Source organism: Chlorocebus sabaeus, chromosome 10 (assembly GCF_047675955.1).
Source record: "Chlorocebus sabaeus isolate Y175 chromosome 10, mChlSab1.0.hap1, whole genome shotgun sequence".
Taxonomy (NCBI): domain Eukaryota; kingdom Metazoa; phylum Chordata; class Mammalia; order Primates; family Cercopithecidae; genus Chlorocebus; species Chlorocebus sabaeus.
Window position 1 is genome coordinate 25,803,486 of NC_132913.1, and position 72,089 is coordinate 25,875,574.

The 72,089-nt window shown below is 40.7% G+C and overlaps 1 long non-coding RNA gene across 1 annotated transcript; it reads left to right on the top strand.

Annotated features, from left to right (window-relative positions):
• The first annotated feature begins 2,676 nt into the window (after positions 1-2,676).
• On the top strand, positions 2,677-21,031 carry LOC140712665 (uncharacterized). Its single transcript, XR_012094379.1, has 3 exons — positions 2,677-3,562; positions 5,473-5,969; positions 20,330-21,031. It is a non-coding gene; the product is annotated as an uncharacterized lncRNA (long non-coding RNA).
• Positions 21,032-72,089: the final 51,058 nt, after the last annotated feature.

Consider the following 72,089-nt stretch of genomic DNA (forward strand, 5'->3'; position numbering starts at 1 on the left):
TAAGTTTTAATTTTATATGAACAGTAATAAAAATCAATAAAACACAAATATTAAAACAGCTTTTCTTTGTTTTTTAAATGTTGTTTTATATTTTTAATGGACAAATAATAATTGTACATATTCCTAGGGTATGTAGTGATGCTTCAATACATGTAATGCAGAGTGATCAGAACAGGGTAATTAGGATATTCATCATCCCAAACATTTGTCATTTTTTTATGTTGGGAACGTTCAATGTTTTCCTTTTAGCTATTTGAAACTATAATTTTTAACTATAATAATCCTGCAGTACTACAGAACACTAGAACTTATTTCTCCTATCTGGCTATAATTTTGTATTCTTTAACAGATCTCTCTTTCAAAATAAAAGTTATCAATGACAAGCCTCCGAAAATGATGCTAATATAGCTGATAAAGGAAAAGGTGCACAAGCCAAGAATTTGCTCCAAATCTATCTTTGTACTTGGCACTCTTTTGTGTAATTCTTTTGCGCTCATTACTAGGAGGCATGGCCTTTACTGTGCCCTTATCCATGACATTATTGGGAATAGTATATAGATTATATGTAATATTTTCTGGTTCATTTAAAATATGAAATGTTTTAATTAAACCTTACAGCATCTCTTGGACACATAAAGAAATACAAGTTGCACCAAGAGAGTGGTGCAAAAGGTTCTCGAAAAGAAAATTGTAGTCGTCACAGAAAATCAAAGTAATTTATAATTAGTATAAATTTTATAATTAGTATAATTTGTGCACAGTTATTTGGTATAAATGGATGGATACATTAATAATACTAGAAAAAGTTTACAAAACCCTAAACAAATTTAGTCTTGTTTTACTTTTAAAAGATTTAACACACATGCATATTATATGTATATAACATATCATAGTATTTTAATTATAAAATGTATTTTTATAAGTAATAGAAACTACATGTGAGTTACACAACAAAAAATGATGTATCAATAAAATATAAGAAAATTAGAAGTTGGAAACAAAAATGACTCTAAGGAGCAACAAATAATGTGTGCAATAATCCTGAAACTAATTTTTAAGAAGACTATTTTCTAGCTTGTATAGATTCAGATATAGTACTGATTAGAGAGAGATTTAAACAAATCTTATAACATGCTACTATTTTTAGTTTTTTAGTAATTATCCCAGTATTGAAATAATTGAAATAAGAACTTAAAAAAGGTAAAATGGCTTTTTATACTCTTTTATATAGTGTCAAAACTGTAATATAAGTGACAGCATGTTTAATGATGAAATTAAATGTATTATAGCTCTTTCTGTGATAATGGTAAATTTTCACATATAAATGAATTATAATGTTTGAACATGATCTATAAAACTCATGGTTCATATATGAATCTAAGTATTGCTTCAAGCATTTTGATGAAAATATCAGTTGCTTTTGCCTTGGCAAAGCAAAATTTCTCAAGATTAAAGTTTCTAAAAACTACCTAAGAACAATAGTAATTCAAGCAATTTGGTCTAATTTGGTAATACTATCTATAAAATATGAATTATGTGAAAAGCTTGATAACAATTTTTTTTTTTTTTTTTTTTTTTTTTAGATGGAGTTTTGCTTTTGACTCCCAGGCTAGAGTGCAATGGCACGGTTTCAACTCACTGCAACCTCTGCCTCCCAGGTTCAAGCGATTCTCTTGCCGCAGCCTCCCAAGTAGCTGGAACTACAGGCATGTGCCATCAGGCCCGGCTAATTTTTTGTATTTTTAGTAGAGATGGGGTTTCACCATGCTGGCCAGGCTGGTCTCGAACTCCTGACCTCAGGTGATACACCCGTCTCGGCCTCCCAAAGTCCTGGGATTACAGGTGTGAGCCATTGCCCCTGGCAACAACAGCATAATTAGTACATTTTCTGAAATAAAGGCAAGACAGTAAATTCTGTGAAATAATTATATAATAATTTATGAATTTTGTATGTCTTTATTTTATTACTCATCCTAGCATCACCAGCCTTTCAACAGAATACCCAGACAGATCATCTGATATTTTGCCAACTTTCAGTTAAATAAAAACCACAGCTTTCCAATTCCTATAAAAAATTTGTACTAATGAAGGTGTATTTGTCAAAATAGGAGAACAGAACATATTTGGCTTAACAATTTGTAGCATGAAATGTAACTTTGAAATAAATGGACATATGCTACTTGGGTCTCCATTTGTGTTCTTATCCTGAGCCCTGCAAATTTTAGGGGTGGGCTGATGTGTTATACTTACACAAGTGATTCTTCTACCCATACAAGGCACAAATAATCATTAAGTGTTGCTGGTCTTACCACAGGGGAAGTAAAGCATCCTGCGGGAGTGAGGAGTGAGGCATTGCTGTTTTTCTACAGAAGCACCGCGGCGTTTCAAGCCCTTCAGCTTGATTCATGACCTTCTTTCTGTCTAAGTGTATATAGAGAAGGAAAACACCTCTCCCCTACATTCATCTAGACACTTCCTATTCCCTCTTCATGTGCCCGTGTTGTAGTGTGAATTGTGTTCACTAAAAAGATATGTTAAAGTTCTAACTCCCCGTGCCAGTAAATGTGATCTTATTTGGAGATACGGACTTTGCAGACCTAATCAAATTAAGATGAGGTCATACTGGAGTAGGGTAGGTCCACCCTCCAATAACTGGTGACATCATAAGAAGACTATGAGAAACACACAGAGACCCAGGGAGGGGGCCATATGAATGAAGAAGGAGGCAAAGACTGAATTTAGGCTCCCACAAACCAAGGGATGTCAGAAACCACCAGAAGCTCGAAGAGGCAAAGAAAGATTCTTCCTTACAGACTTCAGAGAGAGCACGGCCCTGAAAACACATTGATTTCAGACTTTCAGCCTCCAGAACCATGGGAGAAAAAATGTCTGTTGTTCTAAGTCACAACAGCTGTAAGAAACCAGTGCAAGTATCACTGTATTTTAAGCCTGTGGGCCTGACTCATGAGTGTCTTTCAGAAATGCCCTCTCCTCTATATTCACTTAGATGTTCCATATTTCTCCTCTGCATGCCATGTATGGCTTTCAGGAAGACTTTGTTGGCAGTGCAGGGCAGGTCTAGCTTTATCCTACCAGCAGCCCAGGGCAGGTCTAGCTTTATGCTATCAGAGGGAGTGGGCTATAAGTAGAATGTGACCAGGCTGATGGTGATGCTGCTGCTTCTAGCCTGGCATCATATTGGTTTTCTCCTGCAGTTGAGAAGAGTCGTGTGCAAGCCTGTGGCAGCAGCAAGTCCTCCTAATATGTCCCTGGTGTCAAACTAACTCATTAGACTGTGGTAGCTGTGGTTGACTCCTGGTTTCTCCCAACTCCACCCTTTTGGCAGGCAGCAACCCTGGCCAGCAGCTGCTCATGGTCTAGGAAGGACAGCAGTCTTAACACTCATTCATCTGTAGAGAACAGTCTTTTGGCTCAGCGGATGGATCCACCAGATGCTCAGCTTCTTTTCAATTCTGGAGTCTGAAATCCCCAGTGCCATCTACCTGGCATCAATCTCAGGTGCAGCATTTTCAAAAGGACCCTGATGTCAGCAGCTGCTTGTGTGGGTAACACTAGGTGTAATCATCCACTTATGTTCTCAGATTAAGAGTTGATTAGGTCAATTGTATCCGGATCATTTTGCCCTATGAACAATGGCAGCAGAATGGCACATTTTTCAAAAATTTAGTCTAAAATACATGAAAAATATATTGTTTTCCTTTTTCTTGCAAATGGGAAAATAGATTTGTACTGAGTTCCTGAATTATATTTTCTCTCTCCCTGGGTTTCAATAGCAAGCCTAATGTAACCGTGTGTAAAAAGAAGTATTTTAATTTGGAGGGAAGGAGTTTGCCCTCACAACAAGTCGACATTCTTTTTTCCATAAAACACTTGAGCTTGAATATGCAAATGATGCCCATATAGGCATAATAATTAGTCATTCTTTCACAAAGAAATCATTTATGCACATTGTAGAATATGACAGACAGCATTAAGGTTCATCAAGATTCTTTTGGATCTCTCGGCTTGTCAAAAAGCAAATGTTGATTTTGTGGCCTTGCTGGTAAAACACTGGACTCTTTCTCTTGGTGCACAATTTAGTCACTTTTTATAATTTGCTTTGAAATGAGCAAGATCTGGCATAATATATCTTCTATTTAATGAGCAATATTACAAACAAGATTAAAAGAAATGGCTATGATGCTTTTGTCTTTGCAAATTGAATTTGGCAAGAGATTACTACAGACAAGTAATGAACTTACCAGATACGTCACGGGGACAGAGCATCATACTCCGGAATGGCAGAGTTTTCTTTACAAACTTTAGTAAATGTATGGGAGAGCTTATCATTCAAATACTAACAATTACAGAGATTCTAGGATGAATTCCAATAAGCTCATGTGGTTTAATTTTAGATGCAAATAGAAAGAAATCATTATTCATATAATTTTTGTTGTTAACTAACCTTTTGGAGTAATGTTGACATAGAGTTGGAAAATCTGTACATTTAAAAAGTGCTACTGTTTAGGGTTACTGCGTTAGTCTGTTTGGACTGTTATAACAAAAATATCCTGGATGGGGTTGCTTTAACAACAAACATTTATTTTTCATGGTTCTGGAGGCTGAGAGGTCCAAGATTGAGGTGCCTGCAGATTCTGTGTATGGTGAGGGCCTGGGCCTGCTTTCCGGATCACAGACAGCCATCTTCTTACTGTGTTCTCACAGGGTTGAAGGGCAAGGGGTCTCTCGAGAGTCTCTTTTTTTTTTTTTTTTTTTTTTTTTTTTCTTGAGACGGAGCCTCACTCTGTCGCCCAGACTGGAGTGCAGAGGCACCATCTAGGCTCACTGCAAGCTCCGCCTCCCAGCTTCACGCCATTCTCCTGCCTCAGCCTCCCGAGTAGCTGGGACTACGGGCGCCCGCCACCACGCCTGGCTAATTTTTTGTATTTTTAGTAGAGACAGAGTTTCACTGTGTTAGCCAGGATGGTCTCGATCTCCTGACCTCGTGATCTGCCTGCCTCGGCCTCCCAAAGTGCTGGAATTACAGGCGTGAGCCACCGCACCCGGCGAGAGTCTCTTTTTATAAACTGTGATTACCCCATTTATGAGGGCCTCACCTTCATGACCTAATCACTTCGAAAAGCCCTACCTCTAAATACCATCACATTGGGGATTAGGTTTCAACGTATCAATTTTGGGGGGCCACAGAGATTCAGTCCATAGCAACTACTAATGTTAATAATAGCAGCTACCATTTACTGAGTGGTTACATATGGTAGCCGCTCTATTTACCGCTTTCCATTTAATCCTCCCTGCCATAGAAAAGAGATAAGTAGCATTGTTATTCTCATTTTCAAATTAGCAATGTGAATGTTTTAACCATAAACTTGTCCAAGATCAACAGTTAGAAAAGAGAAGAGTCAGAATTCCACCTGTGCCCCATAACTTGAGAGTCTGCACTTTTATTGGCAGGTTGAAACATCTCCCAATGGAAGAGGAGCATTCCGAGTTGAGAATTTCCATTGACGAAGTCAACTGAGTGGCCTGATTCCCTTGGACCAGCAATCTAGAGCTAGGGAAGATACAGCCTCAAGGAAAAGGCACAGCAGGCACTTGGCTCTCCTCTTGGGCTTCTGCTTTCTCTGAGAAAATGAAGTTTGAGGCCTCTGGAAACACAGCATCTTCCTCCAAAGGAAGGTTGTAGGTGTATTAATTAATATTATTTTAATTCAACACTTCCCTAGGCAGATAATTCTAAATGATGATCCCCAAATTATTTTCAACACCCTTCTTTTTACCACCCACTGACCTCCAAATACTCACTTTTCCAGTCTCGCTTGAGCTAAGTGTGGCCCTATGACTCACTTCCAGCCATGAAAAACGAGTGCAAATCTGTTAGGAGTATGTTCTGGGGCAATTTTTGCTCTCCTGATGAAGACAAAGAATGTTGATCCACTGAACCCACCCAAGTAATCACTTACTTTATTCTTGTTCTAAGAGAAAACCCCAACTATTAAAGTTACTGTGAGTTGATTAGTTTTTTTCTACTACCAAATATATTCCTAACTGCTACAGCTTTAAATGTTTAATCATATTTAAAATATTTCTTACTCAGATTAATTAGGTCAACAGTCAGGTAAGGTAATTAGCATAATATTATCATCATTTTAAAGGCAGGGAAGAATGGGCAGGCATGGTGGCTCACATCTGAAAATCCCTGCAACTCCAGGGCCTGAGGTGAGAGGATTGTTAGAGACCAGGAGTTCAAGACCAGCCTAGGCAACATAGAAAGACACCCATCTCCACAAAAAATTTAAAAATTGTGCCTGTAGTCCTAGCTACTTGGGAGACTGAGGCGGAAGGATCACTTGAGCCCAGGAGTTGGAGGCTGCAGTGAGCTATGATCACACCACTGCCCTCCAGCTGAGTTACAGGGTGAGATCCCCATCTCCAAACAAAATAAAACAAAAACGATAAGGAGAATACAATCTAGGGTGACGCAGCTACCCAGTGTAAGAGCTGGAGCTGGAATTCAGGCCTTCTAACTCCTGCCTGGGTGCTCTTTAAAACACTTAGTGAAGAGGCTTGAATGGTAACCATCAGGGATGTGGATGCTGTGGGTTTTTTCCTCATCTTTTCCATTAGACCCGCATATAACTCAAATATCTGCAGATTGATTTCAAACAGAGAAGGAAAAAAAATTCATTCGATATCCCCTGAAAGATGAAGGGAATCATTTATGGAATAGAGAGAGTTAGATTATCAGATGTAATGAATATGCGAGAGAATTCTTCAAACACACAGAACAGAGAAATGGGAAAAATGAAAATAAACTTCTATTATGGTAGTGAATTGGCTAAAGAATTAGCACAGGGAAAGGGGAAAAGAAATCATCTAAATATTTCAATATGCTCATTTTATTCAAACCTAAGCAAAGAGAGCTTAATGAATGCAGCCTGAGTGGAGAGAGAGAAATGAAAAAGAGAGAAAGAAAAAGTAATGAGGAGACAGGAAGAAAGGATGAGAATCTGAGATAACTCTAAACTGGAGCGACCATGTAGATTCCTTAATTGGAGGAACCAGGAATCAACATACATAATATAGATTTCCACCTTTTCTTCTTCCTATCAAGGAATCTAAATGGAGTCTTCGAAAGGTTCCTGTTTTGGGAGGGGAACAACACACACTGGGGCCTGTTGGGGTGGTGTTGGGTGAAGGAGAGCATTAGGAAAAATAGCTAATGCACGCTGGGCTTAATACCTATGTGATGGGTTGATAGGTGCAGCAAACCACCATGGCACACATTTACCTATGTAAGAAACCTGCACATCCTGCACATGTACCTCAGAACTTATAAAAATACTAAAAAAAAAAAAAAAAAGATCTTGTTTTGAGTCCTCTCACTGGCATTTTGAGAAAGTTGAATGATGTTCTACATTGATGGCTGCAGGCAGTCACCCTTGTGATGTAGACAGAGGCTTTCTTTGGCAAAGGTGTTAACTCCACATCGCCTGATATCTAGCTAGATTTGGCCCAAGGGCATTGAAATTTACATTTAAAAAGCAAATGTTCAAGAGGCATAAGTCATCGCTACTCAAAGACATACCAAATCAGAATGCACCATAGATGTCTAAGCCATAAGATGGGTAGAAGACAGAGTTTGGGTGTGCAGGCAGTGACACAAGTTTGAAGCCTGAGGCTTTGATTAGCAGGCCCGACTGCAGTGCCATGCAAGAGAGGGTTAAAGGTATTCAGATTAGATGCACTACCTGGCTCAGAGGACAGAGGGATGGTCAAAGAAAAGTTCACCCAGCCCTGTCCAAAGTGGATTTGTTTTAAAATCGTGTAATGGCTCTGATCCCTGCAAGGTCTCATTTATGACACAAGTTGTAGTTACCATTTCCACATCAGTGACTCACAAAAGTATGTCCTTGTCTGGTCCTTTGCTTTGAGCTATATTCCTTGGTTTCTGCTGCAGAACGAATAGCTTCAGAAGCTTAGTGGTTTATGACAATGCTCACAGGTCTGCAGATCAGCTAGGCAAGGCACTGCTCAGCTGGATTAGGCCAGACCCAAGCTCCAGGTTGTGTTTGGGTCAATAGCGCATCTTAATTCTAAGACATGGGCTGGAGGGGCAGTGGTCTGCTAAAGCATGCTCTTCTCATGAAAGATCACAAGAGGACAAGCCAAACATGAAAGCATGTTAAAAGTCTCCGTTTGCATCTTCGCCACTGATCTTCTGACCAAAGTAAGTTTCGGGGCCAAATTTAAAATCAACAGGTGGGGAAACACACTCCTTCCACTAGTAAGAGGCACTGCAAAGTTACATGGCAAAGACTGTGAGTGTAAAATTCTATTGCAAGTGAGTGAAGAATTGGAAACAAAAATCCAACATGCCACAGAGCTCTAGCCCCATTTATCTAGGTGCCTAGGAGAGACAAATGCTTTTGGATATCTCTAAGTCACTTTAAATTCAACATGAGAAAACCACACTTATGATCCATCTCCTCCTCACTCCATACATGCACGCACAGCCCATTCCTCCTTCAACTTCTCCTGTCTTGGTGGATGGCACCACCATCCATCCACCTACCTGGAAAAGCCAAACCCTAGAGTCATCCTTGACATCCCTCTCTCCATCACTCTTACTTAACTAATCAATTGCCAAGGCTTACTGATTTATTTCCTAAATATCCCTTGAGTCCATCCATCTTTTTCCATTTCTGATACCACTATCCTTTGCTCAGGCTGCTGTCCGCTTTTGCCTGGGTTCCTGCAGTACATCCTGTCTGGTTTCTTTACATCCATTCTCACCCACTTCTATCACAGCCTTTGCACTTTAGACAGTGATCATTTTAACAATGCATATCTATCTTACCATTCTTTTGTTTAAAGCTGTCTAGTTGCTACCCATTATCCTCATGATAGCTACCAAAGTCTTAAACATGGCCTACAGGACCTGCATGATCCAGCCTCTTCCTAACTGCCGTTCCGTTCTATAACCCACTCTCTCCTTGCAAGCTGCACCCTGGTAACATTATGCTTACTTCAGTTCCTTCTTGGCTCTAAGCTCCTCTGACTCAAGGCCTTTACCTGTGCTGTCCTATCTTCTAGCAAGCTTTTAACCACATTCTTCGCCTATTTGACTTTGATTCGTTCTTCCTATCTGAGCTCAAATATCTCTTTCTCAGAGAAGCTTTTTTCACTCATAAAGACTATGACAGATCTTTGATTGTTCTCTCTTCACAACATACTTTTCCTCTTTGGCCCTCAACACAGGTTTTATTGTTATATGATTGCCCAGGAAGGAAATCCATGAAGGAATTGGCTATAGAGGTGCTGGGCATGTGGGAAACAACTGATGGAAGCCACTGCCATCCCTAGCACTGGAGGGGATGAAGGGGAGAGGCGGTGTCATCAGAACCCGAGAGCTGGAGAAAGCCTGGTGGGTGATGGGGGGAGAAGTAGTGAAGGAGAAAAACATCCCTTGACTTTTCCCTTCCTCCTCCCCTCCAATCTCCTGCCAATGTCTTCTGTTGACTGAACCTACCAGAAAGACAGAAGGCAAAGGAAATCATAGCAGAGCAGGGGAGGAGCAGAAAACAGCCCTGAGAACAAACAAGCATAGGCTCATGACTGCAGGTTACATATTTGTTTATGTGGTTATCTGTACACTATCTGTCGCCCATACCAGACTGCGCCAGGGCTGTGTTAATGTTACTGGTCACTGATTCCTCAGTGCTTTTTACCGGGATTGGTCCTTAATATTTGTAAATGGATGACTGAATGAGAGATCTCTAAGAATGGAGAAATAGGTATCTATTAAAATTCTGGTGGGCACTATCTTGAGAAGGAACATACTTTCTCCCTCTACCTCTCCCTATCCCCTTTCTTTTCCAGAGGTTTCCAGTTAGGACTTATCATCCACAGTTGTGTTGTTGGTGAAATGACAAAAATTTGAAATTGTGATGCTAGTTGTCCATATTCAAACACACGCGCGCGCGCGCACACACACACACACACACACACACACACACACACACAGAGTTTCTTTCTTTTCCCTTAGCCACAAGGGCAGGACCCTGCGGAAGGTCTTTTGTAGTTTGCAGAACCTGTTTGTGACACCAAAGAATCTGTGGGAAACCAGATGCCAACCTCTTGTTTTCCAAGGGGAATATTAAATAGCATCTGACAGTCTCTCCTCTGACTTTGAACAAAATTTTTAAAAAATCAAAGTGTTTATGTCTATAACCGTGTCACCAAATGATCGAACCAGGTTATTTGCAAATGTGTGTGTTTATTTATTTATTCATTTTTGAGATGGAGGCTCGCTCTGTTGCCCAGGCCAGAGTGCAGTGGTGCGATCTCTGCTCACTGCAACCTCTGCCTCCCGGGTTCAAGCAATTCTCTTGGGTAGCTGGGACTACAGGCACATGCCACCACATCTAGCTAATTTGTATGCTTTTTAGTAGAGATGGAGTTTCACCACATTGGCCAGGCTGGTCTCGAACTCCTGACCTCAAGTGATCCGTCCACCTCAGCCTCCCAAAGTGCTGGGATTATAGGCATGAGCCACCGTGCCTGGCCCAAATGTGTTTTTGGCCCTATTTTCAGAATCTGTCATGAAAGTCTTTTAGACTGTTTGGGGGAAGCATTGATATTTGGGGTAAGCTATCACTTAGAAATTACAACTTTAAGGAGAGATTATTATAACCATAGCCACGGATGGGACGGCAAGTGGTGGCCAGAATCTCAGAGATAGTGAGACAAGTCTTCAGGCGTTATTGCCAACTGAATCTAACTGCTATGTAAAACTGTGTAAGAACCTCCCAGGATCCCTGTTCTTGGTGTTGGTAGGAGAGTAAGGCAGACAAAGACCAAGCTCATTGACCCATGAACACTTCCATGCTTTTAGTGTTCTTTCCTTGATACCCTTAGTGACTAGTGTGGGAAAGGCAGTGGTGTTCCTCAGACATCTCGGTTGCTTCCTCATATTTTTCAGCACCTGCACAGGTAGGCAGGGTTACAAGACTGGTTCTGGCTCAGGGACTGTGACTGGAGATGACGTGTGTCATTTCCAGGCCAAAGCATAGACCAGCCACCATGGCACCTGAACTGAACTTGTGTTGAAATGTACAGCTTGCATGGCTGAGTAACACTGGAGGGAAGGTGTTCTAGAGAGTTATTTGGACCCACAGCAGACTTTGTATGAACAAGAGACCTCTGTACGTTAGGCTACCAAGATTTTGAGAGTATTTATTACTATAGCATAAGCTGGCCTGTTCTGACCAGTAATGTGTGGATACAGTAAAACAAGGAAGATTTCTAAAGCTTCTGTCTGGTTGTATTTTTCTGCCTTTCCTTCTGTCTATTCTCTTTCCTTTGAGAGTGTAAGGAGTCCACTGGGGTGTGTGATATTATTACCTATATATTATCTATATGCTATATTATATATTATATAATACATATTTTATATATAATATATGTTATGTTATATATTATAATAATATCAAATATGTTATATTATATATTATATATTATATAATTATTATATATTAGCCCATATATTTATTATATACAATATAGGCTAATATATAATAATAATTATATATTATTATATATCATTAAAGGAAAGAGAATAATAATATATTAGCCTATATTATATATTAGCCAATGTATTATATATTATATATATTATATATAAACCTATATATATATATAGGTTTTCATCCTTCCTGGCTCATAACTCCCATAGCCCTTGTTATAGGCTTTTCTTATAATGTTGGGGTGATTTGAGCCTGAGAAATCAGCCTCAGAAAATAGAAGCTTTCTCTCTGATTTTCTCCTGCCTTCGCTTCACCTGCTCCTTTGTTTTCCTCCAAAGCAGGACTCTAATCTTCCCCCACCTATCCAAAAAGAAATTTTATGACTTAGCTTGTGTGATTGTAGATCATAAGACCCCCATTTCAGAAGGAGCCCTGCCTTATACCTGGGAGGAAAGAATGCTGCATAGAGAGGCCAAGAAAAATCTGAACAGACAGGCCTTGCTGGGTTCCTCACTCAACCTGTTAGTATTAAGTCATACCCTTTTTATCATATCTCATTTCTACACTGTTGTCAATCATGCCTATCCAATGAAGCTCCATAAAAGGCCCAAGAAGGCAGGGAGCTTTCAGATAGCTGAACACATGGAGGTTCCTGGAGGATGGTGAGCCCCGGAGGCTGGTGAGCCTTGGAAGCTCCACACCTCTCCCCATACATTGCCCTGTGTAATTCTTCATCTGTATCTTTTCTGATAAACCAGTAAATGTGTTTCCCTGTGTTCTGTGAGCTATTCTCACACATTATTCAAATCTAAGGGGTGGGACGTCATGAGACCTCTGATTCATAGCCAGCCGGTCAGAAGCACAAGAATAACAACCTGGGGTTAGCAATTGGCATCAGAAGCTGGGGGCGGGGTGGGGTAGTCTTAGGGACTGGGATCTCATTCTGCGTTCTAATGCTATTTCCAGGTAGGCAGTGTCAGAATTGAGTTGAATTAGACGGCACCCAGTGGTGTCTGCTGCAGAGTTGACCGCTTGCTTTTTATGGGGAAAGCCCCCCACATATTTGGTCACAGAAGTCTTCTGTGCTGATTCATTGTTAATGTGGTTGAGAGCAGAAGAAAAACAATTTTAGTTTTTCCACTCAAAGGGTGAAAAATAAGCCTAAAAATTGAGTTAATTTGGAGTTTGGTTGTGACAGTCTTTATTTCCAATATATTGAATCTAGGTCTAATAATAAAAGGAAGAACTCTCACTAAAAGTGGACAGGCCGAATTCTTTCAAAGCCATTGAACTTCTACTATAGGATACCGCCTATAGAACATTCCTGGGCAGAATCTGCAGGCATCATGTGAGGTGGGAGGAGGTGTTAGAAGAAGGCTCCTTATGCTTCAAATTACATCCCACCACTACTCAAGAAGATATATTTGTTGGACTAATAATATTTCGTCTCTGTTAACATTCAACACTTAAATGAATACTTAGGAACACACTGAAGATGCAAAAATGAAATATCTTCTTCAGCCGCTAAAGGAGTTCACAGGGTAGTGCTTTTTTTTTTTTTTTAATTATTTTATTTTTTGACACAGGGTCTCGCTTCTATCACCCAGGCTGGAGTAAAATGGCGTGATCTTGGCTTACTGCAGCCTAAACTTCCCAAGCTCAGGTGATCCTCCCACATCAGTCTCCAAAATAACTGGGACTATAGGAGCATGCCACCATGCCTGATGAATTTGTTTTATTTATTATTTTTAGTAGAAGTGAGTGCCGTGTTGCCTAGGTTGGTTTCGAACTCCTGGGCTCATGATTGGCCCTCTTTAGCCTCCCAAAGGGCCAAGATTACAAGCATGAGCCACCATGCCCAGCTGGTAATGCTCTTATAGTCACAGCAAGACATTAAAACCAGTGTAGTGGGGCGGAGCAAGATGGCCGAATAGGAACAGCTCCAGTCTCCAATTCCCAGCGCGAACGACACAGAAGACCAGTGATTTCTGCATTTTCAACTGAGGTACTGGGTTCATCTCACTAGGGAGTGCCGGACAATCGGTGCTGCTCAGCTGCTGCAGCCTGACCAGCGAGAGCTGAAGCAGGGCGAGGCATCACCTCACCTGGGAAGCACAAGGGGGAAGGGAATCCCTTTTCCTAGCCAGGGGAACTGAGACACACAACACCTGGAAAACCGGGTAACTCTCACCCCAATACTGCGCAAGCAGGCACACCAGGAGATTATATCCCACACCTGGCCGGGAGGGTCCCACGCCCACGGAGCCTCCCTCATTGCTAGCACAGCAGTCTGCGATCTAACCTCAAGGCAGCAGCTAGGCTGGGGGAGGGGCGCCCGCCATTGCTGATGCTTAAGTAGATAAACAAAGCCGCTGGGAAGCTCTAACTGGGTGGAGCTCACAGCAGCTCAAGGAAACCTGCCTGTCTCTGTAGACTCCACCTCTGGGGACAGGGCACAGATAAACAAAAGCAGCAGAAACCTCTGCAGATGCAAACGACTCTGTCTGACAGCTTTGAAGAGAGCAGTGGATCTCCCAACACGGAGGTTGAGATCTGAGAAGGGACAGACTGCCTGCTCAAGTGGCTCCCTGACCCCTGAGTAGCCTAACTGGGAGACATCCCCCACTAGGGGCAGTCTGACACCCCACACCTCACAGGGTGGAGTACACCCCTGAGAGGAAGCCTCCAAAGCAAGAATCAGACAGGTACACTCGCTGTTCAGCAATATTCTATCTTCTGCAGCCTCTGCTGCTGATACCCAGGCAAACAGGGTCTGGAGTGGACCTCAAGCAATCTCCAACAGATCTACAGCTGAGGGTCCTGACTGTTAGAAGGAAAACTATCAAACAGGAAGGACACCTACACCAAAACCCCATCAGTATGTCACCAGCATCAAAGACCAGAGGCAGATAAAACCACAAAGATGGGGAAAAAGCAGGGCAGAAAAGCTGGAAATTCAAAAAATAAGAGCGCATCACCCCCGGCAAAGGAGTGCAGCTCATCGCCAGCAACAAATCAAAGCTGGACAGAGAATGACTTTGACGAGATGAGAGAAGAAGGCTTCAGTCCATCAAACTTCTCAGAGCTAAAGGAGGAATTACGTACCCAGCGCAAAGAAACTAAAAATCTTGAAAAAAAAGTGGAAGAATTGATGGCTAGAGTACTTAATGCAGAGAAGGTCATAAACAAAATGAAAGAGATGAAAACCATGACACGAGAAATACGTGACAAATGCACAAGCTTCAGTAACCGACTCAATCAACTGGAAGAAAGAGTATCAGCGATTGAGGATCAAATGAATGAAATGAAGTGAGAAGAGAAACCAAAAGAAAAAAGAAGAAAAAGAAATGAACAAAGCCTGCAAGAAGTATGGGATTATGTAAAAAGACCAAATCTACATCTGATTGGGGTGCCTGAAAGTGAGGGGGAAAATGGAACCAAATTGGAAAACACTCTTCAGGATATCATCCAGGAGAACTTCCCCAACCTAGTAGGGCAGGCCAACATTCAAATCCAGGAAATACAGAGAACGCCACAAAGAGACTCCTCGAGAAGAGCAACTCCAAGACACATAATTGCCAGATTCACCAAAGTTGAAATGAAGGAAAAAATCTTAAGGGCAGCCAGAGAGAAAGGTCGGGTTACCCACAAAGGGAAGCCCATCAGACTAACAGCAGATCTCTCGGCAGAAACTCTATAAGCCAGAAGAGAGTGGGGGCCAATATTCAACATTCTTAAAGAAAAGAATTTTCAACCCAGAATTTCATATCCAGCCAAACTAAGTTTCATAAGTGAAGGAGAAATAAAATCCTTTACAGATAAGCAAATGCTTAGAGATTTCGTCACCACCAGGCCTGCCTTACAAGAGACCCTGAAGGAAGCACTAAACATGGAAAGGAACAACCGGTACCAGCCATTGCAAAAACATGCCAAAATGTAAAGACCATCAAGGCTAGGAAGAAACTGCATCAACTAACGAGCAAAATAACCAGTTAATATCATAATGGCAGGATCAAGTTCATACATAACAATATTAACCTTAAATGTAAATGGACTAAATGGTCCAATTAAAAGACACAGACTGGCAAACTGGATAAAGAGTCAAGACCCATCAGTCTGCTGTATTCAGGAGACCCATCTCACATGCAGAGACATATATAGGCTCAAAATAAAGGGATGGAGGAAGATTTACCAAGCAAATGGAGAACAAAAAAAAAGCAGGGGGTGCAATACTAGTCTCTGATAAAACAGACATTAAACCATCAAAGATCAAAAGAGACAAAGAAGGCCATTACATAATGGTAAAGGGATGAATTCAACAGGAAGAGCTAACTATCCTAAATATATATGCACCCAATACAGGAGCACCCAGATTCATAAAGCAAGTCCTTAGAGACTTACAAAGAGACCTAGACTCCCATACAATAATAATGGGAGACTTCAACACTCCACTGTCAACAATAGACAGATCAACAAGACAGAAAGTTAACAAGGATATCCAGGAATTGAACTCATCTCTGCAGCAAGCAGACCTAATAGACATCTATAGAACTCTCCACCCCAAATCAACAGAACATACATTCTTCTCAGCACCACATCGCACTTATTCCAAAATTGATCACATAATTGGAAGTAAAGCACTCCTCAGCAAATGTACAAGAACAGAAATTATAACAAACTGTCTCTCAGACCACAGTGCAATCAAACTAGAACTCAGAACTAAGAAACTCAATCAAAACTGCTCAACTACATGGAAACTGAACAACCTGCTCCTGAATGACTCCTGGGTATATGACGAAATGAAGGCAGAAATAAAGAGGTTCTTTGAAACCAATGAGAACAAAGATACAACATACCAGAATCTCTGGGACACATTTAAAGCAGTGTGTAGAGGGAAATTTATAGCACTAAATGCCCACAAGAGAAAGCAGGAAAGATCTAAAATTGACACTCTAACATCACAATTAAAAGAACTAGAGAAGCAAGAGCAAACACATTCAAAAGCTAGCAGAAGGCAAGAAATAACTAAGATCAGAGCAGAACTGAAGGAGATAGAGACACAAAAAACTCTCCAAAAAATCAATGAATCCAGGAGTTGGTTTTTTGAAAAGATCAACAAAATTGACAGACCACTAGCAAGACTAATAAAGAAGAAAAGAGAGAAGAATCAAATCGACGCAATTAAAAATGATAAAGGGGATATCACCACCGACCCCACAGAAATACAAACTACCATCAGAGAATACTATAAACACCTCTACGCAAATAAACTAGAAAATCTAGAAGAAATGGATAATTTCCTGGACACTTACACTCTTCCAAGACAAAACCAGGAAGAAGTTGAATCCCTGAATAGACCAATAGCAGGCCCTGAAATTGAGGCAATAATTAATAGCCTACCAACCAAAAAAAGTCCAGGACCAGATGGATTCACAGCTGAATTCTACCAGAGGTACAAGGAGGAGCTGGTACCATTCCTTCTGAAACTATTCCAATCAATAGAAAAAGAGGGAATCCTCCCTAACTCATTTTATGAGGCCAACATCATCCTGATACCAAAGCCTGGCAGAGACACAACAAAAAAAGAGAATTTTAGACCAATATCCCTGATGAACATCGATGCAAAAATCCTCAATAAAATACTGGCAAACTGGATCCAGCAGCACATCAAAAAGCTTATCCACCATGATCAAGTGGGCTTCATCCCTGGGATGCAAGGCTGGTTCAACATTCGCAAATCAATAAACATAATCCAGCATATAAACAGAACCAAAGACAAGAACCACATGATTATCTCAATAGATGCAGAAAAGGCTTTTGACAAAATTCAACAGCCCTTCATGCTAAAAACGCTCAATAAATTTGGTATTGATGGAACGTACCTCAAAATAATAAGAGCTATTTATGACAAACCCACAGCCAATATCATACTGAATGGGCAAAAACTGGAAAAATTCCCTTTGAAAATTGGCACAAGACAGGGATGCCCTCTCTCACCACTCCTATTCAACATAGTGTTGGAAGTTCTGGCTAGGGCAATCAGGCAAGAGAAAGAAATCAAGGGGATTCAGTTAGGAAAAGAAGAAGTCAAATTGTCCCTCTTTGCAGATGACTTGATTGTATATTTAGAAAACCCCATTGTCTCAGCCCAAAATCTCCTTAAGCTGATAAGCAACTTCAGCAAAGTCTCAGGATACAAAATTAATGTGCAAAAATCACAAGCATTCTTATACACCAGTAACAGACAAACAGAGAGCCAAATCATGAATGAACTTCCATTCACAATTGCTTCAAAGAGAATAAAATACCTAGGAATCCAACTTACAAGGGATGTAAAGGACCTCTTCAAGGAGAACTACAAACCACTGCTCAGTGAAATAAAAGAGGACACAAACAAATGGAAGAACATACCATGCTCATGGATAGGGAGAATCAATATCGTGAAAATGGCCATACTGCCCAAGATTATTTATAGATTCAATGCCATCCCCATCAAGCTACCAATGAGATTCTTCACAGAATTGGAAAAAACCGCTTTAAAGTTCATATGGAACCAAAAAAGAGCCCGCATCTCCAAGACAATCCTAAGCCAAAAGAACAAAGCTGGAGGCATCATGCTACCTGACTTCAAACTATACTACCAGGCTACAGTAACCAAAACAGCATGGTACTGGTACCAAAACAGAGATATAGACCAATGCAACAGAATAGAGTCCTCAGGAATAATACCACACATCTACAGCCATCTGATCTTTGACAAACCTGAGAGAAACAAGAAATGGGGAAAGGATTCCCTATTTAATAAATGGTGCTGGGAAAATTGGCTAGCCATAAGTAGAAAGCTGAAACTGGATCCTTTCCTTACTCCTTATATGAAAATTAATTCAAGATGGATTAGAGACTTAACTGTTAGACCTAATACCATAAAAACCCTAGAGGAAAACCTAGGTAGTACCATTCAGGACATAGGCATGGGCAAAGACTTCATATCTAAAACACCAAAAGCAATGGCAGCAAAAGCCAAAATTGACAAATGGGATCTCATTAAACTAAAGAGCTTCTGCACGGCAAAAGAAACTACCATCAGAGTGAACAGGCAACCTACAGAATGTGAGAAAATTTTTGCAATCTACTCATCTGACAAAGGGCTAATATCCAGAACCTGCAAAGAACTCAAACAAATTTACAAGAAAAAAAAAACAGCCCCATCAAAAAGTGGGCAAAGGATATGAATGGACATTTCTCAAAAGAAGACATTCATACAGCCAACAGACACATGAAAAAATGCTCATCATCACTGGTCATCAGAGAAATGCAAATCAAAACCACAATGAGATCTCATCTCACACTAGTTAGAATGGCGATCATTAAAAAGTCAGGAAACAACAGGTGCTGGAGAGGATGTGGAGAAATAGGAACACTTTTACACTGTTGGTGGGATTGTAAACTGGTTCAACCATTATGGAAAACAGTATGGAGATTCCTCAAGGATCTAGAACTAGATGTACCATATGACCCAGCCATCCCATTACTGGGTATATACCCAAAGGATTATAAATCATGCTGCTATAAAGACACATGCACACGTATGTTTATTGTGGCACTATTCACAATAGCAAAGACTTGGAATCAACCCAAATGTCCATCAGTGACAGACTGGATTAAGAAAATGTGGCACATATGCACCATGGAATACTATGCAGCCATAAAAAAGGATGAGTTTGTGTCCTTTGTAGGGACATGGATGCAGCTGGAAACCATCATTCTTAGCAAACTATCACAAGAACAGAAAACCAAGCACCGCATGTTTTCACTCATAGGGGGGAACTGAACAATGAGATCACTTGGACTCGGGAAGGGGAACATCACACACAGGGGCCTATCATGGGGAGGGGGGAGGGGGGAGAGTTGCATTGGTAGTTATACCTGATGTAAATGATGAATTGATGGGTGCTGACGAGTTGATGGGTGCAGCACACCAACATGACACAAGTATACATATGTAACAAACCTGCATGGTATGCACATGTACCCTAGAACTTAAAGTATTAAAAAAAAAAAAACAAAAAAAAAAACAGTGTCAATCACAAATAAATAAGTCAGGGTTAGATTTCTAGGCTGTACAACACTGAATCTATTTCATAACACTGTTTTATTTCTCTTGTATCCCTTATCACAATCTGAACTTTAAAATATTAGGTAACCTTTCTATTATCTCCTGCCGCCATTAGAGTGTGGCACCACAAGAGCTAGGAGTTGCCCGTTCATCACTGTATCTCCAAAGCATAAGAGGGTCCCTGGTACAAAGCAGATGCTTGATAATATATTTGATAACTTAATGAATAAGTGAATAAATGAAATAAATGAATGACAGGATGGAAAAGTGCTACTGTCTGCACATATGGACTTGCTTTCTGGTGAAGTCAAGGCTGGATGGAGTTCAAGCTTGCTCACAGAGCAGGGTGAGAATTTTGGGAGTAAAGGGGCCTGACTGACGGGGAAGGTGAGAGAATTGTTCTCAAAAACAACATTTGAGAGTGGAAAAGGAAAAGCCACCGTCACGGTTTTGCCTTACAGCCAGCGCTAGAAGTTTGGCCTGGTTACATGGTTAACCCTAAAGAAATATCTAGAACCACCTCCTTAGCACTATCTGAAAGTTCACATCTTCTGACCGAGGGCACAGAAAACCTCTGGCTGTAGAGTATCAAGCAGAGAAGATTTATTTTTTAGGGGTGACAGGAAAAGTATTCCATGACGCTCTGTAATATTTCTGGATATTTCAGACAGTATGTGGTTTTTTGAATGTCCTATGTACATTTTGATGGATTACCCAATTACTATCTTATGAAGAATAATGGAGACACATAAATACATATGGGCTACATCTTGGCAAAATAAAGTAATCCCGAAGTAAATTCTAAGGATGTTCTGAACTGACACCCCTTAAGCACAACTGAATGTCCTGGTGGCTTTGCCTCCCACTGGGGCTTTCTGGCTCTTTTTTGGACCCAGCAGCTGCCACAACTCTGTCTGAGTTCACACAAGAGCAACATGATGGTGCTCAGACCTCGCCGAAGTGTCTTGCTGAACAGTTGGGAGATACTTGAACTATTCAGAGGTCAACTGGAAGTACAGGGCAGTCAACACAAACCAAAGAGGCAAACTTTTGGCCAGTGAGACATGGAAAGGGAGAAGAAATACATTCTTCTTTCTCCCCTAGACCCGAGTCCCAGTCCAGCTGGAACCTGCTCGGACGAGCGTCCCTTGGGATCCAGCACATGGCAGCCAGCATGCTGACAGTTCCTTCCTGCCTCCTCACTCCTCCTTATTTCTGCCTCCTTGGAACTGTATTCTCTAATCAACATTAGCACATACATATTGCCTCAGACTGTACCTCCTGGGAACCCAAGATAAAGCACTATCTAAACATTTTGTCTTCGAAATTGTAATAAACGTCAAAAGAAAAATACAACTTGAAAGTTAAATGTTTATTGTGTGCACTTATTTTTTTCATGTTTACACCAAATCATATAAAGGTCAACTACTTTCAGGACTCTGTGAAGTTTCCATTGAAATAAAGTCCAAATTCCTGCCATCAGAAGTGTTCCCACAGCTGGGCGCACTGGTTCATACCTTTAATCTTAGCATTCTGGGAGGTCGAGAACAGTGGATCGCTTGAGCCCAGGAGTTTGAAACCAGCCTGGGCAACATGGGGAAACCCCGTCTGTAGTAAAAATACAAAAAAAAATTAGCCAGGCATGGTGGCGGGCACCTGTCATCCTAGCTACTCAGGAGGCTGAGATGGGAGGATCGCTTGATCCCAGGAGATGGAGGTTGCAGTGAACAGAGATCACACCACTGCACTCCAGTCTGGGTGACAGAGCGAGAGCCATGTCAAAAGAAAAAGAACGAACGAAAGAAAGAAAGAAAGAAAGAAAGAAAGGAAGGAAGGAAGGAAGGAAGGAAGGAAGGAAGGAAGGAAGGAAGGAAGGAAGGAAGGAAGGAGAGAAAGAGAGAGAGAAAGAAAGAGAGAAAGAAAGAAAGAAAGAAAAAGAAAGAAAGAAAGAGAGAGAAAGAAAGAAAGAAAGAAAGAAAGAAAGAAAGAAAGAAAGAAAGAAAGAAAGAAAGAAAGAAAGAAAGAAGAAGTGGTCCCATGGATTGTAGCAAGCAGTAAAACACTATAGGAAGAGAGTCAGCATCTTTCATTAGCAAGCACTTAACAATTTTGATGCTCTTTTGCCTTATATCATTTTTCTTATGCCATTGTAATAATACTACTTTTACATAAAGGTAAATTAAAAATAGGAGGTTTAACTGATGTGTTCAAAGTCAAATATTAAAAAGCCACCAGCATGGGGTCTAAAGTCCAGGCTTTCTGATCCTTAACCAAAATGTCTTATATTATACTTCCCTGCTTGATTCTCCAGACCTCACCCTGTTGAAAAGCACATAGGGAGGTACACATGAGTACCTGGAGGAAAAAGCAGGCATATTGACTGAAATGGGTAGAAAAGTTCAAATAATTTTTAACAATAGTTTTAGTTTGAATAAACCTCAAATTTCAGATATGATGGAAAGCTGCTGCCTGGAAGGTAACTTCAATGTGCCATTTGAGCTGTTTTTGTTCTGGATGCTGTGTCTCATGACACAATGTTAATGGTTTGACTTGAAATCTAGAGGTATCACACAGCAGTCCAGGTACTTGGTGACAAACTATTGAATGCAAAGTATTCTCATACTTTGAGAACCAAGAAAAAGAACGCTAACTTAGAATAATAAGAGAAGGAAGAATTAGTAAAGAAATCTCGAGTTCTTTCAGGATGAGGAGTCAGGACTCCACAACTTTATTTTGCCATTTAAAATGTTGTCCAGGGACAGGTGCAGCGGCTCATGTATGTAATCCCAGCACTTTGGAAGGCTGAGGCCGGTGGATCGCTTGAGCCTGGGAGTTTGAGACCATCCTAGGTGACATAGTGAGACCCCATTTCTACAAAAAAAAAAAAAAAAAAAAAAAGACAACGAAGAAGAAAATTAGCCAGGCATAGTAGCACACACCTGTGGTCCCAGCTGCTTGGGAGGCTGAGGCAGGAGAATCACTTAAGCCTGGGAGGCAGAGGTTGAAGTGAGCCATGATCATGCCACTGAAGTCCAGTCTGGGTGACAAATTGAGACCCTGTCTGTAAATAAATAAATAAATAAATGAAGTTATTCAAAAAGTCACATTTTCAAGTACGTTCCTTTATGGGGTTGTTTGATTGACATTCACTTTAAAAGAGAAGGGGTGGATTAGGGATGGTTGGGGTTGGAGTGGATGAGCTGAACTAAAGGATACCTCTTGGGGAACTGAAAATCTGATCTCAGAGCCCTTTTCGTGTCCTTAGAGAGAGAGGACAAGATGGAGACACAGAGGAAGTTTATTGACTACTTTCTTGGTGTGAAATAAAAGGGCATCAGGGGCCATCACTGGACAAGATTGGAGATAAGGGTTCCTCCCACCAAAAAAAAGCCAGGCTGCCTCTAGCTCAAGTACAGTGAGCCTCTGCACAAATTGAAACATTGCCCAACATCTCCCACGGACCTGTGTTGCTGCTTCCCTCAGGGGATGGCTACTCTGCTGGTCACATCTGTTCTCTGATGGGGACTGCTGCTAAAATCCCATTAGCTTAGGGAGACAAACAGCGCTCTTAGTAACCCTCCCAGCACAACTGAGATGCATCATGATGTGACTTTTAAATAGACCTGACTATATAAACTTGGGGAGAGCAGAAGTACAACACAAACTGAAACTTACAACTGCTACCAGGAGGACCAATCTCACTGAGTCTAATTGCAATGTCTTTTGAGAGGGCCCTTGTCATCTCGGTCCTGACCTGTAGCCATATGATAGGGATGACTCAAAATGCCTGCGTCTCAGGAACACACCAAGAAACTCACTTTTCTTGGAATTTCCCAGGCTTGTTCATTCAACTGTGCAGCAGCTCACATGGAAACCACAAATCCCATCCCCAGAGCAAGGTGCCAAAGAGCAGTCTCGCCCTCCCCATTGTCTTTGGTCCTCCAGCACAGAGTTCCTCCAGGGCAGAGAACAGGTGGAGATAATTTATTGGCATCTCTCAATCACAACTCATAATTTTATTTATTTATTTATTTATTTATTTTATTTTATTTTATTTTATTTTATTTTATTTTATTTTATTTTATTTTTTTGAGATGGAGTCTTGCTCTGTCACCCACGCTGGAGTGCAGTGGTGTGATCTCAGCTCACTGCAACCTCTGCCTCCCGGATTTAAGCGATTATCCTGCCTCAGCCTCCCAAGTAGCTGGGACTATAGGTGCCCACCACCACACCCGGCTAATTTTAGTATTTTTAGTAGAGACAGAGTTTCACCATATTGGTCAGGCTGGTCTCAAACTCCTGACCTTTTGATCCGCCCGCCTCGGCCTCTCAAAGTGCTGGGATTACAGGTGTGAACCACTGCACCTAGCCACAACTCACGATTTTCAAGCACAGGACAAGCTAGTCCTGTTTTAGGATGAAGAATTTATTTAATACTTCAGGGACACACTTGTCTAAAATATTCAACTTAAACTTTGCTACATAGTTTCCTTAATATTTTAGTCTTAAGTGGTTATATTTGCTGCATGCAAAGCTTCCCTAAGGGCAGTATTTGGGTCCTTACCTTACATGTGCATGACTGAAAAGGACTCTTTCCAGAACATGGAGAAGTTAGGGCACAAAGAAAAATTAGGGTTTCTGAACCAGAACACCAGCAACTGCACAGAGCCATAACATCAGATGCCCAGCTTTAGAAAAACTGAACCCTCAGTCCCTTCTAGCAGTAACCCAGATTCACACCAATGAGGACAGCGGGGAAAACTGTCATCAAAGGTGGCTCGATGGGATTGGTCCCTTTCCAAACTGTCAGACCCCAGTTCTGGCTCTGCATTTGATGATTATATTTGGTACCCAAACTAGTTTATATTTCAGACTTTTATGCACTCAAGTATTTACTTCCTTATAACAGGACTAGTCTTCCAGATGTAGAGAATAGCTGTCTAGCTCTGACATTAAGTACAGAGTATGTGTCAATTCTTTATGTCTTTCTACTTACTTCTGCTCTTCTTAGCTACAGTAAGATCCATGCAACTACAAAACATAAAATGATTTATTCTCTCTTAATCCGTACTGAGGAAAGGATCTGATCCAGCTGCCTGTTAGTGGATGAGTTTTGAAAAGAGAGTAACTTCCAAATTAAGCGTCACCTGAAAAATGTCCCCCAATCTCCTAAAGCGACAATCCACCAAGCTACTCCCTGATTTGTACAATTGGACATTTTCCTCTGGCTGCAGAACGTTAGAATTGGCAATCTGACCATTTTAAGCAAATCTATACATAGGATACAGTAGGATACAGTCTCTCCTACTTCATATCAATAAAAAGTCTACAAAGCCATGGTTCCCTGGATTTCTATTTCTCACTTTTCTTTCCTGGACTTCAAACTGGTTTTTCCAAAATTTATCTGTGTGCCTCAAAAATATTTCAAAACCATGTTCGCTATCTTCCATTGTAAATAGGCTTCTTCTGAATAACTTATATTAGGTAAAGGTTAAACTAGTCACTCATTTGCCAAGTTTCCTAATTCAGCTTAGACGTCTGTCTCTCACTACTCTCATCTATTCTGTAATCAAGTCCAGGCATTTCTCCTTGCTGACTATTAATATCTCTTGATGCTCTTTCCTCCTCACCTCCATGCCACAGGTGTTCACCACGCCTCCCGAGGAGTATTCAGCTGAGTGATGATTTACCGTGAAGGTTTAGTACATGAAGCTTAGGAGTTACACTGCCTGGGTTCAGATCTGACCTGCCACATTCTGTCTGGTCTTGGTCAAACTATTTTATGTCTCTAAGCCTCACTTTATGGAGCTATAAACAAGAGATCATATTAGTATGATGATTAAATGAGATGATGCATGTAAATGTATTTATAATAGTGTGTGCTACATAATAAGTATTATCCTAAAACTCCATAAAGTCAAAGGGCTTGTTTGTTTTATTCACCACTCCATCACTGCTGCTGAGCACAACAGAATGTACAGTATATAACAAGTGTTCAGCATTGTGGGATGAATGAATAAGGCTTCATGATACACCTCCAATTTATTCTCCACAGCTTTTCCAGAGTATGGCAAACTGTATTATTGTTCAAAACTGTTTCTGCTCATCCTTCTGGGAGAATATTCTACTCTGCTCCAGTGTCAGGCTTAGCTGTGTGAATTGCTTTGGTCAATGCAATGGGAATTTTGTATCCTGGGACATATCTGAACAAAAGCTATAAGCACCTGCATGTAGTCTTGTAGGTTTTCTTTCCCTCTCCCACGAGACCAGCAATATTTCAAGTAGAAGTCGCTCTATCAGTGGGTCCTGGAGTAAAGTCAAGTGAAACTGAGCTAAGGTCTAATAGTATCAGACATGCAGAATAAGTAAGAAATAACCCATCACTGTTTAAAGCCACTACAATTCTGGGCTTGTTCTCTCTTCCTAGCTTATCCTGGCTGATCATTCAGAAAATGTGTTTCTCTCCATTAGCTACAAAATAAGAGTATAATATGTTCAGTGTGACATACACGATTCTTCATCATTTGTCCACAAATCATCTCCTCAATCTACTCCTGCCTGTCTGTTCTGAGACATTGTGTTCCAACCACACAATTTTTTTTTTTGTTTCTTTTTGATTATGGAGTCTCACTCTGTCGCCCAGGTTGGAGTGCAATGGCACAATCTTGACTCATTGCAACCTCTGCCCCCTGGGTTCAAGCGAGTATCCTGCCTCAGCCTCCCAAGTAGCTGGGCCTACAGGCATCTGCCACCACGTCCAGCTAATTTTTGTATTTTTAGTAGAGAGGGAGTTTCACCATGTTGGTAAGGCTAGTCTTGAACACATGACCTCGTGATCCACCCACCTTGGCCTCCCAAAGTGCTGGGATTACAGGTGTGAGTCACCGCACCCAGCCCCAATTTTTATTTATTTATTTATTTTTAAGACAAGGTCTTGCTCTGTTGCCAACGCTGGAGTGCGGTGGCATGATCACAACTCACTGCAGCCTTGACCTCCTGGGCTCAAGCCATCCCTCTCACCTCAGCTTCCCAAGTAGCTGGGACTACAGGAATGAGCCACCACTCCTGGCTGATTTTTAAATTTTTGGTAGAGATGGGCTCTCCTTGTGTTGCACAGGCTGGTTTTGAACTTCAGGACTCAAGCAATCCTCCCACCTCTGCTTCCCAAAGTGCTTGGATTATAGGCATAAGCCACCGTGCCTGGCCTCACACAGATTTTTTTTTAACATCTTCTAAACATTGATCTGAAGACCTGTTTCTACCTCTGTCTGAAATCATCTTTCCTTGATGCTTGCGCTTAAGGAAAACAGAACTACCTTTGGCTCTAGTTAGCTTAAGGCAGGCTATGTAGCAGAATATTAAACAATTGACAGAATCATTTGAAAGACTAAAGGAACTAACTATAGACTCAACTTCCAGTAATGATTCCCAATGCTGCACCAAGAGCCAGGCTGACAAGGGAGCTGCTGCTTCAACCATAATCAGAAAACTGCCTTCCGAGCCTAGAGGCTGCCTCTATTGCTGCCAGCTGCTGAACTGTGCTACTTCTGTTATGATTGGCACCAGCAAAACTAGTCAATTAATCCAATTTCATACTCAAGTCTCTCATAAATGTGTATAATTGGCAAAAGTCAAGTCACACCCAGACTGCCAAGTTGCAAGGTTGAGAAATGTTTTTAACTTTCTAGGCTCTGTAATGCAGAAAGCCATCCTAGAAAGAAGTTGTAATAAATGCTGAGCAGATTGTTCCACATTCTCTAACACACAGTTTATTATTTTTTATGGTGCTTCACCCTCAAAGAACTTTCATGAACCTTGTCTTATGAAGACCCCTTGAGATTTGTAGAACAAAGATCCTCATTCCCATCTCTAAAATAAGGAATCTGAGACTCAGCAAAGTCTCATGGTGAAGCCAAGACTAGATTTAGTTTTCCTTAATCCTACTCCAGTTCCTCTCCCATGACACTCAGGAATCAAGTTTCACTAGAACCCTAGGCTCTGAGCATTTCAACCTGTAGAGTGACGACTGCTGCTGTTTCGCTGTACGAGGTGGTGTCATCAGCAATGCAGGAGTGCTCCCAGAGGAAAATCTGCCTCCGACGGGGTGGGGAGAGTCAGCTCCAGGGAAAATAATTAATCCTTCAGTCCTCTGATTCCTATTAGGATAGCGCCTCTCTCATTTGTTATCTTTAAATGAAGTGAAGTGGGCGCTATCAGAAAAGTGGTGCCTCCTCCTCGACTTACTGTGAAGTTGGTGGGCAGGGGGAGCAAAAATATTTTCCACATTTTTATTTTCACTGGAAATTTTCACTGGCAGAGATAAGGCTTTGTGGGCCGATCATACTCCTAGTAAATCCTGTTTGCTGTTATAAAAATCCGACTAGAAAAGAGAATTATTGATTTCCCTGAGAAATAATGAGAACCCATTAATGTATGCATGGCTGTATGCATTCACAGTTCTTGTGTGAGAGCATTACTCTAACATTTTAGATGGGCACTTGTAGAAAATGATTCAGTTCCAGGTCAAGGAAGAAATAAATTTTAAAATTCAAGGGTCTGGAATATTAATTTTATAGCTTCAAATCTAGAAATTGTTGAATCCTAGAGTGTTTCAGCTAGAGGAAATCTCCAAAATCATCTGTCCAGTGTATTTCAACCAAATTTAGAGCAAAAAATCCTTATTTCAAATAAGATGTTATGGAGAAACCTCAACCAGAAAAATAAAACTCTTCTAAATGAAAAGAGGCAAGAGGACCAAACCTGACATAAGTCACTTTCTCACAGTGTTCCCACCCACCAGATCTCCAAAGAACCAAGGCTTCAAAAACAACAGTTCAAAAGCCACAAACATTGTCAAGCTGAAGGCCAACTCAATGCAATAGAAATTGCTATGAAGCAAAAAGGGCATTCCCAGACAAGGCTTTATTGGAACTTATGCTCTGGCATGATGAAGGCAGCACAAGAGAGAGAATTCTCTGGCTGACTCCCTGAAAAGAGCCAATAGGGATTATTATTTATTAGGCAAAGTGTAGGAATGGATATTGTAAACCAAAAATAAAACTCTAAGGTCCCCAAACCATCTGAATGGGTCCCTCCTCTGGCCAAGGGCATTCCAAAGCTAACCTGAAAAACTACTTGCAGGCTGTGATGGGAAGGGGGAGCCAGACATGCCTCGTTATACTCTCCTCCCTTGTGGAATTACTAATAGAACAGACTCGTTCGGTCTGATAAGAAGCATTTACAATCTATTCTCTCTGAAGTCTGCTACCTGGAGGCTTCATCTGCATAATAAAATCTTGGTTTTTCCAACCCCTTATTGTGACCCAGATATTCCTTTCCATTGATAATAACTTTTTCAACCAATTGCCAATCAGAGAATCTTTGAATCTGCCTATGACTTGGAAGCCCTCTCTTCCAGTTGTCCTGCCTTTCAGGACCAAACCAATGTGCATCTTACATGTATCAATTAATGTCTCATGTCTCCCTGAAATGTATAAAACCAAGCTATACTCCCACCACCTTAGACACATCAGGATCTCCTAAGAGCTATGTCATGAGCCATGCATCAGTCATATTTGGCTCAGAATAAATCTCTTCCAATATTTTACAGAATTTGACTCGTTTTGTCAACAATATCAGGGATAGGGTATGCAGGGTGGGGTGGGCAAAGCACCTGAGGGGTAAGGTATGAAGGTCAGCATATCTAGTTGCCATGGATATCTTGAATAATGGGCCATCTGGTGGTATGGCCAACAGCAAGAAGACTGTAAATCAATTATTTAGCATTCCTGCCCAAGGTGGACACGCTACAAACTTGGTTCACAACAGTGGTTCCATCATGGATCTCCTAAGGCCAGTTTCTGAAATTCTTTAAGTAACAAGCATGATTAAACATTATGAGAGCACAGAAGAACAACATAGACTGACTATTTTCTTTTCATGACTATTGATGGGTGTGTTAGTCTGTTCTCACACTGCTATAAAGAACTACCTGACACTGGGTAATTTATGAAGAAAAGAGGTTTAATTGACTCACAGTTCCACAAGCTATACAGGAAGCATGATTGAGAGGCCATGGGAAAGTTGTAATCATGGCAGAAAGGTGAAGGGGAAACAAGCATGTCTTACCATGGTGGCTCAGGAGAGTGAAGAAGTAAGCATCACATGCTTTTTTTTTTTTCTTTTTTTTTTTTTTGAGATGGAGTCTCACCTGTTGCCCAGTCTGGAGTGCAGTGGTATGATCTTGGCTCATTGCAACCTTCACCTGCCGGGTTCAAGAGATTCTCCTGCCTCAGCTTCCCGAGTAGCTGGGACTACAGATGAGTGCCAATATGTCTGGCTAATTTTTGTTTTTAGTAGACACGGAGTTTCGCCATGTTGGCCAGGCTAGTCTCAAACTCCTGACCTCAGATGATTCACCTACTGTGGCCTCCCTAAATACTGAGATCACAAGCATGAGCCACTACGCCTGGCTGGTGTCCCACACTTTTAAATCAATCAGATCTTGTGAGAAGTCACTATTGTGAGAATAGCAAAGGGAAAATCTGCCACCAAGATTCAATCACCTTCCACCAGGTCCCTCCCCCAACATTGGGAATTACAATTCAACATGAGATTTGGGTGGGGACACAGAGCCAAACCATATCAATGGGTATAGCATCAGTGAGGTAGTGGTGTGGGTTTGTCATCAGTGGGAAAGCATGAAAGAATGCTCAAATGGGGGTGAGCTGAAGCCAACTCTACCTCTACTCAGCGAATTACCAGCCTTAGGCTTAGAACCCAGGTCTTCTTTTTTCCATTGTTTTCCCTTGAAAAATTCCTTGGACAAAGTTCTTGTTGGTGACTTCTTCAGCTCCCTTTTTGCCTCATCCCAAGCATTCACACTTGCTTCTCACAGCAACTTAAGGATCAGCTGGGATGATTCTATTTATGTGGGTCTTGCCTCCAGGCCCAGCCACTTTGCAAGGCAGTCGGGGTGAACTGAAGACAATATATTATCTTTGACCTTAAGGGAAACAGTGTAGGTGAGTTGTTAAATGGGTGTTAAATCAAGTTTAGCCTAAAGCTGCCTCCTTACATATTTTAAGTTTGGCCTAAAAACTTCTCTGTACATTATGAACTATATCCTAAATGAAATCTTATATAGAGCTATAGCCTATTCTTGTGCCAATCACTGAGTTTTGGCCAATCAAAGGTGGCCAACTGTTCAAATCGTGTTCAAAAAAAGGCAAATGCCAATGCCAAGCTGCAACCAATCTGGCTGTTTCTGTACCTCACTTCCTTTTTCTGTATGTTACTTTCCTTTTACTGTCCATAAATCTACTTTCACCATGACTGCACTGGAGTCTCCAAGCCTACTCTGGCTCAGGAGGCTGCCCGATTTGCAAATCATCCTTTGCTCAATTAAACTCTGTTAAACTTAATTCAACTAAAGTTTTTCTTTTAACAGGGGAAGACCACAGATCGCCAGGGAAATGAACAAATAAAGACAAGGATTTTACAGAAAATTCTAATTTATCCGGTACAGTGCCTGGGTCACGACTTCTGTGCCTTATTTCCAGGGCCTGGATATTTAAAGGGACAGAGCCAGGACAAGCTATCCTTTTTCTATTCTGCCCTTCTCTGTCTTCACTCAACAACAGCTCTGTTTTGAGAGACAGAGCTCTCAAAACAGTGGCTCTCAAGGTTAAATTCTAACAGTGGCATGCATTTCCATAAAAATTAAGTTAATTTACAGAATTTTTACAAACTAAAGTTTACCTCCCAAAGTGTTGTTTAACCTTTGATGTCTACCATTGTTTGTCTGTCACTGAGAGCTAACAGATGGCAAACATAACGAATATACAGCAAAGGAATATTTATGCAAAACTTAGAAGCAACTGATCCTACTCAGGTTTGCAGCTTGTTTCTTTGTGGACCCGTGGGCTCACAGGTTTATGCTGCATCCTTACAGTGCAGGCTGTCATAATTCATATAATAATAAAAAGAATAGCAATGTTTATGCTTATATATACTTAGAATATCTGTGCATTATTGCTAAGAAGCTTGTAATAGCGGTAGTGTCCGGGAAAGATAAAATGTCTTGGAGAAAGAGGTGGGAGAGAAACTGACTTTTTATTGTATATCTGTGTTTATGTGTTGACATTTTTATCATGTGCATCTCTTCAGTTTTCAAAGAAATTAAAATTGAAATACGTGTGCTTTAAATATCTCGGTACTGGTATCTCACTCCACAGCTTCTGATTTAATTGGTCTGGGCTGTGAGCTGGGCATTGGGGTTTTTAAAAACTCTTTACTGGCTGGGTGCAGTGGCTCACACCTGTAATCCCAGCCCTTTGGGAGGCTGAGGCAGACAGATCACTTGAGCTCAGGAGTTCAAGACCAGTTTGGGCAAAAAATACCCATCTCTACAAAAACCACAAAAATTAGTCAAGTGTAGAGGTGTGTGCCTGTAGTCTCAGCTACTTGGGGGCTGAGATACAAGAATTGCTTGAGCCCCAGAGGTGGAGGCTGTAGAGCTGAGATCCTGCCGTTGCACTCATCTGGACAACAAGGTGAGACCCTGAGGAAATTAGAATATGTAACCAAGACTAAGAATCATTGCTCCAAGTTATTATCAGAAACTTTTCCACTATTATATATTGATAGTTGTAAATTGTTTATGGCAGTCATTCCTAGCTTTTTTGAGAAGGGCCTCTTGAATGTCAAAAACATTCACAGTACCTTACGCCAAAGCTAACACATATTTAGTGTGTGTTGATTGAGAAAATATCAAATGTCAGAAAGTTACTATGAATTCATCTCAACAAAATTGATGCACATTTGGAAAATCATAGCATGTATATGCATATAGGTGGGAAGCAATACCAATGCTCTCTATAGGTAATTCTTATACTTCTCATATAAGATTTGTACAGGGATTTCTTGTAAAATACTTGGTTTCCTAGAAGTTCACAGCCCACAAGGTAGAAACCTCTGAATTTAGGAATTGCTTTTCCTGGACAAGACTGTAGAGAGATATTTAGACCTCCTAGGCAGTAGACAGCAAACAGTAAGCATTTTCCTAGTGTTGACTTAAATTCTGCTTGTTTTGTTGTTGTTGTTGTTATTGTTTTGTTTCCATTTCTACTCACGTACCAATATTACCAAGAACATAATCCTTACCACTTGCCAATATTATAAGACATGTCTAAATACACAGCAGGCTCTTCTCTCCTGGTGACTTTGCTGGGGCTATTGACTTTGTTTAGAATAATAGCAGAGAATAATACCTGCTTCTTTCTCACCTAAGCCTCCCACATCATGATGACACCCTGCTCAACCTAGCTTTAGTGGAAATCATCTTTGCACCCATTGTTCACATTGAGAGGTAACTAGCCCCTTAAATATTAGGAGCCAGCCTGACTTTTCTCTTTGAAGGTAAAGATCAGGAAGTCTCTGTTCCTTGGTATTGGAGGTCAGTGGGGAGGGACTTAGTAGAGAGGCACTTTGGGGAGCTTCTGAACTTCTCTTTGTAAGACAGCAATATGAATATCAGATTCTCATCAACAGCTCATTAAAGACAGGAAAATTGCCAATCTTGAATGCTCTGAGCTTTGCCATCCCAAATTTTTTGTAGTCATGAATTACATTTACTCTTTTTTTTTTTTCTTTTTAACCTCCAACCAATGATAAAGTTTCACTCAACCAAAATCTAAGGAGAACTATTAAGTATACTGTATTTGGCTTAGATATATCACCATGCCATAGTATGGTTTTAACTAAGCTGGCATGGTTTGCATGGTTGGCACGGTTTTTACTAAGCTATACAAATTTTTCTCTCAGTTCTGAATACTATGGATTTTTGTCCTCCCTTGTGAATACCTGACTCTACCTTAAAGTGAAAAACAACTAAACAGGAAAGCACTTCACTCTTTAAATATGTAATAAATATAGGGTTCAAGTTCTACTCATTTCGTAAGCAAGTAAGATTCCAACCATCAATCAACCTGTAGTAACTTTTACTTAATTGTATTTTAAAGGCATATAAGGTGAGAGCAGTAGCAGAAAAAAAGCCGGTCTCACCTAAATAGCCACATCATAGTTAGCAAATAATGCCAAAAGATTCACCAGAATTTGCTTCTAAGTCTATAAGAAAGATGGCTTTTTCTTCCATAGAGTTTCTTCTTTGGTTGTCCCTTAGCCATCCTTGTGAAATTCTGTGTCTATTTAACAACTTTTCTCTGCTTTATTTTTATATTCTTTTTAAACGTGATCACAAAAGTAGTATATGGTTATCATAGAGCATTTGGGAAGAAAAATGTATATTAAAAAACCTTAAAATCACCTATACAATTCAGAGAAAACCATTCAACATCTGGTTGAATTTCCTTTTCTCTTTTTCTCTATGTAAAGTATGTATGTGTTTACATATATACACATGAATTTATAAACAAAATAGGAACATACTGTATACATATACATTTTTGTATTGTGCCGTTTTCTCTTAAAATCTATTATCAGCATTTGTTTCCCCATTCCACAGGCCCCCTTCTCCATTCTTACATTCAGTGCCCCAATTTCCGACTTCATTTCCTCTTTTCTGGCTTGTTACAGCAGCCTCCCTACTGGTAGTTTTCTCAGTCCTCACTGGGAAATCCATCCTCAACAGCTACAGTCAGAAGCATGATTCTACAATATGGCACTAATCACATCATTCTCCCATTTTAAAAGCCTTTGACATGTTGCCTCTCCCCACAAAGTAAATTCAAGTTCCCCTTTGTCTCCTCATCACCTTCCCCTGCTTACTCAGGCTTCTCAGTCACATCCAGTTGTGCTCTCCCTCCATATATTTTATGCTATTGCAGCATTTCTCAAAGTGTGGCTCACACCTGCTTCAGAACCACAGGAGAACTTTGAACAATGCAGAGTCTTAGGTCACACACCAGGCACCCTGAATCAAAAAATCTAGGCATGGTCCCTGGACTCTGCATTTTTTTCTTTTTTCTTTTTTTTTTTTTTTGAGACAGAGTTTTACTCTGTCAGCCGGGCTGGTGTGCAGTGGCTCCATCTTGGCTCACTGCAACCTCTGCCTCCTGGGTTCAAGCGATTCTCCTGCCTCAGACTCCCAAGTAGCTGGGATTACAGGTGTGCGCTAGTATGTCTGGCTAATTTTTGTATTTTTAGTAGAGATGGAGTTTCACCATGTTGGTCAGGCTGGTGTCGAGCTCCTGACCTCAAGTGATCCACCAACCTCAGACTCCCAAGTAGCTGGGATTACAGGTGTGCGCTAGTATGTCTGGCTAATTTTTGTATTTTTAGTAGAGATGGAGTTTCACCATGTTGGTCAGGCTGGTGTCGAGCTCCTGACCTCAAGTGATCCACCAGCCTCAGCTTCCCAAAGAGCTGGGATTACAGGCGTGAGCCACCGCGCCCGGCTGGCTCTATTTTTAATAAGCTCTCCAAGTACTTTTTGAATATCCTAAAGCATGGAAACTTCTTTTCTAAGGCCACCTAAAAGAAAACACTAAAATTGACTGTTTAAAAGCATTTCCCATCGATTATATACTTGATTTGATCCTCCCTGTATTGCTCTGATTTTGGTTATATCATTATTCTACTCATTAAACCGATGAGAAAACATGCAGATGATTAAAAGACAGTAAGAGGTTTGTCCCATCCACATAACCGGTAAGGTCTGCAGATAAGATTCAAGTCTGCTTTCTCTAAATCTAGATTCGATGAGCTTTCACTTCTACAGTAACCAGCTTCCCACTTTGCTCTGAAAAGAGGGTGCTATGCACCCTCTGGAAGTATTTGATCATTCTTTAAGGGAGATATCACAGGTGCTCTTACCATACATATTTCCCCCTACACACATTTCCCGTGCGTGTGGTTGGTGAGCTTAACCTTAGGTGCTTAACCTAAGATTCTCTTCTTAACATCTTTCTCTTGGCCTGAGCAAGGGGCAGACTAGAAGTGCCAAGGAGTTGGTGACTGGAGCCAGTGACAGATGGGAGCTGGGGGATAAATACTCCAGCTTCCTTACCTGGAATGTAGTGAGAGGGCTCTGAGATTTGTATTACATTGTCTCCCTAAGTTCCCAGAAGAGTTCACAGTGATATATTGCTTGGTAAAACTTCCATTTATCTTCTTCCTTCCTTCCTGTCTCATATTCTCACTTTCCTCCCTAACTTCCTGGGATCACCTTCCGAGTAAACCATTTGAACTTATCCTAGACTCAAGGTCAGGCTCAGGGAGCTCAGTTTAAGACCAAGACCCAGCTTAAACAAGGATTTTGAGTTCCAAAAGATAGAAACACAAATCATAATGATAACAATAACAACAACAAATATTAGTGATCCCAGAGGTGAGAGAAGCCCAGGCATAGACTTGGCTTCTGGTAGGGCCAGCTGAGTGGATGGGAAGAATATCAGCCTTTCTCTCTCTCTCTCTCTCTCTTTCTCTCTCTCTCTCTCTCTCTCTCCCCCCCGCCCCGCCCCCTTCCACTGAGAGGCTCTAGCTCTGTTTCCCTGCCCTTCCCCTCTCTCTCTTTTGTTTTTCTTTGTAAAGATTTATGCTCAGAAACTGGTATTGTTCTAAGCCATGCTGGAGCCTGAAGCAAAAAGAAAAATGATTCCCCATATACATCTTTTTATACATTTTTAAAGGTTAAATTTTTCCAGGACTAGATTTTAAAAGTATTATTGATGAACATACTTTAATTAACATCAAATGATAATAAATTCTGTTTTCAGTATAAATAAAATATTTATACTTAAAATATTACTACAAGTTTTACTACACCCACTTTTTAGTTTTTAAAATATTTTTACAACTACTTTAATACTCTGGAAAAATTAATCATTGAGAAATATGGAAAAACATGTATATAGAAGGTTAAGTTTTCCTTTAGCCTCAAGCTCCAGTGTGGCTTAGCATGATACTGTTATTTAAAATTTCAATATTTTGTTCATTATAGATTATTTGCACCACTTTTTATTTTTTAATGTCGATTTAAGCCATTGTCTATCTTTATTTGAGGGTTTTTATTTTTTAATTGGCAGACTGTTAAGTTTTGTGCCCAAGGCCAAGGCCTCACTTGCTTCACCTTATTCTCAAGCTGTGTATCAGTTTAGGACCGAGGTGGGACCCTTCTCCAGCACTCTTTTACTATTGCTGTTGTTAAATATCACGGAGGGACCCTGGCCCTGATTGGGTTCCATTTCTTGCCCTTCACCCGATAACTGTTTCCCAGCAGACAAAACCCCAGATTTGCTGGTACCTGATGAAGGGAAGATGCCATGATTGACAATCCCTCTAGCACCACAGGGAATGAGGTTGTAGCAGTTTTGTAAAGAACTGGAAAAATCATACATTCACCACATGAAACATTTCCAAATGACCCTTCTTTTTATCTTCCCCCCAAAATTTATACATTCTTAATTACTGTTAACATCACATTGTATTATATTTAGTTGTTTGTTTATCTCTCTGCATTGATAGGCCTTGAACTCCTCAAGGGTAAGATTTGAGGGGATGTGTTCAGAGGACTAAATGGGATAAGGTGGGTAGAGTGCTTAGCAGAGTACCTGACATAGAACGTATGCTTGATAAATATGGGCATTGTTGTTACTCTTTTCTTCTTTAATTCTTGGCCCTTTGGCATTATTTGTTGAATAAACAAATTGTTTTCATACAATATGTTTTTATCTGTGCAAGCTACAAGTCCCAGGCCTGGTGGTACATTAAAAAAAAAAAAGTAAGTACTCTTTGCTCATTACTGGTTCAACAGAACCACCCACATCCCTCGGATGGCAAAATCTCTCCTAATTAGCCCATTCTCACACTGCTATAAAGAACTGCCCAAGACTGGGTAATGCATAAAGAAAAAAGGTTTAATTAACTCACAGTTTTGCATAGCTGGAGAGACCTCACAAAACTGTCTATCATGGTGGAAGGGGAAGCAGGCACGTCTTACATGGCAGCAGGAGAGAGGGTATGTGAAGGAGAAACTGCCAAACACTTATAAAACCATCAGATCTTGTGAAAACTCACTATCACGAGAACAGTATGGGAGAAACTGCCTCCGTGATATAATCACCTCCTACCAGATCCCTCCCTGTACAAGAGGAGATTAGGGGAATACAATTCGAAATGAGATTTGGGTGGGGACATAGAGCCAAACCATATCACTCTCCAGTGATTGGGTTCTACTGCTAGCTTGGCCACTGTCTGTCTATCATTGGTTAGCAGCTTAGTCCTCTGCTGATGAGACTATTGTATCCTCCCTGTGAGACTGTTACTCTCAAAGTCTCCTCCATGATATCTGGACACTCACCACTTAATTGGCATTAGGTAACCAAGGAGCTGAGATCTTTCCCTATCAAATGATGTTGAATGTTTTTGCATAGAGCTGATTATTCCAATAAAAATATTTTATCCCAGGACTCACTCCTCTTTTTTTTTTTTTTTTAAAAGACAGGGTCTTATTCTGTCACCCAGGCTGGAGTACAATGGTGCAATCTCTGCTCACCTGCAAACTCTGCCTCCCAGGTTCAAATCATCCTCCTGCCTCAGCCTCCCAAGAAGCTGGGACTACAGGTGTGTGCCAACATGCCTGGCTAATTTTTGTATTTTTTTAAAGTAGAGATGGGGTTTTGCCATGTTGCCCAGGCTGGTCTCAAACTCCTGGACTCAAGTCATCCACCCACCTCGGTCGACCAAAGTGCTGGGATTATAGGTGTGAGCCACCACACCTGGCTGGACTCACTTCTTTTGAGGTGCAGACTTTTCAACATGGGGATCAGAATTATTTAAATGATCATGTCCCCTTATGACCTAAGTGTCCATTTATTCCCTTGCTTTTGTACTCTGTATTTAGCCAAACAGTCCTCAGAATACTCAGTAGTGGATCCATTAACAGAGGTAATGACTAGTACATTGCACTAAGCCAATTTTTCCCAGTGGAATTAGGCATGCTTTATCCATGGGATTACTCTCTACACATCCAGGGCCACCAGGCAATCCAGTGCCTGAGGCTGCTCTCCTGCAACCCAAGTGAGATGAAGACAGTCTGAGTTTGCCTTTGAGAAAAGCAGGCTGTATGCCATGACAAGTCCTGCTAACCATCTTCCCACTCAAAGGCAGCTGTACTTTCTAGAATTTGCCATCCCGGGGGAACTCCCCTTAGTTTTCTTAGATGTATGATAAGTGAGGATATTTTAAAAACCAATTGTACTTCCATATGCTAAAAGCCAACAATTAAAACTTGAATTTAAAAAATAATACCACTTAAAGTATAATAAAAATGGGAAAATAAAAAATCCTTAGGGAAAACTCATATCAAAGGTGGATGATGACAATATATTGAAAATTAAACATTGCTAAGGAAACATAGAGAAGACCTAAATACATGGAGATGCATGCTGTATTTATGATACAGAAGAGTCATTATTGTTGAGAAGTCAGTTCCCACCAAATTGATCTATAGACTCAACACAATACCTTTCAAAATTCCAGCAAGCTTGTGTGTAGACATTTAAAAGTTGATTCTAAAGTTCACCTTGAAAGGCAACAGACCTAGAATGGCTGAAAGAATTTTGAGTTCTCAAACTCTGCAACTACAAAAGTTATTATAAAGCTACAGTAATTGAGACGGTGTGTGGTACTGGCACTATGATAGACAAATTAATAAATGGAACAAAACAGAGGATAAAATAATAGATCTAAACACATATGGTCAACTGAACTTCAATAAATGTCAGAGACAATTAAGTGAGAAAAGATACTCTATTCAACAAAGGGTGTTGAAACAATAAGATATCATATGCAAAAAGAAAAACCCATGCATATCTCATACTATATATAAAAATTAACTTACAGTGGATCACAGACCAAAATATAGAACCTACAACTATAATATAATCTAGAAGAAGACACAGGTGATAATCTTTGTGAACTTGAATTGGAAAAAATTTTTAGATATACCAATAAAAGAATGATCCATAAAGAAAAAATAATAAGTTAAACTTCATCAAAATTAAAAATTTTTAATCTTTGGAAGACACCATTAAGAGAACAAAAAGCTAAATCACAGACTAAAAGAAAATATTTGCATTTGAAAAGCATATATCTGTCTGGGTGCGAGCGTTCAAGCCTGTAATCACAGCACTTTGGGAGGCCAAGGTAGATGAATCCCTTGAGCCCAGAGTGACATGGGGAAACCTCATCCATAAAAAAAATACAAAAAGTAGCCAGGTATGGTGGTGCATGCCTGCATGCCTGTAGTCCCAGCTACTCAGGTGGGAGGATCGCTTGAGTCCAGGAGGCAGAAGTTGCAGTGAGCTGAGATGGTGCCACTGCACCCCAGCCTGGGTAACAAAGTGAGATCTTGTCTCAAAGAAAAGAAAAAAAAAAAACTAATAAAGAACTTGAGTTCAGATATTCTCTATACAGCTGATTCTATTATTCATGGTAGTTATGTTCTATAAAGTCACCGCACACATTGAATTACTGAATAAAGAAACATTGCTGCTAGGGGAAATACGTGATTAGGTTCCTGCTAGCCTCTGGTCACAATTTTCATCGCTGAACCAAAACATAACTTTGTTTTATATGTGATTTTGCTTAAATAAATATTTCTATTTAATACATATTGCTGATTCATTAACACTGAACTCACTGCTAACATCACTGTAACTCGTGCCTGAATGAAGCTTATGGAAAATATGTATTTTCTCCATAAGGCACATCACAGCCTTCTTGTGCTTAGGAACACTAGAGAGGACTTCAACACTAGGGTTGGAGGCCATTTAAAACAGTGACAACACTAACAGAAACCACAAAAATGCAAAAGACATGATGCAAGATAGTCTGTGAAAAGGACACTTGCTTAGAGAGTACATGAGCTTAGAGTAGAAAGCGGAGCACTGCCAAGTTCAAACTCAGCTGGCAGAGAACATGTGCCCAAGCCACACAAATTTTTTACCAGCCTATGCATGTCCATGAATGACTGTGAATGTGCTGTAAGTACTGATTTTGAATTTACAAATACATCTAAGCAAGTAGAAACATTTGCAAATACAGAATCCATGCATAATGAGAAACATGTATTTAAATTTAATAATAAGAAAACAACCAAGTTTAAAAATAGATGGCAAAATGTTTGAACAGACACTTCATTAAAGAAGATACATGGATGGTAAATAAGCACATGGTTATTTAACATTAGTCATTAGAAAAATGTAAATTGAAGCCAAAAATTTATACCATTACATTTGTATTACAAGAGTTAAAATTAAAAGGACTAATGAGCTCATCAAGAAAGTGAAAAGACAACCTACAGAATAGGAGAGAAATTCACAAATCGTATGTCTGAGACAGTCCAGCACCTAGAATATATAAAAACGATTATAACTAAACCACAGAAAGATTTTAAAAACCACACTAAAAATGGGTCAATGACTTGAATAGACATTTCTCCAGAGAAGATGCACAAACGGTTAACAAGCATAAGAGAAGATGTTCAACATCATTATCCACTAGAGAAATGCAAATCAAAATCACAGTAAGATATGATTTCACATCCATGGAATGGCTATATTTTTTAATGAAAAATAAGTGTTGGCAAGAATGATAAGAAGGTGGAATCCTTGTGCATTGCTGGTGGGAATGGAAAATGGTTCAGCCACTGTGGAAAACAATTTGACAGCTCCTGAAAAAGTCAAACAGAATTACCACATGATCCAGTAATTCTACTTACCAAAAAATGTACCAAAAAAGATTGAAAACAACCATTTAAACAAATACTTGTACATGAATGATTTATAGTAGCACTATTCACAATAGCCAAATGTCCACTAATGGAGGCATGGATAAACAAAATGTGGCATATCCATATAATGGAATATTACTAAGCTGTAAAAAGGAATGAAGGACTGATCCATGCTACAACGTGAATGAACCTCAAACACATTGGGCTAAGTGACAGAAACCAGACACAAAAAGTCACATATTATATGATTATATTTCTATCAAACAATTAAAACAGGTAAATCCCTAGAGTGACTTCCCCATGGGCATGGGCATTGTGTTTCCTTTAAAGGTGATAAAAATGTTTTGGAACCTAATAGAGTTGGTAGTTGTACAACATTGTGAGTGTACTGAATGGTACTGAACTATACACTTTAAAATAATTATGTTATTTTATGACAATTTTATTTACAGTAAAAAAGAAGAGATTGACCATACCAAGTATTGGCGAGAATGTGGAAAAAGTGGAACTCTACAAAGCTAGTAGAAATGTAAAATGGTTCAACCACTTTGGAAATTTTGGCACTTTCTGAAAAAGTAAAATATTCATCTACCATGTGATCCACTGGTTTCACTCCCAGATTTTTACTCAAGAGAAAATAAAGCATATGTCCACATAAAGGCTTATACCTAAATGTTCATGATGGGTTTATTGAAATGGCCCCAAGCTGGAAGCACTCTAAATATTCATCATCAAGTGAATGGATAAACAAATTGTCTTACATCCATCCATACAATGGAATATTACTCAGTATTCAAAAGGAATAAACTGTCAAAATATTCAATAACATGGATAAATCTCAAAATAATTATGCTGAATGAATGAAGCTAGATAAAAAAAAGAGAACATACTTTTTATTCTAATTATATAAGCTTCTGGAAAACGCATACGAATCTATAGTACTGAAAAACAGAAACCATGGTTATGGGTTGAGAGATGGGGATGGAAGACAGGAAACAGAGGGAAGAAAGAGTAAAGGAGGAATAAGGAAAATTTGGGGGATGATGAGTGTGTTCATTTCCCCTCCATACCTCCACCCCCATTCATTTAGCAACATTTACTGGGTGCATATACATACAATGTGGCATAAACTGTATTAGGCACAAGAAATACAATATTAAGTGTACATAATATCTTTAAAATGAACTTAATGATTTAGAATTTCCCTTATGTCAAGCATTGTTATTGGCACTTTCTACGCATTATGCCATATAATTCTCACAATAACCTTATGAGGGAAGTACAATTATTCTACCCATCTTACAGACGTAAAAAGTGAGGATAGGAGAAATTAAGTATTTTGCCTCTAAATTTACACACTCAAAAGTGGTAAGGCAGGAATATGGACCTATATGTCCTAGAGCCTACATTCTGTGCTTTTGGTATGGTCATTATCTTGATTGTGGAGATGGTTTCACCAGTGTATACATATGTTAAAAGTCATATTGTGTGCTTTAAACATATGCAGTTTATTTTATGCCAAGTTAACCTCAACAAGACTTTTTAAACCAACAAACAAAAAGACACACAGCATCTATCTTTGGGTATTTTAAACCAGACTTCTGTCTGCCTTTTAAAGGTTTTGATATTTCACATATTCTATTGGCACACTAACTAATTCACTCAGTTCATTCCCCTTCCATTTATAGCAGGGCTCAACACAAACTATGTTATTCCTGAATATGTGTCTCAGGAGATCTGAGAGAGGAAACTAACTCAAAACTGGGGATCACTGTCATTCTTCCCTGAATCACAAGAAAAGCCAAGTGCCACTGCTGCCTCCTTCTCTAAGAAGTAGTATCAGCCAGGTGTGGCGGCTCACGCCTGTAATCCCAGCACTTTGGGAGGCCGAGGTGGGAAGATCACAAGGTCAGGAGTTCGAGACCAGCCTGGCCAACATGGTGAAATCCCCGTCCCTACTAAAAATACAAAAGTTAGGGGGCCGGGCGCGGTGGCTCATGCCTGTAATCCCAGCACTTTGGGAGGCCCAGGTGGGCAGATCACGAGGTCAGGAGATCTAGACCATCCTGGCTAACATGGTGAAACCTTGTCTCTACCAAAAATACAGAAAAATTAGCCAGATGTGTTGGCAGGCACCTGTAGTCCCAGCTACTTCGGAGGCTGAGGCAGGAGAATGGCATGAACCCGTGAGACGGAACTTGTAGTGAGCTGAGATCGCACCACTGCACTCCAGTCTGGGCAACACAGTGAGACTCCGTCTCAAAAAAAAAAAAAGTTAACTGATCATGGTGGCACACATCTGTAATCCCAGCTACTCGGGAGGTTGAGGCAGGAAAATCACTTGAAACTGAAAGGCTGAGGTTGCAGTGAGTTGAGATTGCGCCACTGCACTCCAGCCTGCGGGAAAGAGCGAAACTCTGTCAAAAAAAAAAAAAAAAAAAGAAGAAGTAGTATCTTATATTCATAGAGCGCTTTTCACTTTTTCAAATTAGTTAAAACATATTAAATTCACTGGTTCTCACAACTCTGAGGAGGTCTAAAGCAGTACCCCTCAAGTGTGGTCTGCAGCACAAACGTTTATCAATCCACAACAAAGTAGGTACCAAAACCGAGAATGAGGGTACAGAAACTGTTAGAAAAATCTAAAAGAGCCATTTTACATCTATTAAATTTGGGGCTTTATTCTATATGTTATTTTAATTTTACTTTTTCTATTATTTTCTCAAGTTATAAATTATTTTAATGAGAACTATGTTACCTTCTATTTTGCAGTAATTGAATTGAATATTGACATAGAAAAACATGTATTGCTCCAGAATGAAAAGATTCTCTGCCTTTCTCTCCTCGCTCTCTTTAACATATAAACCTTCTGAACTCCATATAGAAAAGATGTTTACTAACCCAGAAAGGAATAGTTGCCGTTTAATTCAAAAGGTCACCAGTACTGCCTCTGACATCAGACTATTGTGGTTTAATTTCTGCCTCTCCTACTTGCTAACTGTGATTTTGGGAAACTATCTACTCTGTGGCTTTTTTATTAACTGTTAAATAAGAATAATATAATCTTCATCAAACCTCTCTTACGGTTTTTCTGTGAGTATATAAAAATCGCCTACAAGCGGACCTTGCACTCAACATTAATTAATAATTTTTAAAAACAATTAGCCAAATCAGGAGTACAATACAACCAGCCAGATTTTCTTAAGTTATAATGTTCCAATTATTTATGATTATTAATTTGAAAATGATCTTCTCAGCAGTAGGGCTGTACCGTATCTCAGCGGTGGGGCTGTGCACTATCACTCTTTGCAACCCTTGAATCTAAGCTAGTACCTGGCATGTTGTCAGCACTTGATAAATATGACTGGAACACCCCTCCCCAAGAGCTGGCATGCCTGGCTCTTCTCAGTGCCCAGCCATCCAGTATCAACTTTCAAAGTCCCGGCCTCACAGACTCATTCGGGCACCACCCAGTTAAAAAGCAGCTCATCATTCTCCATCAATGTCTGGCCCATTACCTGATTTATTTTCCTCACATCTCTCATCGTCACCTCAAATGATCTTTTCCATTATTTGCTTACTTATGTACTGTTTTTTCCTTCTTTCTAGAATATAAGGGTCATAGACTCAGGAAACCTACTTGTATATTTATTTGTGGGATCATCACCTCAGGGCCCAATATAGTGTCAGGAACATAGTTCTGTGGTCTTTGTTAATTTTTTTATTGTATTTTAAGAAAGTCTCAATTTAAAATTGCAGTTGTAAAAAGGGTAAAACACAAATGTGATCCTTCACCACGGATAGTTTGAGAGGTGCTGGTTTAATGGGCTTATTCACTATTTCCACATATTTATAAACTGAGCTGCAGGGACATTCGGAAACATACCCAAAGGCTGATAAGGGTTGATATCATTGAATCTGAATAAAATCCAGGGCCGTGGACACCTGGGCTCCTGTTCTGTGCTCTCCTCCTGCTACTAAATCCCTTGCCTTTAGCAGGATAATATATTGAGCCTCTCAGGCTGTATAGATATGTGAGTTATTAACATTTTTTATTGCAGGTGACCAGCAATGCGCCCCTATTCTGAACATTTCCTGCTACCAGTGCCACAGCTGACACCCGTGAAGTTGCGCTGAAACAGTGGGGTTTCTATTGCTGACTGTCTTGAACCAGGCCAGGATTTTCATTAGTACTGGATTTGCCTTGCTAAGTAAATATGCTTATTTGGTTTTAATATATTAAGCTTTGCTATTCAGAACTAGATTACATTGTCAATCATCTCCCCCATATTTCATATTGTTTCCTCTGGGCAGGGGCATGTGTGATGTTACACATGTCTCACCAGTAAAACAGCTCTCTGGATTGAAATCTGTTCAGGACATATAGCAAGACGTCAAATTAATTGTACTGAAATAATGAGTTAGCACCAAATGCTAATTAAATATTGATGAAAGTCATACTTTCAATTATCTTCATTATGGCCCCATGGTTTATGTTGGCATTAAGTGCTTGCAGTACGGGTACGTCTGGTAATTAGCTGTGCACTATAAAAAAGACAAAAAACAAGTTATCGCTCTCCATATTAAAAGCACTTAGAAACCACTTGGAAAATGGAAACTCTGGAAAGAGGCGGTACTTTTGTTCTGAAATTGTTTGAAATTCTATGAATTCAGTATTTCCTATTTGTACTGGGTACACATTTCCTAGAGTACTAAATAGTTCTTGATTTGTTTATTTATTTTTTAAACTGGGTGCATTAGAAGTCAGAGGGCCACTGGGGTTCTGGATGAACTCTGTTGATTCATGTTTTTTGCCTCGCAGGTTAACTTTTGACATCTTCTTAAACCCTTCTACTGCCTTTTCCTTTTCTCCTGCCTGTAGATCAAATGGCTGTCTCTAGCAAATATGATCATTATTATCATCTAGTGAATTGTGACTATGAAGCTTCTCACAGCCCAATCCTGGCACCACCAGCATTAGAATCATCAGGGTTACTAATTAATATGCAGATTCCTGGGCCCCCACAGGTGAACCAACAAAGGAGAAATCCAGGATGTGGACAATAAAGTTTGACTAGCAATATTCAACTCAGTGTCTTTTTTTTTTTTTTTTTTGAGACGAATCTCACTCTGTCACCCAGGCTGGAGTGCAGTGGCGCGATCTCAGCTCACTGCAAACTCTGCCTCCCGGGTTCATGCCATTCTCCTGCTTCAGCCTCCCAAGTAGCTGGGACTACAGGCGCCTGCCACCACACCCAGTTAATTTTTTTTGTATTTTGAGTAGAGACAGGATTTCACTGTGTTAGCCAGGATGGTCTCGAATCTCCTGACCTCGTGATCCACCCGCCTGGGCCTCCCAAAGTGCTGGGATTACAGGCGTGAGCCACCGTGCCCAGCCAACTCGGTATCTTTAATTCTGGCTGAATATTGGAATCAACCTGGGGTCTTTGAAGAAATGCTGATTTAATTGGTCTTAAGTGATGACAGAGCATATATGTGTATGTGTGGAACATGTGCACACACAAACTCACACACATGCATGCACATTCCTTTTGGTGATTCTTTTGGCTTGGTTGGGAAATCACTATAATAGGTTCTTTAGCAATAAGTGCAGGAATATTATTCAACCTTAAAAAGGAAGGACATGCCGATACATATTAAAACATGGGTGAAACTTGAGAACATTATGCTAAGTGAAATAAGTCACTTACAAAAGACAAACACTGTACAATTCCACTTACATGAGGGACCCAGAGTCAGCAAAGTCATAGAGACAGAGAGCAGAATGGTGGTTGCCAGGGGCTGGGGGCAGAGGGAAATGGGGATTTTTTTGTTTAATGGGTACAGAGCTTCAGTTTTACAAGGAGAAACGAGTTGTTGAGGTGATGGTTGTGCAATATTGTGAATGTATTTAACACCACTGAACTGCACATTTAAAAATGATTAAGATGATACATTTTATGTGTTGTGTATTTTACAAAAATAAAAAATAATCAGGAAAAATGAAAACAGGATGTGCACTGTGCTATGCTGTCTGCTTGGAAGGAGGTTCTTCCTCCAGAGAGCCGCATGGCACATCCCTTCAGCTCCTTCAGATCTCAGCTCCAGCGAGACCATCTCAGAGAGGCCTTCTTCCCTGACCTCCCTATAGAAAATGGCAGCACCCAGAAACCATCATTCCCAGCAAAGTATCACAAGGACAGAAAACCAAACACCGCACGTTCTCACTCATAGGTGGGAATTGAACAGTAAGATCCCTTGGACACAGGGCGGGGAACACCACACACCGGGGCCTGTTGGAAGGGAGTGGTGGGGGGAGGGATAGCATTAAGAGAAATACGTAATGAAAATAACGAGTTGATGGGTGCAGCAAACCAACATGGCACATGTGTACTGTTGTGCACATGTACCCTAGAACTTAAAGTATAATAAAAAAAGAAAGAAAGAAAATGGCAGCACCCACCACCTGACTCTGGGACTCCCTATGCCTCTTCATGTTACAGATTTCTTCTTAGCCCTTATGACCATCTCAACTGTGCCTAAAATAGACCCCGTTACATAACAAGAACAAAGTGACTGTTTCTTGAATGAATGAATAAATCATTACATTTCATAATAATTCTGCAAGGTACGTATTATTATCATTGTTATAAAAATAATCTCAAAACATTTAACTGCAATCATGTTGTAGAGCGTGCACTTCAACTCAGGTGTGTGTCTGGCTCCAAATCTATGCTTTCCTCACTCATGAGGCTCCTTCTTTGGTGTTCTAATTACATCTTCCTTTGGCTGACACTCAGATCCCCAAAGAAGGAGGGTTAGCTGACCAACCACGTGGGGAAGTTTGAGGGATCCCCAAAGGTAAATAGGACCACCACCAGCTCCTTTGCCTGTATGCCTTAATGTTCAAATGCTTTTCACTTAAGCACAGATATCTTATACAACAGCAAAGCTACAGAAATGAACTAGATTTGTAGAATTTGGCATATAGAGATGAGAAATGAGGGAGGATTTGTTATCTGTGAGCATTATTGACTGAGGAGCGAAGTAATGTCATCTCTTCCGAGGGTTATTCATCTAGATTGAGTTATGGTTGAAAGCGGAGAATGGACTAGAAAATTTCTGAAGGAAGCGTTCTTGAGTCCTCCAGGGAGCCAGAACCTAGTCCCATTCCTGCCATTTATCAGTTGCCGTGAAAATTTGAGATGTCTGCACCTTTGGCTGTGAGTTGATTTTCATCACACGCTGAAGGAAGGTGCTTGCTTGACAGGGTCCCAGTTTCCCCATGTTGGGAAGTTGTGTCAGGATGCAAAAACAAATGGATCTGGGTGTGAAAAACTGTTTCATTAAGAAAACATCTCCAAATAAGCCAGCTAGAGAGGAATGTGTTTGGCAATTATACTGCAGAAGGACGACTTGTGGGTCAATTCACAAGTTTGGGGAATCAGGCTAGCGGCCAAGGGGTCTTCGCAATTCACGTGTCCAAATTTCTCCTACCCTCCAGCATTGCAAGGTCAGAAACTCCACTCCACAAGGTCAGAAACGCTCTTCTAGGTTAAGTATCACTCTCAAAGCCTCCACTTTTAAACTATTCGCCCATGGGATGGCACGAACACGATAGGATGATGAAAAGGGTGTCAGACTGGAGCGAGAATAGCTGAGTGACCTTTAAAAAGGTATTTAGGGGTTTTGTGTGTGCTTCGGTTTATTTATTTGTAAAAATGAGAACCAAAAACAATGAGTGGTGTATGTTAGGGGCGATGTACAAAAAGTGACTGGCACACCAGACATGTTGATGCACACTTGGCAGTAGCTGCTTCTGTCATTGTTATACCAAGAGATGCCAGGGTATTTGGAGTTTGAAGGATAAAAATAAGGACATAGTGTCACTCCGGGGAATTGAGACTCATGGAATTTTTCTCCATGGAAGTGATATATTCTGGTAAATGATTGCTGCCTGGAAAATTAGATCACTTGGAGGTATGTCATGCAATTCTAAAAAGCAGCCCTTACCTGGCCCAGCAAAGAGGTGATGGCCTGTGCAATGTGAAAAACTCCTGACAGAAGAGCTCTCTACCCTCAAACCTCACTCCTCTATTCATTGTTAGTGATGAACTTTTTTTTTTTTTTTTCTGAGTGGCAATTAATATGCATCCTGTTAAAAATGCGAATACACTTATGTGCTGGGCTTTTGCCTGCTTGTTTTCAGATGCATTGTTTTCAACATAAAACAAGTACAGGAGGAGAATCAGGTGCTGTTGGGACAACTCGGCATGGAGTCATGGAACAATATGGATTCAGAGTCTGGAAACCCTGGGTACATATGGTGAATCCTGACTATCAGTTATTGGCTGTGTGACTTTACACAAGTTGCTTAGCTTCTCTGAGCCTCAGTTTCCTCATCTGTAAAATGGAGGTAATGGAAATCCCCTTCCTTGGTCATCATGAGCACTAAATGAAATAACATACAAACACACTAATACTGTCTGGCCTCCAGCAAAGGCTCATGTAAGGAGGCTGCTATTAGAATCACCTGCAACATGTAAAAGGGCCTGGCAGAGACTCACAGTAAATGTTCTATAAATCTCATTACAAAATTAATTTGATTCTATAGCTGCTTTATATTTATTCATTGAATTGAGACAGAAATAGGAGAAAAAGAGAGCATTAGAGAGAGTTGGTTCTGTCGATTAAGACTTCTGGCTTCAGACATAGACAAAAACATTCTGTATTTTGGTTACGGCTCTTGTTTCTTCTGGACTCAAACCTCTAGTGGTTTCTGTTGTACTCAAAGATAAGCCAAAGTCCTCACCTTGGTCTGCAAGTCCACGCATGATTTAGCCCCGGCCACTTCTTAGCATCAACTCTTGCCATATTTCTCTTGCTCAATGCATTCCAGCCACATCGGCCTTTGTGCTATTCCTAGAACAGAACAAGGAATTGCACCTTAGACTCTTTACAATTTTCAGTTCCATCTGTCTGGACTACTCTTCTTAATCCCATCTTTATGGCTAGATTCCTCACTTCACTCGGGTCTGTACTAAAACATCACCTCCATAGAGGGGCCTTTCTTGCCCACTATATGTAAAACAGCACTCTTTGCAGCACTCTCTCACCTCCTCTCCCTGCTCAATTTATCCTCCTAGGCTTTAGCTACAGCATATGTCTGCTTATTTTATTATCTGCCTACCCTTATTAGAAAGTAATCTCCATGGTTGGGTGTGGTGGCTCACGCCTGTAATTCCAGCACTTTGGGAGTCGAGGCGGGCAGATCACCTGAGGTCAGGAGTTTGAGACCAGCCTGGTCAACATAGTGAAACCCCATCTCTACTAAAAATACAAAATTAGTCAGTTGTGTTGGCGAATGCCTGTAATCCCAGCTACTCGGGAGGCTGAGGCAGGAGAATCGCTCGAATCCAGGAGGCAGAGGTTGCGGTGAGCCAAGATTGCACCACTGCACTCCAGCCTGGGCAACAAGAGCGAAATTCCTTCTAAAAACAGAAACAAACAAACACACAAACAAAAAAACCGGAAACTCCATGGGAGCAGGGACTTTATGAGTTCACTCTCATATTTAGAAGAGTATCAACACTTAGGAAACAATCCCTTAATATGTGTCGAATGAATGTCGAATGAATTAATGAATAAGGACAAGGGGTGAGAAGGGAAAGGGAACTGACATTGTTGAGCTCTTGCCCTTTGCTGGGTGATGTGCCAGGCTTCCTAACCACTCTGTAGGTGTTCTCACCATTACACACGTGGGCTCAAGACTCAGAAAATAAGTAGCTGCCACTGCAAAGTGAAAATGTCCAAAATTACAGTCGTGATCTTCCCTTCAACCTGTCTTGCTTCCAGTGCAGCCTAACTCAGTGAATGGCAGTGTCCTCTTACCAGTTGCTCAAATCAGAAACCTAGGCATCTTCTCTCCCCTCCCTCATTGCCTATATCTAATCCATCACGAAGTCTTATTGATTTTGCCTCCTAAATACCTCTCAAGTCCATCTGCTTCTCTTCATGTTTATGGTTAACACTCTAAGACAAGGAATCATTATTTTTCACTTGGATCTTGCAACAGCTTTTTAATTGACTCCCTTTTGCCATGATTGCCCCTCTAATAATTCATTCTTTTCATAGAAACCTGAGCAATCATTACAAAATGCAGAACTGATTATACCCTTCCCTCCTCTCTTGCTTAGATATTTCAATGATTTCCTTTGCTCTTAGCATAACACCAATGTCCCAGATTTGGTCCATCAGGCTCTAAACCATTTTCCTTTGCCTCCTTTCTACCAATTTCCACTCTGCTCACTAAGTACCAGCCATGCTGATCCTGTGACATGTTTTAATTTAATTTAATTTTCTATCTTTTAATTTTTATTTTTAGCAGAGAGAAGGTCTTACTATGTTGCTTAGGCTGATATCAGACTCCTGGCCTCAAGTGATCCTCCCATCTCAGCCTCCCAAAGCACTGGGATTACAAGTGTGAGCCACCTCGCCTGGCCCTTGTGCTATATTTCTAAAAGTTCCAGGCACCTCCTCAGTTCACCCAGCACATTCTCATCACCCCCATTCCTTGTCCTGCTTTGGTGAATTAATTTCTCATCCTTTAGGTTTCATTTCAATTATATTTTGAAAGTGTTTCCTGATCCCACAGTCTAGACTGATGTGAACCATCATGGAATAAGTGGCTTCTCCTTCAGGAAGTTTATCACAATTGTAAAGAGAGAATTGTAAAATTGTGCCTGTCTTTCCTTCTACACTATAAGCTCCTTGAAATGGTGTCCTCTACATCTATCTTAAGGCTGTTTTTCCAGCACTTAGTGTAGTGTTGCCCAAAGAAAGCCCTTGGTAAATAGTGTTGAGTTAATGAATGTAGCCCCATTTTGAATGATGAACCCAATGAGGCTAGACCCTGGCTTTGAACCTAAGGCTGCATGACTCCTAACTACACCAGGGTTCTTTGCAAAGGTACGGAGGTGAAAGGGCTGCCAAGGGACTACAGTGCAGTGGAGGAGGAAGTCCCAGCAGTCTGCAAAGTCCTGCCTGAAAGCAGGGCCCAGGATGCACCTACATGTGGGTCCAGTCCCAGACCAGGTGAAAGCAAGTGCTATGTTCTCCCCCCGTCACCTGGCTCCTTGGCTGGTTTAGATTCTCATTACTAGAGTTCACTTTTGTTTTTTTACTTCTGTCTACGTTTGCAGCCTTGACAGAATATCACCTTTTAGGAGATGCGCTGCCTCATTCGGACCTCTTCAGATAAGGGATGTGAAAACTTAATTGATGGAGAGTGATGAGATAGGTGCTGCTGTACATCTGAAAGTGAGGTGTGTGAGAGAAAATTGGATTTGTGTTGATGGTGACAGCTGAAACAGGGCTAGGCTGTTCAAGGACAGCTATAATTCATTCATTCATTCATTCATTCATTCATTCATTCATTCATTCAAGTGTTGATAGATCTCCTACTGTGTCACTAGACACTGATACAACATGAAGTGTACAAGGAAAAAAAAGAAACATGTCACTGTCCTTGTGGATCTTATGTGCTAGTGTAAGAGAGACAATAAACACATAATAATTAAATACATAGCAACATTAGGTGATGGTAAACACTTCGAAGAAAAATAGATGAGAGGGATTAAAGTGGAGCTAGATTTTTTTAGATGAGCCATCAGAGAAGGCCTCTTGAGGAGGTGACATTTAAGTAAAGATTTAATGAAGTAGGCCATAGGAATACAGAAAGATTTCAAGTAGAAGAAATAAGTGGCACAGAAAGGAGTTTGGTTCACGCTTTAGTTAGAGGAGGCTAAATGCTTTAATAAATACCACCCACTCCACCATCAAAACTCAGCAGCTTGACACAAAAGAAGTTTGTCCCTTGCTCACAGCAGGGACTAGTGTGGCTTAATGTGGCAGGGACTACCGTGGCTTAGTGGGTGTGCATCCATGTATTCCTCCAAACATCCGGGTGACTCTACAACCCTTTAGGGTCTGAGTCCTCTGCCAGATCTTGTGCACCTCATTGGCTGATGAGGGTGTTATAAATAAAGTTTCTGTGCCGCAAAAGAAATAGCACTCGAATATACAATTTTCTTTTTAATTCTCACTCAAGGCAATGTGCTTCTATAGAAGGGTGCACCCTTACAGATGGAGTAATGGTGAGCACACACTTGGACAAGGGAGGGGAAGGGGCTCTTATCCCTGAGGCATGGGGCCCCTGCTGCTGTGTTGTTCCTCTATTGGCTAGGGTTAGACTGTGCAGGCTAAACTAATTCCAATTGGCTAATTTAAAGAGAGTGACGTCATGAGTGGTTTGGCGGGAAAAAATGGTTATGGCAGAGCAGTAAATCGGAAGGAGTCAGGGTGGAGAATGAGCAGGTAATCAGAATGCGCAGGGTGGAGCAGATAATTGGAATGAGTCAGGATGGAGCAGGTAATCGAAAAAGGTTGCTTTACGAGGAAGTTAAGTTTAAAAGCAGAAGGCAGGCAAAGAATTGAACATACTGACATACTGATTCTTTGAAGAGAAATTTAAAAGTCATATCTAACAAACGAAATGGATCGTGTGGCGGTTTCTACCAGTTAGGTCTGCAAGTGTTATGTGTCACTTATGTTCTTATTCCACTGGCCAGAACTTAGTCACATGCTACCCCTAATGGCAAGGAAGACTGGAATATGCAACCTGGCTGTGTGTCCAGTAGAAAGAGGATCCAGGCTTGGTAAACAGCTACTCAGTCTCCTCAGGAGATAGGAAAAATATGTGAAAGGCCAGAGTGACTGTTGCTGAGTGAATAAAAGATGAATTCAAGAGGTGGGCAAGTGCTAGGGCAGGTAAGGTCTTGAGGTCGTGCTAGGGACTATGTATTGTTTTCCTAAGTAAATTGGGATGCTACTGGAGGATTTTAAATACAGTGATATGCTTAGATTTAAATGTTTAAAAAACATCTTGAAATCTCTTTGGAGACTATCTAGAGGAGGTAAGAAAGGCTATAGCAATCTTTCATGGGAGAAATGATAGCCCCGGGCAGATCATGGCTGTGGTGAAGTGCTGAGAAGTTTGATTTGGAAGGTATTTTTGAGGGCAAAACCAATACAAGTTCTGTCAAATTGGATGTGGAGAATGAAAGAAAGAGAGGAATCAATGAAGTGGGCTGTTTGTTGTAGGACCTAGGTAAATGGTTGTGTCATTTACTGAGATGGGGAAGACTAGAGAGGGTATGGAGACAAACATGAAGGATTCTCTTCCAGACGTTTAGTTTATAAAGCCTACAAAGTAGCTAGCTGAAGATATCAAGTGGGCAACTGGAGATGGGGAGCTCATAGGGGAAGGAAAGGGAGATGGGCTGGAGCAATACGGTGTGTAGTTATCAGTGTGTTGGTATGTGAAACCAATACTAAAAGACCACTGTCAGTAGAGAAGAGAAGAATTTTGAGGGTGATGCCTGTGAATATTCCAATATTTAAAGCTCAAATCATAGGCTCATGGACTCAGAAATAAAAAGGCTCTAAGAGGTTATGAGGTCCAGCCCCTCATTTTTTCAGCAAAGAAATGAAAGCCCAAATGGTTAAACTGCTCATACAAGGTCAATTTGTGCTGCAGAATCAGGCAATAATCCAGACTCTTGGGTTACATGCCGGTTGCTTCTTAATCTATCTCATAATCAAAATAGTAATTCCTGGGATGAAGGATTAGAGAGGGAGGGGATCAATGGGATAAGAGGAAAAGAGAGGAAACCGAACTGCTGGACCATCTATTTGCCCTTCATCATTGCAATAGGTGCAGAACACATTACTACGTGAAGCACACAGTTTTAGGAGACTTTTGTATTATTTCAACTATGAGGGGGAAGAGAGAGTACTAAACAGCAGCCAATACTGCAGTAATATTGCAGGAAATACATTTCAGATTCAACTGAGGGAGAATATGATGACTTCCTAAAAGACAAAGAAAACTCTCTCCATTGTCTTTATCTTATAAAGCAGCAATTACTCTGCGTCTGCCCTTTTCTGAGGGCTCCGTATTTAGGGTATGGTTGGCGATGAGGGGAGGTGAGGGCATGGCAAGAACATAAAGGAAGCCATGAGGGAGGTGAAAACAGGGAATATTGCATTGAGGCCAGGTCCCACCTAATCAAACTGGGAGAAGGTTAAATTTGGAGACTAAAAAATAACTACAGAGGCCACGCCTGTAATGCCAGCACTTTGGGAGGCCGAAGTGGGCAGATCATGAGGTCAAGAGATTGAGACCATTCTGGCCAACATAGTAAAACCTCATCTCTACTAAAAATACAAAAATTAGCTGGGCGTGGTGGCGGGTGCCTGTAGTCCCAGCTACTCAGGAGGCTGAGGCCAGAGAATCACTTGAACCTGGGAGGCAGAGGTTGTAGTGAGCTGAGATGGTACCACTGCACTCCAGCCTGGAGTTAGAGCGAGACTCCATCTAAATAAATAAATAACTACAGATAATGATAAGATCAACAGTATACCAAGAAAATATTCAGGATGATAAATAAAGTGCTTGTAGTGGAGAGAAAAATAAACCTCACCAAGGAGGAAAGGGAGAATATTCCTCTCTGCTGCCTCTGATTATCGTAGTGGGTGAACAAGGCAATGGCAAATAATTTAACTCCATCATTCCTTCTGGATTTGTAAATTGGCAATCTGCTGCAGGGTGGAGCTGGCTCTGCCCCTTCGTTTTTCTATTCATGTATATCAGCATGTACTCATGGGTTCTTATTTTACTCAAGGGGTTGCAATATGTTACAGTCATTATTTAACACTCTAATTGACCTGCACTTTGCCAAGGGGAGCCTCTTTAAGCTGGTTCCGGTGCCCCTTTGATATTCTCATCATTACTGTCTGGCACAAAATGTTTTCATTTCATTATGAATTTTTCTTGTCCTAGCCCCGGAGAGACCGATTTCTCCAAGAAGACTTGGTTTCCTTTAATGGAGAAAGATATTAAGAAACAAGATGTGACCTCCAGTGTTCTTGCTTCTAGAGTCTCTCATAGGGCAGTGCTAGGAAATCTATGTAAGCATGCACATATATATGCCTGTATCTATATCATCTATCTATCTATCTATCTATCTATCTATCTATCTATCTATCTATCATCTATCAATCATCTATCAATCTATCTGAAGTCAATTTATCTATTATAAGCCAATTTGGTCCAACACTATAAAGTTTATTAGCATTCTATTTTTCTTAATTGTAATTCCCTTATCTGACAATGAAAAACCAGACTCCCATTATTCTCAAAATATTTATTCATTTGCTGAATCTGCTGGCTGCACCGGCTGAAAATAGGGTCCTGGAAATGCTGGTGCCTCCCATCACAATTCCAGCCCCACTGAGTATAGGTACACTGAGTATACGTTGAACCTGATGAAGGGGAAGGGGAAGGAGGAAGCCACCTATTATTTGAGAAACTGTCATCGAAGGGGTTTCTCTCATGTGCTTCCAGCTACATCCTCCCTGCTTGTTTTTTTCTGGTTTCTCCTCTATCGTCCACTTCCATGGCTTGCAAGGCCATTTGTTGAGACCTTACTGTTACAATTGCCACAGGGTGAAAACAGCTTTGCTCTCAGGAGCCAGTGTTGCTCAGCAACCCTGCAGCCCTGGGACACAGTGCCCCATGCTCTCTGCTCTGCCCACTTTCCACGTCTCACCCCAAGGCTGCTCAGCCTAAGCTCAGAAGGACAGGGATCTATTAGCTTCTGGCTCTCACCTTGCCCTGATGTCTCTCCATTACATTCATTAAACAACAAGGAAACACACCAACAAAACCAGTTTTATTTGTTTCTGGGTCTTGTCTTATAATTGTAACTGTAATAGGTTCATTGTCCGATGCACAGAGCAAGTCAATATGTGGAGACACTGGGTTGCAGTAAAGAGATTTAATCATGGGCCACTGCATGAGGAGAGGGGAGGAAACCTCAAATCCATCTCGCTGAGGAATTTCGGGTTAGGGATTTAAGGGCCTTGGAGAGGGCCCAGTGTGCAGGTCCTTGATTAGTTGAAGAGTGCAAGGTGAAGTCACGGGGCAGGGAGATGAAGCAGCTGCATTCTCATGCTGATCTGTTCTTCTGTGGGGGTCTTCAAATTGGTTGCTGGAACTCAGGGCCTGAAAAAACATCTGAAACCATCCTTTAAAAAAAGTCTTCCGGCTCTAACATCAGAGATACTGTCTAAAGGAACAATGGGGATGCAAATCAATTCCTAAATAGTCTTATTACCCTAGTGTCAGAAATCCTACCTATAGGAACAATGGGGATGCAAATGATCTTTTTTTTAAAACTATCACTTCTGCCTCCCCCTGCACACCACTACACCTGACTACTTTCTTGTATTTTTGATAGAGACAGGATTTCACCATGTCGCTCAGGTTGGTCTTGAACTCCTGAGCTTAAGCAATTTGCCCACCTTGGCCTGTCAAAGTACTGGGATTGCAGATGTGGGCTGCCGTGCCCAGTCACTACCTGACTTTTAGTAACAAGGAGGTGGTCTAGAGTGCAGCCTGATTAGTGCCTCATTATAACTATATTTCGGTCCAGAACCTGGCATGCAATTCTTGTTAACCCTATGGGGACAGTTTCACAATTCTAGTCATAGAGACTCAAACCTAGTCTGTTGACTGAGTGGGGATCAATGCCTTTCTGCTATTAGTCTCTTAGCTCCCCACTCAGGGCTTCCTCATCCACTCCCACTCCTCTCTGAATAGCATACTCCCCCCTTCCCCTCCTCTTCCCTCTCGTCTCAATAACAAAACTATGCCAAGCAAATTGATGAATGTAAACAGATCCTGGAGGAAAGAAGGTGGAACGAAGTCTTGTCTTGAACCCCAAATCCCTGTCTCCCTGATCTGATGTTCTTTTGTTGCTTTTAGCAACACCTGAAGAATAGGTTGGGTAACATCCCATAGCCAGCAATGCCCCGTGGTATGCTGGAGAAAAGCATTCTGCTCCAGAGCTGGGCCAGATACCAAGTGATTCATGCAGAGCCAGGCTGAATGGAGCAACAAAGCTGTGGACTGAGGGGACCCCTTGGATCATACCATCAGGGGTTCAGCTTCCATATCTCTTTAATTTATAGCACACTTCTGAGTAATTCCTGTGTTTCAGACACAGTACCAAATAGCAAAATTGTAGAATTGAATAGCAATAATCTTAATATTAGCAACAATAATAGTCTATTTCCTCAATTTCCTACCTAGTTTAAGACACAGACAAGTGAACAAATGATTGCAATATATTATATTTCTGGGGATGCCAGAGTTATGATGGAAACACAGAACAAAGAGAACCTGGCAGAGATGGTGAGGAAATGCTTTCAAGACAAGGTCATAGGCATTGGAAGGGGAGTAGAAGTTAGCCAGGCTGAGTATATAACAGAAACAAAGGCATTCAGGGGACGAAAACTCAACACTAGGAGGGGAGGCTTGTGTCAATTAGCAAAATGTCAAGAAACCAGCAGAATCGTGCACTGAGGGTCGGCCTGTACAGTACAAATTGGTACAGTCTTTCTTGAGGACAATTTATGTGTCAATAGTCTTGGTCTTTGACCCATTAATTCTACCTTTATAAATTTATGCTGAGGCAATAGTCAGAGAGGTAGAAAAAAACTTATGCACAAAAACGGTTTATGTCAGTATTATTTATAATAGCAACACATTAGAAATCACTTCTTTGCCTAAGAAAATTAGGGTGGCATAATCATGGTGTGGAACACTACTCCACAGTGGCTGTGAAGACTTTAAATGTAGTGTTTTAGCTCATGATTAAATTAGATGGGAAGTGTTCATATTTTGTTATTGTAGCACACAGTTGGTTGTTTTCCCAGCATTCAAGTCTCTGCTCCTTCTGCCAAAGTGGCCCTATATTCCACTGCAGAAATTCAGTCTTTCTCTTGATGAAGCAGCCGTGCAATCTGGGAATAACAGACCCCGCTTCTCCCATCCCTCAGCTGCCAACCCGAGGGTGAGCTCTGATGGGTTTAAGCCCACTAGCTCACCCACTTCCTCACTGGGGAGAAGCACCTCTCCTAAGTGGGGCCTGAGAATGAAACTAAGGGCTTCTGTTTCACGATTTAGGGAGGTCTTCTCTTGATTCCCTTCTGGATGAAGTGGCATATAGACACTAAGTCTAAAACTGATGTTAAATTAAGTTTAGCCTAAAGCTGGTTCCTTACATATTTTAAGGTTGGCTTAAAGGTTTCTCTGTGCATAGTGAATTGTGACCTAACTGGACACTTAAACCAACGGCAATCTACTCTGTGTCAGTCTCCAAGTTTTGGCCAATCAAAGGAGGCCAACTATTCACACTGTGTTCTAATTAGGCAAACACCAACTATAACCCAGTTCGGCTGTTTCTATACCCCACTTTCATTTTCTGTACCTCACTTTCCTTTTTCTGCCCATAACTCTTTTTTTTTTTTTTTTTTTAATTTATTTATTATTATTAAACTTCAAGTTGTAGGGTACATGTGCACAACTTGCAGGTTTGCTACATATGTATACTTGTGCCATGTTGGTGTGCTGCACCCATCAACTCATCATTTACATAAGGTATAACTCCCAATGCAATCCCTCCCCCCTCCCCCCTCCCCATGATAGGCCCCGGTGTGTGATGTTCCCCTTCCCGAGTCCAAGTGATCTCATTGTTCAGTTCCCGCCTATGAGTGAGAACATGCGGTGTTTGGTTTTCTGTTCTTGTGATAGTTTGCTGAGAATGATGGTTTCCAGCTGCATCCATGTCCCTACAAAGGACACAAACTCATCCTTTTTTATGGCTACATAGTATTCCATGGTGTATATGTGCCACATTTTCTTAATCCAATCTGTCACTGATGGACATTTGGGTTGATTCCAAGTCTTTGCTATTGTGAATAGTGCTGCAATAAACATACGTGTGCATGTGTCTTTATAGCAGCATAATTTATAATCCTTTGGGTATATACCTAGTAATGGGATGGCTGGGTCATATGGTACATCTAGTTCTAGATCCTTGAGGAATCGCCATACTGTTTTCCATAATGGTTGAACTAGTTTACAATCCCACCAACAGTGTAAAAGAAGACATTCATACAGCCAACAGACACATGAAAAAATGCTCATCATCACTGGCCATCAGAGAAATGCAAATCAAAACCACAACGAGATACCATCTCACACCAGTTAGAATGGCGATCATTCAAAAGTCAGGAAACAACAGGTGCTGGAGAGGATGTGGAGAAATAGGAACACTTCTGCCCATAACCCTTCTTTGACCATGCGGTTGCGCTGGAGCCTCTCCGAACCTATTCTGATCTGGGACAGCCTGATTCTCGAATCATTCTTCGCTCAGTTAAACTCTGTTACATTTAATTTGCCTGAGGCTTTTCTTTTAACACTGACAAGACTATTTTTTGCTTCTACAAATAATAAAGTGAGCCTGAGAATGAAGCCAACCGATGGGAAGGGCAAAGGTGACAGAATTGCAGAAAAATTTAGGTGGAATCTTAAAACAGCCCTATTTCGGGGATTTTGTATTACATGAATTAAGAGATTTATTTGATGGTTTAAGCCAGTCTGATTTGGAATTTGGGTTACTTACATATGAGGACATCTTAACTGATACAGTTAAGTGAAAATAGCAGTAAATTGCAGTAAATGAAACTGCAAGTACACATAGATAATTTCCTACTTTTGCACACAATTTATTCCTCTAAATGTTTTTAGAAGTCAAATAATAGAAGAGGTGACAATTGGCTGAAGTGGGAAGGTTTACTGTAAGTTGATGAAGGGACATACAGAGGACAGTGTGAGGACAGAGGCAGGAAGGAGTTTGATGATTACCAGGGACTCAAAGACAACCAAGGTGGCCAAAGGGACTGAAGGTGGGGAGGTGGGGGCCAAGTGAGCCTGGGAAAGTTGGGGATCAGACCAGGCACACATTGTCTTTTAAGTTAATTAAAGAGAGGTGTCTTCATTCTAAGAGCAATGGCAAGTAAATAAAGGTTTTAAATAAGAGGTTGGGGGACCCCAAGCTGGGACGGTATGAAGAGAGGATCAGATTTACATTTTGAAAAGGAAAGATCATTCCAGCTGCAGAGTGGAGAATGAATTCAAGGGGAGGGCCAAGATGGAATGAGGCAGACATGTAGGCTTACATCCCTGCACACAGGGTGGGTAATGGCCGGAGCACACATGGCTAGTGGACAGGGAGAGGTGTGCGTGATTGGAAAGCAGAAATCAATGAGACTGCCTGATGGATGGGATATAGGAGGTGAGAGAGACTCCTCTGTCTGGGGTCTATAAGATTTAGAACTTATTATCAATAAATAGAAAAGATATGAAGTGTCATATGATGAGTTATTTTGACAAAATTGACATGGAGATCATAGACTACGGTGACACTGCAGTGGGCAGGGGGTGTGGGACGTGGTATAGGCCACAATGACCAGAGGAGATTCAGGGAGAAGCAGGGTCTTGAAGGACTGGTGGAGTTTGGACAGGTGATGCAATTACATGATTAAAATATTGAAGTGGACTTTTTGCTATCTTAAAGTAAGCAGAAACTATCTGTTATCTGAGAGTGAGTGGAAAAGCCCGAGATATCCTCTAGGCGAGAGAAAAGAAAATGTGGTTCATAGATCAGGCAGGAGGGCAGTGAGAGCAAGAATCAAGTTGGTTTCTGCTTGCATCCTATTGAGTCCAGTTCGTTGAAAAATGGATTGTGGCCATGTACGGTGGCTCATGCCTGTAATACCAACACGCTGGGAGGCTGAAGCATGTGGATCACTTGAGCCCAAGAGTATAAGACCAGCCTGGGCAGCATAGCAAAATCCCATCTCTACAAAAAATACAAAAGTTAACTGGGCATGATAATGTGTGCCTGTAGTCCCAGCAACTTGGAAGGCTGAGTGGGGAGGATCACCTGAGCCTGGGAGTTTAAGGCTGCAGTGAGCCGAATTGTGCTACTGCACTCCAGCCTGGGCAACAGAGTAAGACCTTATCCCCCGCAATGCCCCCCAACACCCCAAAAAATGGATTGCATGCCCATCTTTTGGCAGAGTTAGTTACTTATGGGAATCTATACCCCAGGATTAGCAACAAGTCTGTTGGAATTTCATCTAGAGCAAAGGTTGGCAAACCAAGCCACATCTGGCCCAAAGCCCACTTTTGTGAATGAGTTGTACTGGACCACAGCTCCGTCCATTCTTGAGTATCACCCAGAGCTGCTTTAGCTACAGTGGTAGACTTGAATTGTGACAGACTCTTTGGCCCACAAAACAAAAAATATTTATTGTCTTGTCCTTTGAGAGGGAAATTTGCTGATCCTTGACCTAGAGATACTGAGGTACTAGAAGTTTGCTTCCTAGTGCAACACAATTTTAGAGAGAGACATACTAACTTAAATGAAAAAAAAACTCAAAAAAATTTATCAAACAGTATTTGAGGACTCAAATAGCAGATATAGGAAGAAAGAAAAAAAACAAAACTAATGAATATTTTGTCCATATTTCTCCTACGGCGGTTAGCTACTATTCATTCAATCTCTCATTCACCCAGTAATTATTTACTGAGTGCATACTATGTGCCAGGCACACGGTTAGATGTAGGTGATTAGCTAGGAAGACAAAACAAAGCTCCTTTCCCCTTGGGGCTTTATTCTTGGGAGTGGGGAAGAGAAACACGAAAAACGAAAGTAAAAATATACGAATGTAGATGGTGCTACAAACTATGGGGAAAAACGAGCAGGAAAGGAGGATAGAGAATGGGAGTGAGGATGGTGTATTAGGCCATTCTTGCATTGCTATAAACACCTGAGACTGGGTAATTTATAAAGAAAAGAGGTTTAATTGGCTCATGGTTCTATAGGCTGTATAGGAAGCATGGCTTCTGAGGACGCCTCTGGAAGCTTTTACTCATGCTGGAGGGCGAAGCAGGAGTTTACATGTTACATGGTAAAAGCAGGAGCAAGAGAGTCATGGAGTGGGGGTAAGGGGATGTGCCACACTCTTTTAAATAACCAGATCTCATGAAAACTCACTATTGCAAAGACAGCACTAAGCCATGAGGAATCCACCCCCTTGACCCAAACATCTTCCACCAGGTCCCACCTTCAGCATCGGGGATTACAATTCACCACAAGATTTGGGCAGGGACAAATATCCAAACTATATCAGATGGCTAGGGGAGGCCTCACTTGATGAGAGAACATTAGAGCAGAGATTCAAGGAGGTGAAGGAGAGAGCCATGTGACTCTGGGGGTAGACGCCTTCCACAGAGAGGAGGGGAGGGCAAATGTCCACGCCTACTGGGTTTGCAGAAGAGGAGGAGGTGAGTGGAGCTGTGGCAGAGCTGAAGGAAATGAGATTAGAGGAGTAGAGGGGTCAGATGGTGGGGGTGACGATAGGCACTTCGGCTTTTCCTCTGAATGAGGAAGTAGTCTTGTGACATTGTGGACAGTGGAGGAACATGATCTGCTTTACATTCTGAAGGATCACTGACTGCTGCTTGAGAATGGACTGTAAGAGGCTTGGATAGAGAATGAGAGCCGGTTAGGAGGCAACCAACCAGGCCAGAGAGGGTGTGGTTTGGAATACAGGGATACAGGGCAAATGGCAGCTCCAAATAGGGCTCATATTTGGATTGGATATGAGGTGTGAGAAAAAGAACAGCCAAGTATGACTCAAAGTTTTGGGGACTGAGCAAATGGAAAGATGACGGAGGCCAGTATAGGAGCAGACTTAGGGTAAAGGATTAGGAGTTTGAACTTGGACTTGTTCGGATTGAAATGCTTACTGTGAATCTACACGGAGATGATGAATAGACAGTGGGATATATGGGTCTGGAGTTCAGGGGAGAGATCCTCTTAGTTTTAGCCCTGGACGTAGCTGTGCAAGAAATTTGGGGAAACTAGAAGCCTTAGAAGTTTAAGATACTGTTGAACATAATGCACCCAAAGGCCTGCAGACTTAAGGACTACTTAAAACTTTTTAAAGCACTGAGAGGCACAAACTTTCTTTCTTTTAATGAAACTGAATTTTGAAGACAGCTTAAAACTAGTTTTACCTAATTAATAAAAATGACTCAACAAATATGACACTGATATTCTCTTGCCCAATTTTCTGGGGAAGACCTTCTAGCTGCCAGTTTAATGCAAAAACAAGAACAAAGAGACCAAAACAAAACCAAATTATAACATATAAAAGTATAGAGGGTATTATAAAATGTAAAGCATATTATAAAATTTTCAACAAAAAATTAGAATAATACATTTTGGAGAACCTGAGTGTGGCAGTTTTTATTGAAATGGGGGAAGAATGAGATGGTTAGCAAAGACATGGTCCTGATGAGTAATATTCAGAAAACCATTTCCCAGATGACACCTGAGAGGCGTATTTCTCTCATACTTACTAATCTGGATTTTCTGTTCATTTTTTTAAATTGAATCTCAATAATGGCGCCTCACACTCTGAATAACACACCTCAAGGGAGACTATTTCCTTCCCGTCTGGTTTTCTCCATTTGCTGCTACCTCCCTCAAGCCCATCCAAACTGCCATCTTTGCCTTATTTTGTCCCATGAGATTTTATTTATTTATTTATTTATTTTATTTATTTATTTATTTATATTTTGAGATGGATTCTTTCTTTGTCACCCACGCTGGAGTGCAGTGGCATGATCTTGGCTCACTGCAACCTCCACCTCCCAGGTTCAAGCAACTCTCCTGCCTCAGTCTCCCGAGTAGCTGGGTTTACGGGTATGTGCCATCAAACCCAACTAATTTTTTATTTTTAGTAGAGATGGGGTTTTGCCATGTTGGCCAGGCTGGTCTCGAACTCCTGACATCAGGTGATTCGCCCACCTCAGCCTCTCAAAGTGCTGGAATTACAGGTGTGAGCCACCATGCCCAGCCTTGTCCCATGAGATTCTGACTTCTACATATTATACCTTGTGGTCTCTGTTGCTTATTGGCTCATGGTTGGGTTGATTATGGAAGGCACCAACAGATTAGAAGGCAGGAGGAGAGAAAAGTGGAGGTGTTTCTTCTTCTCTTGTCTCCTTGCTCCTAGCTAAGGTTATGGTAGTGCAGGATGTGTTTTGAAATCCTTGATGGCTGCAGCTCTTGTCTGTCATCCCCTCTCCCATAGTTCCATCTCACTGAGCTTTTGTAACACTGTATTCCTTCCTTTCTCCTTCAGGCCTGGGGTAGTGGGGACTTTCTATAGATGCCTTCCCTGGATGTCTCAACATCTCTTAGTAGTTCCCCTACTCTTGCAATTCCTCTGTAAATAGTCCCTTTATTAAATTTTCTTCAAAATACCTCTTCGGGGTATTGTCTATTCCTACTGGAATACTGACCAACACATCAGCTAAGCTTTTAAAGAACCATTTGACAGGTGAACTCTTATTAATTCTACAATTATGGCCCTGAATGGATGCACCCAGAATGTTGTGTCTCTACTGAACTAAACATATGTTATTGAGCACCAAGGGGTCACTTAGTGCTAGGGAGAAACAATGAACAAAAACAATGAAGTGCCTGGCAGTGGTGGCTCATGTCTGTAATCCCAACATTTTGGGAGGTCGACGTGGGTGGATCACTTGAGGTCAGGAATTCGAGACTAGTCTGGCCAACATGGTGAAACCCTGTCTCAACTAAAAATACAAAAATTAGCCAGGTGTGTTGGCACATGCTTGTAATCCTAGCTACTCAAGAGGCTGAGGCAGGAGAATAATTCGAACCAGGGAGGTAGAGGTTGCAGTGAGCTGAGATCTCACCACTGCATTCCAGCCTGCACAGCAGAGTAAGACTCTGTCTCTAAATAAATAAGTACAAACAAAAACAATGTATAAGAGATCCACAATCTGAGGAAGCTGGCAGTCCAGCCCTTGTTTATACAACTTGTGTACCCATTATTTATCATTGCATCAACACTGTACCCTTACCCTGGCCAGATATCTCCGTAACTAAAGTTGTATCTCAAGTCAACATCTTGTACGTAGCATGTGGTCTTCAGACACAGCTATTTTGCCTTGTTATATTCATTACCATCTTATAAAAAAGTCAAATAAACATAATATTCACTTATAATTATTTTTGGTTTCATTGACATGTCCTTGGACTAAGGTGCTAACACTCAGCATGGAACCCCCTATGTTGATACTCAAACAGAATTGGTATGAGAGTCAGTTTGAGAAGATTTGGGGATGAAAGAGTTAAGAATTTCCAATTGGGTAACACTAAGATGTGTTTTGAAACGTTCCCCTTCACTGTTTCTTACATAATTATATTATTTGTGAGTTAATTGCCTGATCTCCCTCTGTCCCTCACTACTGTGAACAGAAAGATAATCATTTTTTATATACAGTTGATAGGGTTTTATTATGTTGAGTTAGAAAAGACATGAACAAAAAACGCCTTTCTGATTTTTGCCAAAAAGAAAGGCTGCCGTTTATTTCTTAACTACGGTTGTTATTTTTGGTAAATGTCCTCAATAAATAATCATGTTTTATTGCCAAATAACTTTATTTATTTCCTTTGGCATACATTTTGGAAATTGTTTTGTAGGATACATCAGAAAATAGCCTTGCTGAAAGCTGGGCAATTGATGGGTGCTTTGTGGAGGGTAGCTATCTAGTTTCTTCTGCCTTAGAATGATTTTCAAGTCCAAACTGTTCCAACTATGCTTTGTGCATTAAAATGTTGATGACCCCAATGCTCACTATTCTATGTGTTAGTGTGAATTAAAAATAACCTCTATTAAATGTTACTCACCTGCCTTTGATAGACTTGTCTCAATAGAATTTTCTTTCACATCATCAGTTTATATGACTGTGCAAAATTCTGTTGCATAGAAGTGCCTCAATAACTTTAACAATTCTATCTGAAAACTTCAGTTGTTTCTAATATATCTGTGTTAATACTGATGCTCCAGTGAATATCTTCATCACTTAGTCTTATGCTTCTTAGCAGTGCAGCAGCTGGGTCAAAGAATAAGTAAAGCCTGTAGGGCTTTTGAAAATATTGCCAAATTCTCTTTGAGAAAACAGACTATGAAAAAGTTTGCTTTCTTCCATACCTTTCAACTTGGTCAATGTTTTTAAAATTTTCAATTTGTTAGGTGAAAAACAAACCTTCATTTGCATTAATTTGACAATGGTGAGGGCAAAAACTTTTCACATATTTACTAACCATTTATCTTCCTCACCCTTCCTTCCACCCTCCCTCTTGAGCTCTCTCCCTTCCTACTCCTTCCATCTTATAATTTCTCCCTCCTCCTCTTCCTCCCCACATCCATTCCTTCTTTCCTTTCTTCTTCCTTTGAATGACAGGCTCATGCTTGTGACTCAGCTGTAACTTGCTTCCCCAATATCCATTCCCCCCATTCTTTTTCAGTGAAAATATTTCATTTTTATTCAGGGCTGTCATCTGTCAAATTAGATGGCAACAACAACTAAATTTCTCAGCCTACCTTGCAACTAGGATTGGCCATATGGCACAGTTCTGGCTAATGAGAACTGGAAGTTGCCAAGAGGAACTTTGAGGAAAGCCCTTTAAAATGAGGGTGGATAGGCCAGCTTGTTTCATTTTGCTTTTGCCCTGTGTCTCTTCCTTCTGCCTGATACAAGACTGCATTTTTGCTGCAGGTTGTTACCACCAAGTGAGAAGGGGATAAAAATCACCTGTTAAGGATGGCACAGCAGGAGAAGCCTGGCCCCTGTTGGCAAGGGTACATCATGATGCTTCCATAACAACTCCAGACAGCTTAACCCCAGATTTATATTACCTGCAAAAAATAAAAACTTTGTTAGCTTAAATCATCTTAAGTTGGGTTTTCTATTAGGTGCAGCTGATATAATGTTCTCTGTCTATATTATTGTGAAGAATATATTTTGATCATTGATCTAGAAGGGGTCTTTAGACTTAAAGCGTATTAACACTTTAATGAGTATTACCACTTTCTAGTTTTTCTTTTCTTTTTACCTTTTTGTTGTGGCCTGTTCTGATATTTTAAAAATTTAGTTGTCAAATTTATTGGTCTTTTGTTTAATGGCTCCTGCTTTAGTGATGTATTTGGAAAGACTTTTTTTTTGGTTTGTTTGTTTTTTTGAGATGGAGTCTTGCTCTGTCACCCCGTCTGGAGTATGGTGGTATGATCTCAGCTCACTGCAGCCTCCGCCTCCTGGGCTCGAGCAATTTTCCTACCTTAGCCTCCTGAGTAGCTGGGACTACAGGCGCACACCAATGCACTGGGCTAATTTTGTATTTTTAGTAGAGACAGGGTTTCACCATATTGGCCAGGCTGGTCTCAAACTCCTGACCTCATGTTCTGCCTGCCTCGGCCTCTCAAAGTGCCGGGATTACAGGCATGAACCACCAGGCCAGGCCAGAAAGCCCTTTTATAAATTTATATGATTATTCGTTTTTACTTTGACATGATTATTTAAAAAAATTTAGTTATCAAATATATCAGTCTTTACGGCTCCCACTTTAGTGTTGAATTTGGAAAGATCTTTAAAAAATTTACATGATTATCCATTTATACTTTTATGTGCTTATTCACTTACATTTTCCTTAAAAATTTGGATTTATTTATTTATTTATTTATTTAGAGACAGAGTCTTGCTCTGTCACCCAGGCTGGAGTGCAGTAGTGCGATCTCGGTTCACTGCAAGCGCCGCCTCCCAGGTTCACGCCATTCTCCTGCCTCAGCCTCCCGAGTAGCTGGGACTACAGACGCCCGCCACCACATACGGCTAATTTTTTGTATTTTTTTAGTAGAAACGGGATTTCACCGTGTTGGCCAGGATGGTCTCAATCTCCTGACCTCGTGATCTGCCAGCCTTGGCCTCCCAAAGTGCTGGGATTACAAGCGTCAGCTACCGCCCCTGGCCTGGTTTTATTTTTTGTGTATACTAAACTGGAATGGCATGTGCACTGACTCCCCTTCCCATACCCACGCAGACTCTGCTAATCGATTACGCCACTCATTCTTAGTGAGCATCCAAGTAGGCTGCAAATCTATTTTTACAAGCCACTTTTAAATGTTTTTTTGGACAGATGGAGTGTATGTAAATAAATAAGCAGTTGTAGACCGATCTACTGTTATCTTTAATAATATTGGTACAGCACCACTGGGGGCAAACAACCTATTAATATTTCACAGACTGGAAAAGAAGCTGAGAGGAAACCTTTTATTTTTTCTTTAATTGTGTAGCTTCCAGTCTAAACAGAAAGTCAGTACAATTCAAATGACAATATCCTTCAAATGACAAAATTACTGATCCACCTAAAAGAATTAGCAAGAATTATTTAGACAGACACATATGCTTTTTTTCTTTTTTTTGACCTCTTAATTTTACAATATAGGGTGGTGTTGAGTACTCTAAACGTTTATGGAGGATTGGCGCTTGCAGTATTCATAATAGTGTCAATTTAATTGGAAAGGCTTAAGGAAGAGATGACTTTCTTTGCAGAACAGCTCAGAAGTAGGAAGTAGTCACTCATGAGTTAAAAGCAATACAAGTCTTCAGGTCTTCAGGTAACAAAATGTTTTTCAGAATGTGAGGAGCTAAAAGTAAGGGGAATATCAAGAGTAGACCCAGGAAACACATTACCAAGAGCACGGCTTTTGGGAGTGATGCAGATTTTTTTCCTTGACTTTCAGGTTGGCCCATTCCCTTCTTTTTCCCTCTTGTAACCTGCCGGCCTCCTATTTAACACACCATATGCTGATACCTATTATGACTTTTCCTCTCGCTCTTTGCTTAAAATGGCAAACAAAGGGGCACTGCAGGTATAGCTACACATACAATTTAAAGGAAATTTTTTTTAAAAAATATGTATTCCATAGTTGCTTTCAAGACTTAATTTATATTATTGGGTCCTGAAAGGAAATGCTTAGGCAACCTCTAAAAGCTTCCTTTTAGTCTGCCACTTTGCTACTAACTGAAGATGAGTGGCTGGCTGCTCTGATGTTATCGATGGTGATACCACAGCATAAAGTAGGAAGAAATAAATGGGACTGGGCTTCGCTGGTTTAACCTCCAGAAGAATCATGGAGCTAAGAAGAGAGGTTGTGGGAGGGGATCAATAGCTGACAAATGAAAAGAGTCTCAGTCAGTTGGAAAGGGCATTTGTTTTCCTGTGACGTAGCAGAATAAATCACTTGTAGAATCCAACAACTCAGGATTGTCTGTTGCAAAATAACACTCTCTGTTTTATGTTACCTAAAATCTTTGAGAACTATAGTGCAAAGTATTTTTCTACATTATATGACTAGGAAAGTAGAAGTACAACTATCCAAATTGATGCTAAAAGAGATGTAAATCTACTATCGGTGTCATTATCCAGATGAAGTACTTACTGTAACACACAAAATTCATGGAACAATGCTAGGTAACATGGAATCTCTTTAGTAAAATGTGATTCCTGTTTTATTGGAAGGGATTTCATTTAAGTAAAGAAACTTTTAGCTTACTAGTAACATAGGATCTCTATGCTTATTTTGATATATTTTTCCGAAATTGTTATGTTGCTGTAATTCTTCATGTAAATCAAATTTATGTTTGGCATTAGGACTCTTGATTGGCTGCGTGTAACATAAGCCAATTTGAACTGTTTTTTGGGGTTATTCTACATTTTCCCTTCTTCTCCTGGTTGCCATCCATTCTCTGCTATTTGGGCAAGTAGTTAGTGTGTGGTTGGTGTCTGCCACTCTCTTGCTCTGTGCTCTGAGATGCTGAGCCCTGTGGGCTCAGTCTCTTGGGTCATCATGTTTGTTGACTTCTGGTTGGGCTTGGCAGTGGGAAGCATTGTCAAATTTGAGAGTAAGAAGAGAGATCTGGATGCTTCCTCCTTTGCTCTCATTTGAGCAGTAACTACACTCCTTGATCATAGCTCCCACCAGGATGGACAGCCTTTTCTTCACACTCTAGTTCTAGTTCTCGCTGGCTCTCAGAATACATTTTCTCCTCTTATCTTTGGCCTAACAACAGTAAGGGCCTTCAGCTGTTGGTAATCTATGGGCCTTTCACTGTATTTGGCAGCTGTTGTTGTGACAACAAACAACTCCAACATTTTTGTAGTTTAAAACAATAGGCATTAGTATTTTTCTGATGAAACATCAGAGCTATGGATTTGGCTGTGGCCCAGGTTCAAGTATCTTCTCATTCTGGATCCCAGGTTGAAAGAATATGTTCTATTGGTATAGGCAAAAACGCAAGACAGAGCTCAACCCAAACCCTACAATTGCATGTAAAGCTTCTACCTGGATAGGGAAAGTGTCAAGTTTACTCACATTCAAGCGGCCAAAGCATGTAACACGGTCAAACCCAAAGTCAAACATGTAGGGATGTATACTTCTCCCACAAGAGTGTTAGACCTTTTGAGTGACCTTTGTTTTCTGTTAAGACTCTGACTAATACAGCTATCTATAGAAGAAAATATTATTAAGGAAAGCTTATTACAATGATAAATAGAACTCCCTCGCTGCACCCAAAGGCAGAAATTGCAGCCAGCCTTCAGGAGTGAACTGGAATGAGAGACTGGAGTACTTTCCAGACTTGCCTTTTCTCCTCTTTGCTCTTTTCTGACTGTTTGCTTCCATTTTTCTCTTTTTGCAGGACAGTTTCACTTGCTTCTCTCACCTACATTTTGGAAAACATAATGTCCAACATCTC